Source organism: Triturus cristatus, chromosome 6, assembly GCF_964204655.1.
Source record: "Triturus cristatus chromosome 6, aTriCri1.1, whole genome shotgun sequence".
Classification (NCBI taxonomy): domain Eukaryota; kingdom Metazoa; phylum Chordata; class Amphibia; order Caudata; family Salamandridae; genus Triturus; species Triturus cristatus.
The window spans coordinates 1,525,538,352-1,525,610,440 of record NC_140589.1 but is presented as its reverse complement, the minus strand read 5'-3'; positions in this window follow the sequence as shown (position 1 = coordinate 1,525,610,440).

Sequence of the window (72,089 nt, the reverse complement as noted above, 5' to 3'; positions counted from 1 at the left end):
TATTTTAGCAACTTGTGATGTCATTGGATTTATGTGAGTTCCTACTCTGTGCATATGATATGGCAAGTGTGCAGGATGGTCTGTGTGTGTATGTGAGGATGCATCTTTATGTGATTATGTATGATGTAGGGGGACTAACCATCCATAAATTTCACGGTCCGCCCGTAATTTGGACCTCACGTCTGTTGTCCGTGAGGATCCCTTTTACGGACGCCTTTTGTCTGTAATTTTGGGCATTGCAGGGAACAGGACTGTTCCCTGCATGAAGCCTCAACTCCCTGATGGGGCCGCCTTACATTCCTCCTCGGAGCACAAGAGCAGCCCTACCTGCCCATTGTCATTCTGTATGCTGGCTGATTGCCACATACAGAATGACAATGGTCCAGTCTAGGCTGATAAAGCATGTGGTGGGCCTCCCCCAGGCTCTGTCTAGGGCAGGGATTCTGTCAGACAGAAGAAATGTGCAAAAACGCCAATGTTGCTACATGAGAATCCAGCTCAACAAAAGGAGCTGGTGAAAGAAGTTAAAATGAAGGGGCTAGAGTTCTTTAACAGTCTGGTCATTTTAGAACTGATGCATTTTCAATATTATATTCAAGGAATCCATGATTGCTACTTTTTTATTTTATGCAACTAACAACCATTGTCAAAGCCAATAGTGCTGGCTTGTTGCAGGTGTAACATTACTTGATGTTATATATCTGGATACAATGACAGAAGAGACAAAATACCAGTCAGGCAGCACACTATACTAAGCACAGATTTTTAGCTTACGTGTTTTAAGCCACGCCCCTAATTACATCGAACACCCCCTTTGGAGAGACCCCCCTGTATTTTCATTCCACTTAAGGCCCTGGAAAGAACACCTTGTCATAGTCACCTCAGGGCCTGGCACTGTGCATCATGCATGACCCAAGAATTTCATGTTTTCAGATTTCCTATGTGCAGGGGCATAGGGAACCCTACCCCCACCCATTGCCTTAGGAACTACAGGAAGGGTGAAATTCTTAATGGGCCTCTTCTGTCTGCAACTCTGCAGGCAAAGGCTCAGCTCATAATTAATATGAAAAGGTGGGCGAGTGAGTAAAAGAAGGGATGGGTGGATGGCTGGATAGATTAGTGAAAGGGTGAATGGATGAATGAAAGGGTGAATGGATGGATAATGAGAGTAAGGATGTATGGATGAGTGAGTGGAAGGATGGATGAGAGAAACGGTAAAAAGAAGTATGTATGGGTGAAAGGTTAGATTGATGGGTAAAAGGGTGGATGGAAGAGTGAAAGGATGGATGGATGAGTGAATGGGTGGGTGATGGGTGAGTTAATGGGTGGATGGATGAGTGAAATGATGGATGGATTGATAAATTGATAAGTAAAAGGGTGAATGGCTGTACAGATGAGTGAGCGGGTGGATGTAAGGATGGATGAGGGAGTGAAAGGGAGGGTAGATGGACAAATGGATGGATAGATGAGTGAAGGAGTGAAAGGGTGGATGGATGACTGATAGGGATGGATTCATGAGTGGATGAGTAGATGGATGGGTGGAAGGAAGGATGGCTAAGTGAAAGGGTCGATGGAGAGAGAAAGGGAGGATGGATTGATGACTGAAAGGGTAAATGGGTGGAAGGATGAGTGACTGGGTGGATGGATGAGTGAGTGAAAGGATGGCTGGATGGGTGAAAGGATAAAAGGCTGGATGGATGAGTGAATGGATGGGTGGAATAGTGGATGGATGAGTGTACTTATGGATAAGGTGAAAGGATGGATGGATGGATAATGGATGGTTGAGTGAAAGGGTGGATGGAGGGATGGATGAGTGAAATGATGGATAGAAGGATACATGATGGATAGGTTTGCAAAGGATTAAATATGTTTGGATATGGATGGGATTAATTATATTCTATTGCGTGACCTCCTCTGTGGTGTCTGTAAAACGTACCTTTTGTCCCGAAGTTTTGTCCTGAATTTTGACCTCCTGTCCTGAATTTTTGTCCTGAATTTTGACCCTTTGTCCTGAATTTTTACACTCACTGTCCTGAATTTGCACCCATGTCAGTTGGTCACCCTAAATGTGCAGTGTGGTACTTTTGCATCAGGCTTTAGTTTTTCTAGATTTCTTAAATGTATAATTTGAGTAAGTGTCATGTCTTTTAAGTTCATGAACAGATGTATTGAAAAAGATTTAAAAAAGAAAGAAAAGAACTAACTGAATATGAATACTTCGTACAATTAAGTGTCATGTATAATGCAGCGATAGTCGTATGCAGGAGGCTAGCTGTCTTTGTCATCCACAGGGGGCAAGAAATCAATGAGGTAAGGACATTACATGACCTTCTAAATTAAAATTGGGCTGCAGCATTTGGAGGGACTATACTTTTAAGTCAACTAGTAATATATGCAGGTGACATTGAGACAGTCCTGGTTTTGCAGCCAACACCACCATGTGGGTACAGTATCAAAAGGATGAACCCTGTGTTGCTCTAGCAAGGCCTGGCTGGATAAGAGAGATTTCTGACCAGCAAGACTCCTCCTCAATAGTTAGTTCTAACTTTCACAAGATATACTTCAACATTGTGTGGCCCAGTAAGCCATTCTATTTTGTGTATGTTTATCTGTTGGTTGAACCCCATAGGACTCACGGGAATAAAGGAGGCGACTTGCAAAGACTTCACCAGCTGCCTATTTGAGTCTCCTGAACAGATAGCATGTTTACCATAAGATGATATGATGTGGTACACACACTGGGCCAGATTGAGACAATAAACTGGATCTTTACTTCCCTGAGCTTCCTCCTACTTTTGAGGTATATGTCTGATATTTTGGTAAATCATACAGACAGTTGCGGGTTCCGGACTTACTCCTGGAAAATGTTTCTGTTTTCCCATTCCTGCCCTTAAGACAGAGTAAATATCACACTCTTTCCAGGTGAGAATGGGCCCTGGAATTGTTGTTAATACCCACAAAACAGTATGCTTGTGAGTGTTCCTAAAGCGTCCAGGACATTTCCACCCTGGAACGACCATTCCCTGCCTTTGGGAAGAGATGTAACTAAATGGGTAAAGTGTGAGTACTTTTTTTTATACAAGCAAATGTAGATTATATGAGTGTCAGCCGTGGCCTTCGCCTCATGCAAAGGCCATTTGTACTTGTAGATACATTTTACATGAGGAAATAGCTTTGTGAATCGGACCATGTGTAGCTAAGTCGGAGATTGGAGAAAGGAAGGCACTGCACCTTTGGTAAGTGGTAGGGGAAGTCGAGTGTGACACTATTCAGTGGCGTAGCTAGCCATATGGGCGCCCGTGGCGGTCTCTGCATTTACCGCCCCACGGCGGCTGCAATGAAGAGGGGGGGGGGCTGCTGGAGCCGCCCCGAGACGGCAAGTGATAGCGGGGGAGGCCGCTGCCACAAAAACTCATGCCGCCCTGGGTGGACCACCCCCCCAGCCCCTCCCCAGCTACGCCACTGACACTCTTATTAGTTGTTTTCTACCTATTTGTACAAACAGAAGTTATTGTTTTTGGATGTGCTTTATGGGAGTGTGAAAATAAACATGTGTCTTTAACTAGATGCGCATATATATTTCTGAGTACTTGTGTGTGTATGTGTGAGAACTGCAAGCATGTCATTGTCACATTGAGAGTCAGATTTACAAAAAATAGCATAATGCAGCACAGCAACCAAAGTGGCATTGCGCAGAGGAGAAAGAGCAGCTCAAAGCCACATATACTAAATATGGCTTACTGCTGCCCTCTTCCCTTCCTCCGGTGCACAAACAGGCTGCCTCGCACCATGCACACATCTTTGCTTCACAGTACAGATGTGCGTGCGTGCTGTCTAGCATGGGTTTTACCCTTCATGCACAAAATCCTATGGTTAGACAATTTTTTTTACATTTCACACATTGGATGTGTGGTGTAAAGAGCAGCAAACTCACAAGTACCCCCCATGGAACGCCCCTTTGACACAAAGTAGCGCCAAGTAGTGCAAAGCTACACCAAGCAGAACAAAGTGCTATTGGAGCTACTTTATGGGCAACTTTAGAGCATACAAATATTTTACACTGGAAAGTAAATACTTTATCAAGATTTTGCACCTCTTTTCATCACTTTGCGTGACATTGAGGCAGACAAAGTCTTGAGAATTCTGTCCCTGTGTGTGTTTTCAAAAATACCTGGGGGCATATCTACAAGGCGGAGATTTAAAATTATCGCCGCTTTTGCGGCCGTTTTCGGCCGAAAAGCAGCGATAATTTTATCGCTATATTAGCAAGGTCATGCTATCGGGTGAAACCTTGCCTTAGCACCTGAATTCCTAACACCCAGCTTTGCTTCTCTAATGAGATTCAAAGTGGGCGTTCCTCCCAGGATAATGGGAGAAATGTCGCTAAGCAACATTTCTCCTATTATCAAGCCTCACACAAAGCAGCATAGCGACAAGAAAAGTAGCGATAACCTCTGTTATCGCTACTTTCCTTACGCCTGCTTTGAAACTGACTTAGCCATGATATCCTATGGAAGGTGGATATCATGGCTAAGTATGTGAGGCCCTATCAGCAAGCTATCGCCAAAGTTCGTGGGATTATCGCTGGATTTCCAGCGATAATCTCACGTTTGGCAGTTAGCGCTAGGATTTTTATCGCTTTTGAGATAAGCGTTGCTAATAGCACGCCATCTCAGCGATAAAAATCCACACTAGCCGGCGATAATTATCCTAGCGCTAAGTGCGCTTAGCGATAATTATCGCCATTTGTTGCTGATATGCCCCCTGATTCTCTGCTAGCCTTGGTTACTCAGTTGTGAATTTGAAATATTCAAAGTGGCCTTCAGCATTACACAATCATGTCTGAATGGACATTATTTCAGAAATAAAGCTTTTGATATCTGAAATTAATAAGCAAATGCAAACTTACGCTTTCATGTAAGTGTACTACTTTTGGAGGGGCAGACAACTCCACACACATATGTATAGGGAGTACGGAGTTGTATGACTCCACACATAGTTTGTGAATACCTAAAAGTAGTAAACATACACAGAAGTGTAAGTTCACCATTGTAAATCAGGCCCTGAATGCGGGAAAATCCAATCTCGAAGAGGCTCGCTTTGGCTGAAGCAGAAGCTGACTTGAACGCAGCATCCTTCTGGGCATTTGCATAGCCACATCAGTCTTAGGAACAGCATGTGCAGAGGATGTTCACCCACTCAGTTCAGTGTGAGCAGCCAGTTCCTTAGCTCTGCACACTGATGGATGGGGGGTGACTTGTTCATTGCTGAAGATGTGTGAAGAGCCGAGTCAGCAGTGTGGATTGCAAGCTCTTTTTCAGATATATCATTCAATAAGAAAAGATAGCCTGCCAAATTCAAATTGTGGTTTATGAAGATTCTTTTGTACAAAAATATGCTGTGTCTAGAATTTCAGTTACAGCAATCAATTGCATTAGAAAAAAAGGACAGAAAATCTTTCATGTTTATCCTAAACAATTTTAAAATGTAAACATTTTAAAAAGCAATACATGTGTGTGTGATAGCATGAGCAAATGCTGACTGCATGTGAGTGCTAAACAAGTGTTTTCTCTCGCTCATCAGGAGTCGTATCATGAAATGCTGCCCTGTCTCAGCGTAGAGCCTAGATCTTCATTTTTTGTGTTTGAACAGTTTAGAGTTCATCAATGTCCTGAGCCAGCGCATCTCTTCATGATAGGGCCCTAGCATATTTTCCCAGAGCTTTCTTAACAACTAAGTCCTTTAACAGTGATGCACACCCAACTTAGGGCCTGGGTTAGAGTTCAGCGGTGGGTTGCTCAGTCACAAACTCAACAATATGGGACTAAGGGGTCTGTGGTTAGTCTGAAGCCAGAAGTCAGCCCCAAAAAAGTATGGTCTCAACATCATCAGTGCCCAGACTATTGCACTACACCTCTGTTTCCTGGCAAGTGACCTGCTGATGAAGGCCAAAGGCTGGTATAAGCCCCCATTGTTTAGCTGTGAGAGAACTACCTAAATGCCAAGCTCTGACGCATGTGCCTGAGTGATGAACTCTTTGACGGGGTCAGGAGCCTTGAGCACTGGTGTTGTGCACATGGCCTCCTTCAAGGGGTCAAAAGCTTTCTTGCGCACCTCTGTCCAGATCACATTCTTGGGCTGCTACTTAGAAGTCAGCTCTGCGAAGGGGGCAACAATGGTGCCATATCCCTTGACAAATCCGTAATAACCGTTGAGGCCTAAAAAGGCTCTCTTCTCTGTCTGTGTCATGGGGAGTTCCCAAGTCAAGATAGATTGAATCTTTGGTTGAAGGTGCTGCACGCTGCTCCCACTGACTCAGTGACCCAAGTACACAACAGAACCATACCCTATTTGGCACTTCCTGGCCTTAATAATCAGGCCTGCCCTCTGCAGGGCCTGAAGCACTGCCCAGAGGCGGTGAAGTTGGTCATCCTGCCTGGAGCTAAAGACTGCAGTATTATCCAAGTAGACAGCAATGAAGAACTCCATCCCAGCCAGGACCTGGTTGACCAACCTCTGTAAGGTGGTAGGGGCACTTTTTAACCCAAAGGGCTTCACTCAAAAGTGGAAGTGGACTTCACGGATGGAGGATGCAGATGTAGACCTCTCCTTGGCCCTCCTATGTTAGGGCAATCTGCCAGTAGAAAGATGTCAAGCCAAATGTACTCAGGAACCTGGAAGCTCCCAACTGGTCAATGAGCTCATCAGCTTGCAGATGAGGTAAGTAGCAGAGATGAGCCCCTTGTAATCAACACAAAAACTGAGTTCTGGTATGGTGCCCAGTGGGGCGGTCATTGGTATCAGAATCACTTCATTGGAGCAAGGGTGGTTGGAGTGCTCAATCATCCCTAACCCCACCATTTGTGGACACCTCGGGGCAGATTTACGAGGAAGTGCCGCAACATGGCAACGCAAGCCCTTTGGCTGCGCCACGCTGCGGCACTTCCAAAGCACAGGAATGCGACATATTTACAATAATATTTCACATTCCTGTGCTGTCCCCTGCGCTGACGCATAAACAGCTGCCATACGCTTGCGCAGGCACCCTTGCACCATGGTGCAAGGATGCCCGCGTTATGGGGAGATTGTTTTTGTGCAGGAAGGGGCACCTTCCTGCACAAAAACAATCACTACACTTGTTTTCCTCTTTCAATGTGTGCTGTAGAAGGCAGCACACACTGAAAGAGGAAAAAAGAAGTAGAAATGAAAACATTTCTCCTTGTTGCGCCTCGCTACGCCATACCTAGGGTGGCATACCATTCAGACGCATTTCCAGATTTACGAATCCTCGTAAATCTGGAAATTTGTCTTGTTCCATGGGTATTGCGTGGGAACACCCACAGCAACACCCATGGAATGCCCCTTTCACGCAAAGTGTTGCGTGTAAAGGGGCCATATTTACAAGGACAGCAAAAGCCACGCAGGGTGGCTTTTCCTGTCCTTGTAAATATGGAGCAGAAACATACGCACCAGTACGTCACAAAAAGTGACGTACTGTTGGCGCAGGGGGCTTGTAAATCTGCCCCCTCATTCTTAATACTGACTCTCACTTTTTCAGACAGCCTTCAAATTTAGTTGTTGTCAGGCATGCTGTCCCCTGGGTCAATATCATGGGGACACCAATCAGTGAGCACAGGGGTGAGTTAGAAAAGAGAGGCAAATTGCCCCATCAGGTGGCAGCTGTCCCTCTGTTGCTCTGGGTCATGGTAGAGTAGAGCACAACTCCTTCCACTGACCCATCTTGCTTCTTGGGAGACAGGAGGGCGGGGTCGCTAAGGCAGAGGATTGTCGCCCCACTGCTTACCAGCAGTGAAAGAAAGGAAAAATAAAATGATAATAATTTGATGTTAATATCATTTTATTTGTTCCTGCTGCGGTGCCTTGGCAGGTCTGCTCTGCTCACAGAGCAGGGGAGTGGTGGGCACACTGTAAGTGCGCATGACGCCTTGGCCGACCGTCTCGGGCGGACTAAAGCATCATGCGCACTTTGCATATCCACCCAGGCTGCATTATAGCCTGGGTGGAGAACATGCCCAGACCCTCATTCCCTGGTTAAGCACCAAACCACGGCGCTCTGACCAATCACAACACTGCATTGCAGCATTGTGATTGGCTCAGAGGAGCCTGGGTGTGCTTCCTGGTTCCTTTTTGTCCCGGACACGGAGGAGAGAAGACGGACTAGAGATACAGTGATAAGGTATGTTGTTTTTGTTTCTTTTCCTACACTCCCCTTGCTCCCCATGCCGCACCACCCGATCCGTGCCGGCCGCCACTGTACTCTCCTCCTTAAAACCATCATCCGTCACCAGGAAAATGAATACTTCAGACCTCTAAAAGGGGGGTTCGAGACGATCTAAATGCAGGACCTTTAAGGCAGTTCCTAGATGTCTTGCAGTCCATCAAGTAGGTGACCTTTCCCTTACAATCTTTCACCTCGTAACACCCGGTCCACCAGTCCTTTAAGACCCTGGGCTCCACAAGCTCCATAACCATGCCTTTTGGCCAGGTTGGTACTTGACCAGAGTGGCCTTCTGGTTGTACCATTTACTTCAATACTTCCTGTCTGGCTTCCAAGTTCTTAGTGGCTTCTTTCCAGAAGCATTTAATCTAAAACATGACTGCCAACATGTAACTAATTACATCCTGTTGAGTTTCTTGGGAGCTTGCCCCCACATCCCTCGTCGACAAGACTGAGATGTCCAGCTAAACAGAAGTTTAAAGGGACTGAACCCCACTCTCTTCTGCATCACCTTCATGTATACAAAAAGAAGGCATGGTAAGAGGACGTTCCACTTACACCTCATGGGTCCTGGTAGGCCCATAATCATGCCCTTCAGGTTCTTGTTGAACCTTTAAACAAGCCCATTGGTCTAGGGGTGGTATGATGTGGCAAACTTGTAGATTACCCTGCACTTATCCGATATGGACTACATGTAGGCACGGATGAAGTTGGTACCCTGATCTGACACAACCTCCTTGAAAATAACCCACTTAGGTATATATCCACATCAGTTCCTGGCCACTGCAGGTGAGGTCACCATCCTCAGAATAATGGCCTCCTGGTGCTGAGTGTCATGGCCCATCAAGACCAGGATGAACCTGTTGCCAAGGTCTGTCTTGTTGTCTAGGTGCCCAGCAATTACTTTATTCACCCTCACAAAGGATTTTCCCACCACAGAAAGGTGAAGAATGGGGGCCTTTTGCTCCTGACTTCCCACTGGCCTGGCAGGTGGGACAGGACCTGCAGAATGCATCTGAGATCATTCATGTCCAGGGTAAAAAAAAGTGAGTAACCATCCTTGTAAAGGCTTTGGCCTGCCCCAGATGTTCTGCCAGGGTTATGTCATGAAACAACCCCAGTAGGAAGGCCCTGTAGCACTGGGGACCACCAACAAATGGATTGCTCCAGGCTGAGAAACCTTAGGCTCACTATACAGGACATCATTCTCCCAATAGATCAGGTGATCACTGGAGGTGTTGCTGGCTGCCTGGGCCTTCGCCTCCTGTTGTAAGCCCTTGGGATTAGGGCACTCTCTCTCCACTTTTCAGAACTCTGCCCGGGATAGCACCCCTTCAGTTTGCCTTCCGACCAATTTGAGTAAGTTCGTCAGGCCCGCAATGTCTTTTTTTTCAGGTACCTGTCACATTTGTCCCTGCTCCAGGTCCTTTTGACTTCCCTCTTGGGCTGTCATGGACTGTAGTCAGACTCACCCACTTAGGCAACTCTAACATCTCCAAGTGGGACCAGTGCTCCACCTCCTTCCAGGTGGTGTGCTCATTGCCATTTACAAGCAGACAATCCACAGGCTTGGCCAGACTTACAGCTACCTTTAAGGAACCTGAGACATTCCCATTCAAAGAGAACCAGAGCAGCTGGATATTGATTCTGGTGGTTGTCAGCTATCACAACATGGTGGGCTGCAATAGGGATTACCTGCTCTGACAACAAAAGAGGACTCCTAACAGTAATCATGTTGGCTCCAATGTCTCTCAGTGCCTCCACCCGCTGCCCATTATTGGTGACCCACTGTCTATACATTTTAGTATTGTTAGGCATGTGACTCTCTGTCACCCAGGGACACTACGGTAACCTCTGCACTCTTCCCCCACACTGAATGGGTAAACCTCCTCCATGTGCACTCCACTTGTCATTCTTGGGGTCTGCCCGCTAGTGGGGGTTGCATCCTTTTCTGGCAGATAGGGTCAGCCCTCACATGCCCATATTGGTAGCACTCATAGCCAAAGATGACAGGTCTAACAGAATGCTTTAGGGGGAAAATTCCTCATTGCTGTATTGCACTTGGTCCCTTTATTTTCTATATATTATTATGTTCTTCTTTAGCATTTTGGTTGTTACTAATTTGTATGCATATTCTGTCATGATGCCAGTGGTTGTTGGAATGTTTTCAATATTTCACTATATTTGATTAATTTACATTTTTGTAATTAATATGATGCAATTACTTGTGCATCTTTTAATATTTTATTACGCCAAATAAAGAATTTGACTGACTGACTGACCTAAATATTATTCATTCGTGTTTACTTGAACAAGTTGTTGATTCTCCCACCCATGAGGCTGGTCATACATTTGATCTAATTATAGGCTCACAATATTGTTTCATTTATCAATTTAGCACCCCTAGGTTGTTCCCACCACTTTATTACTAATTTTGAAATCCCAATAAAACAGAATTGGGAACAGAGACCTCCCCCTGAACGTTATCACAAGAAATTGGAAAAAGATAGCCCCTGATATCATTGGACTCCCTTTTAATTTTACCCACGTATCCACAGAGGATACATATGAACCCTACTTTAAATATGGATTTTATTGGAAAACTGTTGCATATGTGGTACACATTCTAGTTCCCAGCAGGAACATACAAATTAAAGCTCCCCCTAAATCAGTGCTGTGGTTTAACAATGATCTTTGTATCTTGAAGGAAGCTGTTAAACACAAAGGGGAAGTTTTACTAAGGACTAGGTTGTCCTGGCATGACACAAGTAGTCGCATAGCAACACAAATCCTTAAATGTGATTTGCAAATCCACGCAAGGGGATATTTGTGCAACATTGCATGACTTTGTAAAGAAATGTAATGCAACGTAGCGGCTTGCACTGTGTTGTATTACATTAGTTGTGGTAGGCATTCCATGGGAGTGTATAGGCGTTCCAATGCATCCACCCAGGGAGTTTGATACAATTCCAAATTTACTAACGATAGAAAACCTGGTATTGTGTCAAAATGGTGTGCCTACCACAGAGAGGTGTAGTGAGGAGAAATATCTTTATTTCTCCTTTTTACTTCCTCTTTCAATGTGTGATGCATTCTGCATCACACATAGAAAGAGGAAATTGCCTCTTAGGATTATCTTTGTGCAGGAAAGTATACCTTCCTGCCCCAAAATGATCCCGTCTTTAAGAACAATAACCCTTGAAGCATGGTGCATGGGTGCCTGCATTGGCACTAGGCAGCACACAGTGGTCCAGCGCTAGGAGAGAGCAGAACTATACCATATCTTACAAGATATGCTGCATTTCTGCTCTTTCACGCAACACTGCAAGTTGCCTTGCTTGTTGCGTGAAATACTAGTAAATCTAAAAGACAAATGAATCTGGAGAAGTGCTTATGAAACTCCCTTGATAGCAGACTATAAAAATGTATTATTAGTTTACAAATACCTCATCAAGGAGGCAAAATGCCTCCAGTACCTAACAAGAACACAAACGGCTAGTGATAAACAAAAAATAAGTTTTTTAAATTTTTAATGAACTCCTCTCAAACAGCTCTGACGCTGTGGCGCTTCTTTTCTCACTAACGTTTTGCAATGAGACGGAGTCTTATATCACACAGAAAATTGACGCTAAAGCGTCTGTCACTAAAGAATCTTTTGTGAACCTTACCAAAACCTCATCTATTACAGTCTTTGGTCAATTTTTTTCTTACTGGATTTACCATATTGTTCTCAAAAATAAAATGCTGCAGATTAGGTTCACCACTATACCCCATTCCAGTGAGACTTCTTCCCCCCCCTCCATAGCCTTCTTGCTCAGCTTTGCTGGAATTTTTTATTCATCTCCTTATCATGGAATCAAAAGCCATTTCTGTTAGACAGGGTATGCTCAGCTCATTGCTGTAAAACCCTAATTTCAATACCTTGCTGCCTGCTAGCCACAGCCTATTACCCTTCTTCCGGCTGCGGAAAAAATGCTTGAAGCCTAGTGGCCAATCAGCTTTGCTCTTTCTTAGAATGAAAGAACCATGGGCGACGCCCCGTCTGACTTTCATCTACATTGCACCACCTAGTTAGCAATGCTATTGGTGGTGGACGATCTTCGCCAAGCTGCTGATAATGACGAACTTAGTGGCATATTTACAATGATTTAAGCAGGCGTAGCATCAATCTTTTTAAGCTACGGCAGCTTTTTCTTTATCGCCATATTTACAAGTTGTTGCAAATCACAGTTAGCGGAATTTCTTAAGTATTAACATACATTTTTCACAGATCCACTTCTTTAGTGTGACCTGCCGAAAATGAGAGGTAGGCATTCCCGCAAAAACCCCCGCAAAACACACAAAACAATATTTACAAGGATTTCCTTGAACGTCGCTAAAAAAGAAAAACTGCCACTACCTGGTCTTAAAAATGACGCTAACACACCCGTATAATAGGGGCCTCATTTATGAGGTTTTGGCACAGTGCAGCGCCACAAGGAATCTTGCTGCTCTGCACTGCGTCAAAAGACAAGGGCAGGAATGCGTTGTATCTATAAGATACGGTGTATTCCTGCCCTTTTTCCCTGCGCTGGCGCACAATGGGCTGCCATGCGCCAATGCAGGCCCCTTGCACTATGGTGCAAGTGTGCCTGCGCTGCGGGGTTGATTGATTTTGTGGAGGAAGGGACACCTCCCTGCACAAAATTAATCACAAGAGCAGATTTAACTAGAGGCAATGACAATCTTTGCCACTTTTCTTTTTATCCTTGAGATTTTGCACCCCTTCTATAGTCTGTTAAATTGTTAAGAGTCTGGGCACCAAAACGGACAGACCCTTGTGGATGGACACTACAGTAGCTTCAGTGATCTCAGCCTGTTTTACTTTCTACGTGTGTCATCTTCATCATGGGCTACCCCTGCTGTCAGCTCAGAGTAGACAGATATTTGTGCCATCCCTTGTAATATCTAGGTAAGCTTATGCATGTATTGGTATTTATATAGCATGAGCCAAGCTCTGAAGCAACAGAGTGATGCGCATTACATGAGGGGTGGGGCGACGATTGCAGATTATAAACATCAACTGGGGTTTTCACAAATACATTTGGACACACATTTAGGCACAGGGTGATTGAGTGATGTGTCTGGAATCCCATGATATTGGGTCTAGAGCCAAGGCCAGGATTCTGACCTGGGTCCCCCGTTTCCAAGGTGACAGCTCCTCAGAGTACTGTGATTATCTTTACAGGGCATTAAACATTCACTACTGGTTCGACTTCAAACTGTTCAAAACCATGTAGACTGCCTGGTTAGTATTGCCCTACACTGTAGTCATGCTAAGCCTATTCTAAAGACTTTACATTGGCTGCCTATTCAACAACATATTACTTTTAATGCACTCCACATTGTCCATCGTTTTCTCTATCCAAACTCTCCTTTCTACTTTTCCAAAAGGTTTTGAAAATAAACACCAAACAGAGAACTTCGCTGCTCTTTACTTCTGTGTGCTGGTATATTCCCTCTTCCAACAGGCATGTCTGGACTGCTAGGCCTTCCTGCTCTAGGCTGCCAGGATCTTAAAGACCCTTCCAAAACATGTGCAAACTACGCCAAATCATTTGCAATTTAGGAAAACCCTCAAACCTGGATGGTTCACTAACCTGATGAGCCTAAGCTCATGAATGATTATTAACTATATTACCAAGAGACCTACTGGTGATAGTGCACTCAATAAGTTAAAGTAGAAATAAAAACTTACGACAAGGTAAAACCTGGAGGTCACTGTCCATGTGATCATATGGGGAGTGCAGTCTGAACTCAAACTCTAATGTGAGTTAGAGCTAAACTGGACAAAAATGCTATTTGGACCAGTTTTAGCATAATGCATGAGTCTATATGACCCACTTTTTAGGTCTTGCTACTGACTTCTTTAGCTAATAATCATAGTTCATGTCATCAACACCATAATATACACAGAGAGTGGCTCTGGGGCAGCCATGTTCAGCCAATGCTGAAAGTAAGTGTAATTGTCATTTTGGATTATGCAAGAGGACCATCCCAGTCTCAATGATGGCTACTGGCTATTGTGTGAATTGAGCCAACAAACTAAAGAGTGCTTCCAATTGCAATGCATGGACAGCGAAGTGAAACATTCATAGATTGCAAGAAAAGCACATTTAAGAAGTGTGTTTATACTCCTGTTGCACCTGAATGTTTTTGCTCCTAAGTGTGATTCCACATTTCTGCACACCAAGCTATATTGTACACCTAAAAGTGATCCCCCACCTAAATTTGAATTTGCTCCTGATTGTGATTTGTGTTGCTAAAATAATTAAAAAACCATGCTGATATTGCACCATAGGTGATTTTGCACCTCAGTGAGCTGTCAACCACACTTGATGTCATACTAGTTAGTACACACCTTTCACTCCTGATATTTCACTACAACCTTTGTTCTCTGTACTGAGACTGAGAATTTTGCATCTAAATAGGATGCCACTTTCAAGCTCACTTCACAAATAGGGAAACTTTGCACCCAGGTGTTTCTTGTGCACGTAAATGTTAATATTGCTCCTACATATGTCTTTACACTGAGTGAATTTGCACCTAAGTGTGATTTTACACCTAATAGCTATTGTGCATGTAAATGTGATTAATGCACTTGGAAGTACTACCACACTCCTGTTGATGTAGAAACATGGCTGACGTTGCTCCTAAATTTGATTTGGCTCATAAATATGAAACTATAATCTTGCTTGCTTAGCATCAAGATTAATTTGCATGTAACACTGATTTTTTGCACCTTAATATAATTTGCATGTGAAATGGGATTTGTGCTCCTAAATGATTTACAAACTTATGCTGATGTTGCACCAAGGAAGATTTTGCCCATCAATAACCAAATGTGATGGCTTACTTATGCACAACTTTCCCTTCTAATGTCATATTTTACTTTCACATTTTCACTTTCACCCTGGCCTATTAGACACTTACTGGCCTTGATAATCAAGCCTGCCCTCTGCAGGGCCTGAATCACTGTCCAGAGGTGGTGTAAGTAGTCATCCTAGGTAAAGTTGAAGACTGCAATGTCATCCAAGTAGGCAGGACTGAAGTACTCCAACCCAGCCAGGACCCATTTGGCAAACCTCTAGAATGTGACAGGGGCATTCTTTAACCCAAAGGGTATCATTTGAAACTGGAATTTCCCAAATGTGTGATATTCATCAGTCAGTGTCCCAGACATGTTCTATAGCTGTAATAGTTGAGAGCCAGAGATGCCATTGTGCTGTGGAAGGTGGAGCATGTTTTCATTTCCAGTGCCAATTCTGTGGCACCTAAACAGTTCCACTTTAATATTCTGTCCACATTCGATTGTAATTCCAGTAGTGTAGAGTGTAGACTCCACAGAAATGAGCCTATATAATTTGGCAGAGTGTATTACAGAATATCTTTTATTGCTGCCGCAAATTCCTCCTATAATGACTTACATTTGGAAAATCCCACTATACATGTCAACAATCAGCTAGTAGCCCGCATCCCCTCAAGCATGCTGATAAAAAAGGTGGGGAAGTTTTATCAGATAGTAATGCCAAACATCAAAAACACATTATGATGGGTTTCCTTCCACTTACACTGGAAGTTAGCAGTTTTCCTCACAACATCATACCACAAATGACTGTCTGTATCTGTGTGTGACTGGGTGTGTGAGTGGATTCATGGGTGTGTGAGTGCATGCATACATGACTGTATGGGTGAGTGGATTTCTGAATAGGTCTGTAGATGAGTGAGTGGTTGTGTCAGTGGTTATATGGGTGTGTGAGTTGGTATCTGCTGAGTGGTTGTATGGGTGTGTGAGTGAGTGTATAAGTGGTTTTGTGGGTGTGTGAGTGGCTGCATGGGTGTATAGGTAGGTATGTGAGCAGCTGTGTGGGTGAGTAAGTGGGTGTGTGAGTGACTATGTTGCTGAGTAAGTGGCTGCATCAGTGAGTGCTTGGTTAAGTGTATTGGTGTATGAGTGGTTGAATTAGTGAGTGTCTGTGTGAGTGCTTGTATGGGTGAGTGAGTGACTGTGTTGAGAGGCTGTAAGAATGTGTGAATGTCTGTGTGAGTGGCTGTATAGGTGATTACGTCTGCGTGTGAGTAGCTGTAAAGGTGAGTGTATGGCTGTGTGAGTGGCTGTATGGGTGAGTGACTGGTTGTATCAGTGGCTGTATGGGTGAGTGCATGGTTGTCTTGGTGTCTATATGAGTGAGTGAGGGTGTGTGTGGGTACTGGTATGGGTCTGTGAATGGGTATGTGAGTAGTTTTGTGGGTGTGTGAGTGGGCATATGAGAGGTTGTATGGGGATGTGAATGGGTGTGTGAGTGGTTTTGTGGATGATGTCATCAGTGATGTCACTGACCATGACATGAGTTGTGTAATATGTGAGTTCTTAAGTAGTGCATTGCAGGTGCATAAGTTATACTTACCTCAGGTACCTATAACTGTTAATTTGCATGTTTTATACAAGTGAAATCTGAGCCTAACTATAACATCCCTGTAACGTTTGGTTTTCTCTGTGAATTTCTATGTTTTTTAAAATTCCATTTCCTAACTATAATGTCCCTGTAACATTAGTTTTCTTCAATGATTTTCTATGCTTTTGTTTTAATGCAGTCATTTTTATTACTATACATTAATCCAACCACCGCCGCGCACAGCCTTCGGCCGTAAGCAATGGAGGTTGGCCAACCCCATATACCACCCAAACTTGTGCCACGCACAGCCTTCAGCCCTGCACTGCGGGGGCTGGCGCAGGGACTGGCCTGCGGCTAGGCATTGCGGCCGACCCTCTATAATCACCCAACCCAACCCCACACTGCACATGCCCTTCAGCCGTGCACGGTGGGGATTAGCCACAGTGCCTGCCCTGCAGGCAGGCCCTGTGGCCAATCCCATTTAAGCTCCAAACCCTGCTCCACGCATGGCCAAAGGGGGGAGCTTAAAGGGGGCAACATCAAATATATATTTAAGGGGGGCCATGGGCCCTCTGGGGACCAACACCTCCCCGGGGCTACAAAATAAAAAAAACTTAGGGGAGGCGCAAAGACCACCCCCCACTCCAGGGGCCTACCACCTCCATGGGACATAAGCAAAAAAATGTATTGAGGAGCCACATGTCCCCTCAGGGACCACCACCTCCCGGGGCTTCATATTAAACAAAATTAACGGGGCCATCAGAACCCTGTGTCCCGGCGACCACCACCTCCCCAGGAGATCTAAAAAATATAAGCGGGGCTGTATGAACCCCCAGGCACCATAACATCCACAGGGCAACATTTTATAGGTATGTGGGGTGAATGGACCTCCCCCAGGTCCCAGGGAGGACCTCCTCCCTGGGGCTACTTTAAAAACTATTTATAAGGGAGGGACACAAGAAACTCCCTGGGCCCCAGGACCACCACCTCCCCGGGGTCAAATACTTTTTTTTAAAAGGGAGGGGGCACATTGTTCCCCTCCCTATACTGATTTAAGCCTCAGGCACCCCATCCCTTGGGGTCCAGCCATATATAATATGGTGTCCAGGGCACCCATGAAAGCCTATGGGGACCGCAAGGGAACCTCAAGGCCTCCGCGGTCCCAGCCATCTCCCTTTTCCTGCCGGAGCTGGCATTGCTTTAAATAGCAGCTCCCAGGAAAAAATTTCTCATCTGTTTCCCTGCACGCATATTTTTGTGCAATGAAACAGATAAAAACTCTGCTTTCTGCAAGCTGGAGCTGTTTGATAGCTGTGGCTTGCAGAAAGTGGAGTTATGTTTGCTCAGTTGACTGGGGGTGAGTGCTTGCAATGTTCAACACTCCGTCCATCATTTCCTTTGGTTTTTGCTTTGTTCGCCATAAGTTGGCAGGGTATGCTCAGACGTGAGTCCCTTGCTCACTTTGCCACTGGATTCAAGCAAGCCTGGCTGAAGATGGCTGAAGACGGCTGAAATGCCAGAAACCGGTCCTAGGAAGCTTGTTTCCGGTCCAGGGAAGACATGGCTTGGCAGTTCGGGCTGGACTGTTCCCATGAGGCACAGGGTCAGACTGATTTGCATATGGCCATGTCTGAACTGGGGTGGTAGAATGGGCTAAAGAACGGTGATGGATTAAACCCAGATCAGTTGACTGGGGGTGAGTGCTTGCAATGTTCTACACTCTGTCCATCATTTCCTTTGGTTTTTGCTTTGTTCGCCATAAGTTGGCAGGGTATGCTCAGACGTGAGTCCCTTGCTCACTTTGCCACTGGATTCAAGAAAGCCTGGCTGAAGGTGGCTGAAATGCCAGAAACCGGTCCTAGGAAGCTTGTTTCCGGTCCAGGGAAGACATGGCTTGGCAGTTCGGGCTGGACTGTTCCCATGAGGCACAGGGTCAGACTGATTTGCATATGGCCATGTCTGAACTGGAGTGGCAGAGTGGGCTAAAGAACGGTGATGGATTAAACCCAGATCAGTTGACTGGGGGTGAGTGCTTGCAATGTTAAACACTCCGTCCATCATTTCCTTTGGTTTTTACTTTGTTCGCCATAAGTTGGCAGGGTATGCTCAGACGTGAGTCCCTTGCTCACTTTGCCACTGGATTCAAGCAAGCCTGGCTGAAGACGTCTGAAATGCCAGAAACCGGACCTAGGAAGCTTGTTTCCGGTCCAGGGAAGACATGGCTTGGCAGTAAGAGGTGGACTGTTCCCATGAGGCACAGGGTCAGACTGATTTGCATGTGGCCATGTCTCAACTGGGGTGGCAGAGTGGGCTAAAGAACGGTGATGGATTAAACCCAGATCAGTTGACTGGGGGTGAGTGCTTGCAATGTTCAACACTCCGTCCACCATTTCCTTTGGTTTTTGCTTTGTTTGCCATAAGTTGGCAGAGTATGCTCAGACGTGAGTCCCTTGCTCACTTTGCCACTGGTTTCAAGCAAGCTTGGCTGAAGACGGCTGAAATGCCAGAAACAGGTCCTAGGAAGCTTGTTTCTGGTCCAGGGAAGACATGGCTTGGCAGTTCGGGCTGGACTGTTCCCATGAGGCACAGGGTCAGATTGATTTGCATATGGCCATGTCTGAACTGGGGTGGCAGAGTGGGCTAAAGAACGGTGATGGATTAAACCCAGATCAGTTGACTGGGGGTGAGTGCTTGCAATGTTCAACACTCCGTCCATCATTTCCTTTGGTTTTTGCTTTGTTCGCCATAAGTTGGCAGGGTCTGCTCAGACGTGAGTCCATTGCTCACTTTGCCACTGGATTCAAGCAAGTCTGGCTGAAGACGGCTGAAATGCCAGAAACCGGTCCTAGGAAGCTTGTTTCCGGTCCAGGAAAGACATGGCTTTGCAGTTCGGACTGGACTGTTCCCATGAGGCACAGGGTCAGACTGATTTGCATATGGCCATGTCTGAACTGGGGTGGCAGAGTGGGCTAAGGAACGGTGATGGATTAAACCCAGATCAGTTGACTGGGGTTGAGTGCTTGCAATGTTCAACACTCCGTCCATCATTTCCTTTGGTTTTTGCTTTGTTCGCCATAAGTTGGCAGGGTGTGCTCAGACGTGAATCCCTTGCTCACTTTGCCACTGGATTCAAGCAAGCCTGGCTAAAGACGGCTGAAATGCCAGAAACTGGTCCTAGGAAGCTTGTTTCCGGTCCAGGGAAGACATGGCTTGGCAGTTCGGGCTGGACTGTTCCCATGAGGCACAGGGTCAAACTGATTTGCATATGGCCATGTCTGAACTGGGGTGGCAGAGTGGGCTAAAGAACGGTGATGGATTAAACCCAGATCAGTTGACTGGGGGTGAGTGCTTGCAATGTTCAACACTCCGTCCATCATTTCCTTTGGTTTTTGATTTGTTCGCCATAAGTTGGCAGGGTATGCTCAGACGTGAGTCCCTTGCTCACTTTGCCACTGGATTCAAGCAAGCCTGGCTGAAGACGGCTGAAATGCCAGAAACCGGTCCTAGGAAGCTTGTTTCCGGTCCAGGGAAGACATGGCTTGGCAGTTTGGGCTGGACTGTTCCCATGAGGCACAGGGTCAGACTGATTTGCATATGGCCATGTCTGAACTGGGGTGGCAGAGTTAGCTAAAGAACGGTGATGGATTAAACCCAGATCAGTTGACTGGGGGTGAGTACTTGCAATGTTCAACACTCTGTCCATCATTTCCTTTGGTTTTTGTTATGTTTGCTCCCACCAACCAAAAGCAAACAGCTACCTTGTGAGGGTGGGCACCTCACAAGGTGGCTGGAGCCAGCCAAGGGGGGTGGCGGTCCCCAGGGCCATCTATGGCTCCTCAAGGAGAACTGCGCACCCCTCCTTCAATGTTTATTTTACCCTGGGGGAGGTTGTGGTCCCTGGAGCTGGAGGTCGACAATGGACCCCCTTAATTATTTTATTTTAGCCCTGGAGAGGTGGCAATCACTGGGGCCCGAGGGTGCGCACAGCCCCCCATAGAATATAATAGTTGTCCTGGAGAGGTGGGGCTTCCTGGGTCTGCAGGGGGCTGCATGGGCCCCCTCACTTCCAAAGAGTACATTTGCCCCATGGAGGTGTTGTCCCCCAGGGCTGTGGAGGGGCCACGCAGGTCCCCCCGCATTCATTTATTAACTTTTCCCCAGAGGAAGTGGTGGTCCCCAGGGTGCAGACCCATGCATTTTTTTACTCTCTTTGCCCCAGGGAAAGGGTGGTGCCCGGGGCTTCAATAAGCCCTGCACCCCCCTCCTTTTTCTCAGCCCTCAATACCTCCGGGATCTAGCCCACCTGGGAGTAAAGCAAAGGAACTACGTGAGAGACCACAGTTTTTTTTTTGAATCTCAGAAAAATCAGCGGATCCATGAGCAGATTTTTTGAGATTTTATTTTAAAAAAATGCTTTTTAGCCATGACAGGGTCCCTGGGGGACGCGTGCACCATAGCTAGGGGCTTACAGTGTCCCTAACCTGAGCACTTTTCTTTTTTCTAACTTTTTTTGTGGAGTAGTGCTCAAGCCGAGCCCCATGATGGCTGCCATCACTTCATAGCCCCCCTCCTGCCTTGGCTATGGCCTGCCCCGAGGCATACCCCGGGGGATGTGGTGGTCCCCGGGGTGAGAATGGCCCAGGAGTGGGGAGCCATAAAAAATAATGCTTTTTTGGCCCTGGGGGGGCGGTCTCACAGGGACCCCCCTTGAGGTCTACATGGTCAGGAAGTTTCTATCCTGCCCCTTTTTCTTTTTTTTAACCTTTTTTCTTCTGACTCAGTTCAACCGAGTCACGAGATGACTCCCAACACTTCCTGGTTTGAAGTATTGGCAGCTAATCCGATTTCAGGCACGAGATCGGGAGGGGTCAAGGATGCACCACAGTCTCAGTTGTATATCTGAAAAATCTTTACATTTTTCAACAACTACTGAACAGACTTAATCATTATAAAAATTAATTCTTTCTGAACCAAGAGTTACCTAACTACAAAAATTTGGTGTAATTCTGTTCTGCAGTTCGGGCTGTAGCCGTGTCTAAAGTTTCCTACGGAAGGCCAGCAACCGGCTAAGATGGCCTCAAACTGAAAGAGCTGCACTAGCCATGTAGTGCAAGCCCTGTAAAATCCAACATTATCTGTAGTGTTGAGTGCTATTGTTGGAGAAGAGAGGACCGGGTGTTAGCGGCGACCTCCCTTGCCAGTCTCAGGCTGCTTGGAGTGCGGCAGACTGGGGAAAAGAACAGCTGCCGTGGGAGCTGGTGCAGCTAAGATACGCTGCCCCATCGGGCTTGATCTCCGACGAGCCTCCGATCCTGGGTCCCATTGTGCGTGGCTGACAGAGTCAATCATAGCAGTGAGCTCGGCTGCGTGTGGAGCAGCAGCAGAGAGACCCCCCCCCGCCGGCAACCATCAGCGCAGCAGAAAGAGAGGCATGCCACAAACAGCAGCGCTGCCTCATGTGCGGTGGACCCAGCGGACTTGCCGGGGCTCCGTGTGCGGCCCACTAGGGTCCGAGGAGGGCGGCTGGTGGACTGAGCATGGCCGGGACTGCCGCAATTCATGAGTGGCCCCCCTCTTTTTCATCTGCCCCCAGCCTCCGATAACGCCCAAGGCTGCAGAAGTTGCGGGTGCAGCGGAAGGAGGTCAACCTGTTCAGAGCAGACTTTCATAAGATGGCAGACAAGATGACCTTGGCTGAATCCAGCATCGACGGGCTACAATCTAAGACTAAACACCTTGAGGAGCAGGTCCTGAAACTGACGAAGTACCAGTCGGACATTCTGGCTCGGTTATATGATCAGGAGGGTAGAGCCCGACGCAACAATATCTGAGTGGTTGGCGTGCCGCAAGGCATGGTATGATGATCGGTGGACCTCTTTTTGGAGAACTTGATTTTGAATAAACTGAAGCCGAACTGTCTCTCTAAGTTTTTTTCTATCGAGAGGTCCCATCGCGCCCTGGGGCTGAGGCCTAGACCGGGGGTTCCCCCCGTACGATAATAGTGTGTCTGCTCAACTATAGAGACAGAGATGCAATCTTACAAACGGCACACCAACATAGGGATCTACAACATGAAAATGCCATGATCCGATTTTTTCCTGACTTCACGCTCCAGGTACAGCATCAGTGGTGAACTTTCGATGGGGTGAAATGGGCCCTACATGAGCAAAACATTAAATACATGATGTTGTTTCCAGCCAAGTTGAAAATAATTGCTGATGGCAAGACCTTCTTCAACTCGCCAGAAGAGGCGAGAGATTGGCTAGAAGGATGGAGAACGATTGGTCGTAAAGGGGGCAGAGCCCAACACCACATCCCCAAGGAGTGGGATGGCGGCCGGAGAGGTGAAGACAAGTAACTTGACAACCCAATGCAGGGGCAACAACCAGATAAGTGACCACTTCTGGGGTACCATATTTGTAAAACAGTGAGTGTGTTTAAGGGGGAGGGGGTGAGAGCACCATTGAGACTGCTACTAAACTGAAGTTATGGAGAGCAGTCACAGAGACTATGCCACTGGGAAACCTGGCTGATGCTGTACTAGAAACATACGTGCAGAAGTGCACTCATAAAGAAAACTGGGGCATTGTTTATCTGAGTGTTACATGAGGTACCATGTGGCTGAAGGCTGGCGGGTATCCCACATTACTTGCTACCATTACCCAGTTTGGGTGACAGACGCTCTGCATCTTGGGAAGGTGGGAGGTTTTCTACTCACCGAGCAGGATTGAAGTGAGGGGGGTTGGGATATTGTTTAATTTGTGTTCCTTCTTGTTCTGATGCTTTTAGCTCAAGACCAACAGAAATACAATATGCATGCATGGAGGGGAGGTATGGGGTCAGGGGGGTGAGATGCGGAACAAATTTGAGACAACATGGCTAGGATATTAGAGAGTCCAACACAGCTCAAGGCCTGGACCTGGAATGTAAATGGTTTGGGGAATAAAATCAAATGCACTCTTGTCATACAACATATTAAAAAGCATGCCCCAGACGTCATAATGCTACAGGAGACACACATTAAGGGGAACAAGTACAAGGTGCTGGATCACTTTGGCTACAAACTGGTGGCACGTTCAGGGTACACAGCTGATGCCAGGGGAGTTAAGATCCTGATGCAGTCTGCCTGCCTGCTCATTGTAGAGAGGGTCTGGTCTGATGACGTTGGCTGCTGTGTGGTGGGGAGGTGGAAGGGACGCAGTATAAACTCTGCTCGTTCTATTTTCCCCCGTGACTACAGAAGATCGTCTTCCCAGCGATCAGTAAAATCCTTATTGGACTACCGATGGGCACGCTCCTAGCTGGGGGTGATGCCAATGCAGTTTTAGATCCGGAGCTGGATCGCTCGAGTACTTCAGTGGTACAGGGGGGGAGCGGCTTCTCCACAGCTTCCTCGCTGCTCTGGGGTTAGTAGACATCTGGAGGGCGCAGAACCCCCAACAGCAACAGTACACGTACTACTCAGCATGCCATAGTTTGTTTTCTAAAATGTACTATCTATTCACACAGGGCAACAAGGTGGGAGAATTTTTCGCATCCATACATATGGCTCGGGATATTTCACACCACTCCCCGCTATGTATCACAGTCCAGGGGCCGCACGTTAATAATGGGGCATTCCCGAAGATAGCCCCGTAGAGATTGAAAGATCAAGTACTGAGAGATGAATTATGGGAGGGAACGTAATTGTATTTCCAGGAGAATGCTGGCATGGTAGACTCAAACTGTACGCTAAGGGAGGCCTACAAAGCAGTGGTTAGGGGCCAAGCTCAAGCACTTATAGGGGGCCAAGAAAAAAGGAAGAGGCAAGACACATGAAATCCCTAGAACAAGAAGTGCTTTGGATAGATGAAGAAGTGACGGCAAGTGGAGACACAAACCTGCGTCACGCTTTTCCCTGCGTCAATACGAACTTAGAGCAGTGGCTGAAGGTGCGGCAAGGGCACACGCGTTGACAGTGCAACATCGCCTTTACGATGTCGGGATAAGGCATCCAAGTTGTTTGTATGGCTTGAGAAACGCGATAGAGAAAGGTCGTGGGAGGCATCTGTCCGAGATGGGGATGGCATTCTCCACGCCGCCAGCGTAGATGTTGCAGATGCATTTGCTTCATACTATGAGGGTGTCTAATCACAAGTCAGTACAAGATCTGAAAATGACTGCAGCGAGTTCCTGAGGGACTTCTCATTGCCCGCGTTGTCGGTAGAAGACAAGGCGGCTTTAGAGGCTGAGATTACGGAAGATGAATTGCTGCTGGCATTGGGATCCTTAAAGGTGGGAAAGGAGGTGGGCTAAGCTCAAGCACTTATAGGTGGCCAAGAAAAAAGGAAGAGGCAAGACACATGAAATCCCTAGAACAAGAAGTGCTTTGGATAGAGGAAGAAGTGACGGCAAGTGGAGACACAAACCTGCGTCACGCTTTGCCCTGCGTCAATACGAACTGAGAGCAGTGGCTGAAGGTGCGGCAAGGGCACACGCGTTGACAGTGCAACATCGCCTTTACGATGTCGGGGATAAGGCATCCAAGTTGTTTGTATGGCTTGAGAAACGCGATAGAGAGAGGTCGTGGGTGGCATCTGTCCGAGATGGGGATGGCATTCTCCACGCCGCCAGCGTAGACGTTGCAGATGTATTTGCTTCATACTATGAGGGTGTCTAATCACAAGTCAGTACAAGATCTGAAAATGACTGCAGCGAGTTCCTGAGGGACTTCTCATTGCCCGCGGTGTCGGTAGAAGACAAGGCGGCTTTAGAGGCTGAGATTACGGAAGACGAATTGCTGCTGGCATTGGGATCCTTAAAGGTGGGAAAGGAGGTGGACCCTAATGGGCTTCCAGTTGAGTTATTCAAGGGCTTAGCCTCCAAAATAGTGTCAGCACTATGTAATACGTTGCAAGAGGTGCAGAGAGAAGTCCAGTTACCAGTCAATCAGTGGGTGGACACTATCGTGGTCATACATTAACCAGGGAGGCCCCCAGATTGCTGCAGCTCATACAGGCCAATCTGCCTCCTTAATGTCGAGGTCAAGGTCTTGGCCAAGAGCCTAGCAAATAGGCTTATACTGATTATTACCAACTTAGTTCATAGGGATCAGTCGGGCTTTATGCCCAATAGAAGCACCCGACACAACCTGCGCAGGTTGTATGGAGTGCTACACATGACGAGGGACCCCTCTGTTCCGCAAACGCCGCTGATGGAGCTTGATGCATCGCTGGCCTTTGATAGAATTGAATGGCCATACTTGTTTGCCGTGTTAATAGTTAATAAAGCTGGGTTTTGGCCCTAACTTTTGTAAGAGGGTGAGGCTTCTCTATCAAGATCCAATGGCCCAAGTACGAGTCAATGGTGTGCTACCACAGCAATTCCACTTGCGGAGGGGCACAAGGCAGAGGTGCCCTCTATCTCCCTTATTATTCGCCTTGGCATTGGAGCCGTTGGCGCATTGGATTAGGATGGATCCTGTGATATGGAGTATTGAGTTACCGGGAGGCTGGGAAGAGCATATATCGTTATATGCTGATGGCATTGTGTTGTATCTCGCGAGGCCGTACCATTCTATTGCCAGGGTGCTCCATCTTTTTGACTTATTTGGAAGCTACTCGGGATACACTATAAATTGGGACAAATCGGTGGTGTTCCCACTTGCGGCCCATCCCCCGACTACCAGCATGATGTACGGCTCCGATATTTGATGAGGGTTTCAAATACTTGGAAATTCAGGTCATGAGGAATTAGCAGCTGTTTCTGGAGAGGAATCTTACCCCCCAGTTAGAGAGATGTGCAACATTGGTAAACCCTGCCATTGTCTCTGGCGGGCAGGGTGACCCTTTTTAAGATGATACCCCTACCACACCTGTTGTACATCCTGCAAAATACCTCCTACCCTATCCCACCGACGGTTTTCAAAAAGATTGCCCAAGATTTTTGGGAATTGCTAAAGCAGACGGGTACACCTAGGATTGCATTATATAAGCTACAGAGAGGGGTATTTGATGGAGGCCTGGCAATACCGGATGTCAGACTCTATTACTGGGCATTGCAACTACTAGTAGTTAACAACTGGGTGTATATGGATAAGGATGAGCCAGCATATAGGGTAGACCTAGACGCTATGACTGCAGGGAACTGTGAGCCGCTGCTGTATGTGCAAAAGCATGACCATAGCTGGCCCGCACACACAGCGGTAGTTGTCGCATGCTGGAGGGAGGCACATTGGGCACTAGAGTGGCAGAACAAATTGACCAGCAGAACGTCGCTATGGTCTAGCGCCGGGCTGAAAGGCGTAGCTTTGCTTCAAGGGTTTACAGGCTGGAAGAATATAGGAATAGAGCGATTGGGGGATGTTTGGAGGGAAGGGGCCCCACTTCCGTTTGAGGATCTGTAGTGGGAATTCAAACTGGCTGAGACCCAGAGATTTCATTACTTGAAACTCAGATATGCCCTCTTGACACAGCTGTGGCGATCAGAGAATGAGGCCTCTTTAATGTTGACTCTTCTTCATTCACAAGATGGTTTCGGCCCCACCCTAACATTTGTCATCCTAACCTATGTAAGCAGATCTCCAATGTGCATGCTTTGGCAAACAATATTGTACTGTCTATTGAGCTTGTTCAATAAAAAACATTAAAACAAATAAAGTTTCCTATGAAAATTAACATGGAGAAAAAGCGTTTTGGGACCCCCCCTTTTTCTCAGCCCCTGCTTGATGGATCACCCTGAAAGTTTCAAGACAGCATCTCAAGTGAGTGTCAAACTAGTTTTGGAAACGCCACAAAGATTTGTCAAACAATGCCAAAGATATTGACAAATGAAAAAATGCTCTTCCGATGGAAACTACATCCTAACTATAGCTACCAACTGGCGTATATATATATATATATATTACCTACTGGCAGTAGGTAGTTATAGTTAGAACCTTGTTACTATAGGAAAATGGCAACATTCTATTTGCAATAACTTTGGTGCCGATTGATGAATCTTCGTGAAATTTTCAAAACTAATTCTTTGTTGGGATCAGCTCCTATGTTGAAAGTTTGGGGGTGATTCGTCAAGGGGGGCTGAGAAAAAAGGGGGGTCCCAAAACGTGTTTTTTCAATGTTAATTTCTATAGAAAACTTTAGACAAGGCTACAGGTTGAACGGGTGAACAGAATTACCCCAAATTTGGCAGGGAGAAGGGTCTTGGTCTAGAAAGCACACTTTTGTTTATTTGGTGTAAATCCATTCGGTAGTTTTTGAAAATTTTTGAAATTTACAGATATCGATATTTGGGAATTCTGCCATCTGATTGGCTGAGGCGTTACGAGCACAAGCTTGCTGCTGATTGGCTGCGAGCGCTGCAAGCGTTTGCAACTAGGAAGTGTTGGCCGCCATTTTGTGATTCCGTTGAAGCGAGTAAGGGGGAAAAAGGGTGAAAAATGTGGGGAAGAGGAGAGTAGGAGCACTGTAACCTTTGTGGGGTGTTTAGGGTGTGCTATAGAGGGGGTGCGAAGTGAACTAATCATACCAACCGGTGTGAAAGTTCTAGGCTACGGAGATTAAGTGAGGTATTGGCTAGTGTGTGATGTTTCTAAGGTGAGCTTGCGCGCGTCTCGAGGATTAAAGCGTGAGCCCACACTGTGTGTCTTATGCTGTGAAGTCATGTGCCCTGGCCGCTGCTGTACAGTTGTGGAAGTAGTGTCAGCATGTGTTTATACCTACTAGGATGAACTACAGACCCGTAGTGGTGTGAAAGTTCTGGGTACGGAAAATATGTATGGTATTATCTAGAGTCTCATGGAAGGAGGAAGTGTTGGCCGCCATTTTGTTATTCCGTCAAAGCGAGTAAGGGGAAAAACGGGTGAAAAAAGTGGGGAATAGGAGGGTAGGAGCACTGTAACCTCTGTTGGGTGTTTAGGGTGTGCTATAGAGGGGGTGCGAAGTGAACTAATCATACCTACCGGTGTGAAAGTGCTAGGCTACAAACATTAAGTGAGGTATTGCCTAGAGTGTGATTCTGCTAAGGTGAGGTGGTGCGGGACTTGGGGATTAGAGCGTGAGTCTAAATTGTGTGTCTTATGCTGTGAAGTCATGTGGTGTGGTCGCTGCAGTACAGCTGTGGAAGTAGTGTCAGCATGTGTTTATAACTACTAGGATGAACTACTGACCCGTACTGGTCTGAAAGTTCTGGGGTGTGGAAAATATGTGAGGTAGTGTGTAGAGTCTCATGCTGCTAAGCTGAGCTGCTGCTGGACTCGGGGATGAAAGCATGAGCCCAAACTGTGTGTCATATGCTGTGAAGTCATGTGCTCTGGCCGCTGTGCCACATCTGTGCAAGTAGTGTCAGCATGTAGGTATAGCTACTTGGAGGAACATTTGTTTCGAACATTGTAACTTGTGTATGGTGCTTAGGGGGTGTATATAGGGAGTGCGAAGGTAAATTCATATGTATGAAATTAATTTGGTATTTGGAAAGTGGAAAGTACTGACTCCTACGGGTCTGATGGCGCTGGTGGCGTAAGATGAGGTGCTGCTGGAGTTGGGAATAAAGCTGATGAACTACTGACCCCTATTGTGAACTTTTAACGTGCATGTGCCGTTGAATGTTCGATAAAATGTTGCAAAAGTATATCGTTAGATAAAAAAAAATATTAACTTTTAACCTGCAGGTGTCGTAGAAGGTTCTAGAAAGTGTAGTGATAAAATAGGTTGAACTTGTGACCTGTATGTGGTGTGGAATAATAAGTAGCTTTTCGGAAGGAAAATTCAAAATTAACCAATGAACGTAAGTTTTGGAATGTCGTTGCAGGAATGAAGTATTCTGATTTGTTCTTTACATGTATTTATGTGTGGAACGACAGAGAAATTGTGCCATTCCTGGTTTCATTCTTGATGAAGTCGGAGCTTTACATTTACTATGTGAGAAAGAGAGAATTGTATGTGTGTGTCATTTGAAATCTGGATAACAACTACAAAGGTGAGTTAGAAATGAACAAGGTGTGTTATGTGTTTTACAGAATTGATTAATTATTTGAGGTGATGTTTTTAATTTTGAAAGTTTCTTTTATTTCAAAATAATATAGTGTTAGTAAAGTGTGGTGTTTGATATTGGTTATGAAATATGCATAACATTTGAGCTGTTGTTATATAAGTATTTTATATATGTTTAGGAATTTTTCACAGAGAAGAAGTGTAGTTTGTAATCTTTATAGGACTGGATTGTTTTGAAAATGAGGTACAGCGTTAATTTGAGTTTGTAATGTATTTGGGGAGATAAGGAAAATGTTGCACATTTGCAACTGATACTTTTTGTGGGAATAGTGGGGTGGGAGGGTGGTGGTAGGAGACGTATGTGTTATTAAGTTAAAAGCGATAAAACAAAATGCAGAAATGTTATGTGGGCAGGTTGTGGTCTTATTTTTGACACTGAGAGATAGGTTTGAATGTAAGTCAGGGAAGGTTGTTGTACAGTGGGGCCGTGTACAGTGTTTGGAGATTACATGGAGAGGAGATGGAGATAGGAAAAGTGATACGTTCTTTTTATTTGTACGCATAGTTTAAATCATGTGATCCTAAATTGAGATATAATAAGAATATGGTTTCTGGTTTGCATTTGGGTATAGTTAATCGTTTTTGTAGTTTCTGACTAGTGAATAATAAAAAGGTAGATATACGAAAATATATGGTAGTAAACATATTAATTATTGTCTGTTCTTATGGAATAAAAGTAGTTGGGGAGTGCTTCTTTAGAAGAGATGTTTTATAAATGTGTGAGAGATAAAAAAAATGTAAATGTGCAGTATATTTTCTGTATTACTGTTGACATTAGAGAACTACATTTGATTATAAGTGATACTATTTGTCAGGCTGTGTCACTGTGGCGGACATATGTAGGTGTTGAAGTGGTTCGTGTTTTACTGATGGTGAGCTTCACTATCCCTTTTGAGACACTGTTCTGCTTGGGTTTTCGGATCAGATAGAACCTGCTCAACAGAGCCTCTCTAACCCAAACCAGAACGTTACCCCCTCCCTAGGGCCTATTCACACTTAAATAACCACATATATGTACCACCTAAGGACAGGGAATTCCTACTATATATATATATCAAGACCTACGAGTCACAGCCTCGCAGTCCCAAACGGACCCAGGACTTCCTGCCCAGACAGCAGCCACAGCCTCGCGGTCCTAAACGGACCCAGGACTTCCTGCCCAGACGGCAGCCACAGCCTCGTGGTCCCAAACGGACCCAGGACTTCCTGCCCAGACGGCAGCCACAGCCTCGCGGTCCCAAACGGACCCAGGACTTCCTGCCCAGACGGCAGCCACAGCCTCACGGTCCCAAACGGACCCAGGACTTCCTGCCCAGACGGCAGCCACAGCCTCGCGGTCCCAAACGGACCCAGGACTTCCTGCCCAGACGGCAGCCACAGCCTCGCGGTCCCAAACGGACCCAGGACTTCCTGCCCAGACGGCAGCCTTAGCACGAGTTCATCCTATAATTACCACGACATACAACACGGGACTATATATATATCAGATCACACACCGACAGCTAGTTGAGCACAACTTGTTCCCCAGTTCGAGGTGCTCCTTTCTCCCTTATTCAGTTACCACCTACCTGATCAGGATTAACATCTGTTCATGTCAGGTCACAGCTGACTAGAAGAATAGGTTACCCTCTTACACAAGAACACGTAGCACATATTGCTTTAATACTTTATTCAGTTATTACATGCACACTCACGGAACATAATACATATCACATAACCTGCAAAGAAAAGTGAAAGATTAAGTTGTATACTCTAATAGTAAGGGGTTGACATCACCTTGGTCGTATGTAGCCTGCACTCAATGGTCATCTAGGTTCCCTTCTCGTCTGCGCCTCGGCTTCGCCTGGAAGTCACACAATCACGGGTTTACTCCCGTCTCCCTCTCCGAGTCACTGGGACCTCTTCCTTATCGGCTACTCCCTTCTCTTTGGAATATCTATTTCTCGGTTTTTCTCCACCTTCAAGTTTGTCATCTGTCTTCCCTGGAATACGTAGTAGTTTTACTGCTAACGGCCAGGTGCCGCCTATGGTCTAAAAGCAAGTGCCCGTATCTGCCTCAAACTTTCACTAATATAGATGTGCATTTCCTCCTGGAAAATTCCAGCCCGTAACCTGCCGCCCACCAAATTCTTGTACCTCCCCGTGCCAAGGACACGTTCCCAGCCGGCCGGCCTGATGTAGTGTCTTCGGCATGAAGAAAAATACAATCCTTCGATAAGGGCCGGCCTGAACCGGTTCTCTCCAAGCGAATAACACCTCCTAACTAAAACACTGCCTATGACCTAGAAACATCCCAAGCTGCCAGAGCAGGAGGAAAGATGGAGTCTCTCCCGTTTAAGGCCTACCAGGCCTGAATTCAGCACGGCTCCATGAAATACCCTCACTACAGAACAGATTACCTCTAATGCTAACGAATCTATCCCCTAGGATATGTATGCAAACCCTGATCTATGGGGAAGAACACAGGATCATGTCGAAGTGCCTAATAAATAGGCTCTATACACTACTCTAACCCTTAGACTTGAATGGAAAGAGACTGAAGTCACCTAAATCACCCTTCAACACAATAAGACCGGAAAAATCGAGCAGTACATTTCACCCTTGACTTCAGTCTATTATACATTCATTAAATGGAGCTAACATCTGTGGAAGAATAATATGAAACAAAGCTAACTGATCTATGTCTAGTACCAAGTGTGCAGAATTGAAGTAGTGAAGGAATACACTGAATAAAGCAACAGATAGAAATCAAAACAGCAACAGCAATCAAAATACCACCTAATGTTTGGCGTAGCATGTGTATATCGGGTAACCAATTAAAGAGCCAGTCAAACCAGCCCTGATCAATGTGTTTTCTAACTTCTTCTGTTAAGTCACGCAACTTGTCGATGTGAGCACGAATGGATTGTGTATGGTCAGACAAGTTAAAACAACAGAGACCTTCGAAGTCCGAGCAATCATGTCCATGTTTAAGCAAAAGATAATCAATGGCTGCTCTATTTTGCAAAATGGCCCTACGTTCACCCTGGGCGTCTAATAGCATGTCAGACAAAATTGTAGAAGTATGATTAATAGATTTCACCATCCAGCAGGCCATTTTCCCAATAGATTTGGCATTATAAACCGCCAAAGCAGGAACACCAATAATTGAAACAGCTAAGCTAAGGTATTCAGACTTGGAATATAAATGCAAAGATGGGTCACAATCCTCCTGTAACATTACAGTATCTCGAAGCACACGAGAGTTGGCATTCGGATGTGATGCGAACATCAACAAACTGAGTCTCGTAATGGCACAAGGGCCTCCGGAAATGTTTGCAGGGACAAATGGCCAGGAAGTATTACCACAGGAGAAAAGCCATCCGGCAGGTAGTAACATCGTGCGATAGTGACTGGGGGTAACTACCAAACTATTACAAGTCATATTGTTCTGAACTGAAACACATGTGGTCGGTGTCCTTTGAAAGCACAAAGTCCGTTCGTGAGCTGTAAACGAAGTGGCGCCTTTTAGTTTTAGGCGCAGACATTCAGAGATCGCACTAGGATTACACGTAAGAAAGAAGCACAAATCACCTTGTGTGATATTATAAGTAAGTATTTGGGACTGGATGGGGGTTTGCTCGTTCGGCAATTCAATACATAGGGGGCAATATACATGGGTAGCAAAATCACCCAGGAGAATATTGGGACGGACCTTCGAGACATTAAAAATATGAATTAAAGTTTCCAATGAGGCGGGGACAGCAACCAGACAGGTCGCCAGAATGTCATGTACAGATCTCATCGGTGTCAAACAGAAGTGAGGGGCGTCAGTCACCCTCTTAGCTAGTGCGATCCAGAAGTTCGATGATGAATCCCATGCAGTGAAGGAACGCAACATTCGGGTTCCCAGTTCATCCCGGGTTGATAGGATCCCTCCTTTCTCGTCGTACCATTCCGAAAACAGTCCGGTTCCGACACATCCTGCAGCAACAATCCAAAGAATGATCTGAAAAAGAACCAAATACAGGCATTAATCATTCTCGTAGATAACATTTATCAGCCGGGACCGCTTCCCAGCTATCTTTCCTTGGTCTCATAACCAAAATGGTATTGTCCTGACCGGTGGCAATGACCTCTGCTTGTTCAGGGGGATTCTTAGGCGACTGCACCCAAACTCTGGCCCCAGGATTATCCGTGGAGCCAAAACCTTTCTGGCCACGTACAGTTAGCAACGTTGGAGCAGTGCCTTTCATTAATACACCACTGAAAACAGGCATTATGAGTAATTGAGCCACTCGGTCAGTGCGATGTATCAGTAAGTCAACCTCACTGCTATTCAGCAGGAACACCTTAATCTCTCCCTGATAATCACTGTCGATAATTCCTCCAAGCACCTGAATGCCTTTTACAGCCAGCCCCGATCTAGGGGCGATCAATCCGAAATTTCCAGGTGGTATCTGAACACCAACACCTGTCTCTATGATGACTCGATCTCTACTTTTTATAACAATGTCATCCATAGCATGCAAGTCTAAACCTGCCGACCCTGGGGTCGCTCTACATGGAGCCAAAGCTCCGGGAGTAATTTCCCAATACATCACAGTTTCTCTGATTTCATTAGGCATAGCCTCAACATTCGGGGGAAACAAACGCATAAGTGGAGATTCAGCATTTAAAAAAGGACGATTATTCAAAATCAATAGTGCTTGGGGCAAAAAGTCTCGCCAATTTTTATACTTGTTATCTGTTAACTTACGCAGCTGGTCCTTTAGCAGGCCATTCAATCTCTCCACCAGGCCCGAGGCCTGTGGGTAGTAGGGTATATGGAATATCCATTGAATATTATTTTCCGCACAGAATTCCTGTACCAATCTTCCACGAAAATGGGACGCATTATCAGATTGAATTTGGAATGGCACACCATAGTACATCATAATCAATTCTAATGTTTTAATGGTATTCAATTGGGTAGCTTGCTTACAGGGAAGGGCTACCAGCAGGCCACTGTATGTATCAACAATAGTGCAAACATATTGACAATTCCTACTCATGGGAAGTGGACCAATGTAGTCAATCTGCCAAATTTGAGCGGGCAGTTTCCCGCGATGTAAATGACCTTTAACAATTTGGGGCACCTTACGCTGTCTGATATGCTGACAAACGGGGCAGTGTAAAATAACATTTTTAATTAGATCTAGGGGAATATAAATTCCTCGATCAGCAGCCCACCTGCTAGTGGCCTTCTCTCCGAAATGTCCTGCCTTCTGGTGTGCCCATTTCGCCAATCCCGCAATATCAGAATCTTGTCTGTCCACCACTGCCTCAGCAATTTTAGACTTCTCATCTGCAATATTATGAAAAAATTTGTCAAGAGAATCTATCGGGGTGTGAGCATCCACATGGAAGATTGTAACAGTACTCTGTGGGAGCATCTCCCAAATCTCTTGCCATAACTTTTTTCCCCATAATTCTTTGGAGTGTAACTTCCAACTATGGGAATGCCAAGTTGGCAACCAAACAGCCAGTCCATTGGCAGTAGACCAAGAATCGGTGAAAATATGACATGTACCAGGTAACTCTTGTTTCAAAACTTGGTAAACAGCGTAAAGCTCGGCAAATTGGCTGCTTTTACCCTCACCAGTTGTGCTCAACAATTTGTGTGTAATCGGATTATAGGACACCGCCTTCCAGTGCCGTGTCATCCCTATAAACCTCGCTGAACCATCAGTGAACCAAACATGGTTTCTTTCCGCTGCGGACAAATCATCAAAAGGCTTACCCCACTTGACAGGAGACTCTTGTGCTAAAGGTACGGAACATTCACTCTCAATCTCAGTCGACGGCGCTCGCGCCACCTGCTCATGTAAAGAAGCAACTCCTTTCGGGCCCACACGTGCCCTGTCTTGTATGTACCATTTCCATTTAATCACACTCGCCTCTTGAGCGTGTCCAATTCGGTGAGTTTTCGGCGAACTCAGAACCCACTGCATGATAGGAATTTCCGGACGCAGAACTATATCATGTTCCAAAGTCAATTGCTCGGTATCCACCAGAGCCCAATAACAAGCAAGTAACTGTTTCTCAAAGGGTGTGTAACGCTCACCAGCATCAGGTAACTTTTTGGTCCAAAAACCTAACGGTACTTTACTCCTGCCTTGTTTCTGCCACAAACTCCAATTTGCATAAAGGCCCTGTACAGACACATTCAAATCCACGTCACCATTACGTACAGGCCATAAATCCAGAGCATGTTGAATTGCCTCTTTTGCCAGACTAAACGCATCTTGCTGTGGTTTATCCCATTCAAATGCATTCTTTTTACGCGTGACCCGGTACAAGGGGGCCAATATTTGACTCAAATGAGGAATATGCTGGCGCCAAAAGCCAAACAGACCAATGAAGCTCTGGGCTTCTTTCCTATTTCTAGGAACTGCAAAATCAAGAATCTTCTGTTTAACCTGAGGGATCACTTCACGGTGCCCTTCATGCCAATTAATACCCAAAAATTTTACAGCCTGGGACGGACCTTGCAATTTATCTGGGTTGATTTCCCAACCTTTCTCACGCAGGCACTCAATGACTCTGTCTAATTGGGTCTGAACTTCCTCTTGTGTTTCGCCTTGGATCAAAACATCATCAATATAATGACATATCTGAATCTGGGGATGAACCGGTACCTCAGCCAAATGCTCTGCCACCAGCCGGTGACATATCGTAGGACTATGCACATAGCCCTGGGGAAGACTTCTAAACGTCATCTGACGCCCGTTCCACGTAAAACTGAATTGTTCCTGACACTCTGGGGCAATCGGAATCGAAAAGAAAGCATTAGCAATATCAATGGACGCATACCATGTACCTGGATGCTTTTGGATTCTCTCAATTAGTGTAATAACATCCGGTACTGCAACAGTCAAAGAGGGTGTGTGTCTGTTCAATTCTCGATAATCAACGGTCATGCGCCAAGAGTTATCACTCTTACGCACCGGCCAAACAGGATTGTTCCAAGCAGAAGTAACTGGAGTTATGACTCCTGCATCCACCAACTCCTGAATAGTGGTACTAATCTCCTCATGACCACCTGGAATACGATACTGCTTCTGACAAACCACTTTTGTCGCCTGGGGAACTTGTATGGGGGGCATTCTTAAACGATCAACCCGTATAGGTCTGGACGATATATAATGCGTTGTTCCAAATTGGTAACATCCGTCATCTAGGTGCAAAGTCATTCCTTTCAAAATATCAATCCCAATTATGAATTCTAGGAGTGGCACTACTAGTACAGAATACTCTTTTCTAGGAATTCTACCTATTCTCATTTCAAGCAAAGTTTGAACTGCAGGGGTTTCTTTTCCACCTAATCCGGTAATAGTAAAAGGCTGACCTGTAAACTTCTTCGATTTTCCATGAATAAGAGTGGCCTCCGCTCCTGTATCTACCAATGCTCGGGCCCTTTGGATATTACGATGTCTCCAATAAAGGTCAATATCTACATAGGGTCTATTATCTCTGTGAGCCCATCTGTGTACCGGAGCTTGACCTATTTCCTAATCATTCTTACTTCATTCTGTGTACCAGGATAAATCAGGATAAAGACTCTCACGCTTCTTAGGTATCGGTACCTCCTGTTCATATCCATTCCCAGTACGGAACGGATTTGTATCTTCTGCATTGTACTGCGGGTTACGATCGACCAAACTGTGACGATCCTCTCTCCTCCTCAACTCAGGGGATTGATCCCTATCATCTCTACGTCTGCTGTAAACATAGTCAGTTCTCCCCCTTTCTCTTTCCCCCTCTCTCTCCCTGTCTCTCTCTCGACGGGGGGACACATCACGTACAGAACGTCGATCATCGCGACGAACAGAGCGCCCACGGCGGTCGTCATCACCGCTACCGTCAGAACCACCACGATCACACTCAGTGGTCCGAACACGCCGGGCACCCTCCTTTCGATCCAAGCCACGTTTGCGAAACAACTCCCACAAAGGAGCGGTAGTCTCACCATCAATGTCCTCCCTCCGCACACCATCAGCCAGAAGACCAGAAAAAATATCACGTCTAGTAAGTTTATTTTCACCAGGAGTACGAGTGTCAGGCCGGGACTGACGTTCAGGTTTAAACCACTCACCCAACTCACCGAGTTGGCGCACCGATTCCAAAACCGTAGATAACATATTACCAGTCTGATTAATCAATAAAGTCATCATGACCTGCTTATAGGCAACAGGGGAAGATCGAATGATACGGTTCCGCACAGAAGATGTCAACAAACCATCAAGCAATCTGTCAGCAGTACCCAGAAAAATTGCCGTTTTCATCACCTCCTCTTTGAGACGTTGAGCAGCATCACGCAAAGTATACCACGGCTTGTCATTCACAGGCCAATCAGACTCAGTAGGATATTTTTGATTACAACCCTCAGTCGCCAATTGGAGTAAAGAAATCTGACCACCACCATTATAGTTACGAAAATGATCCTGCACAGTAGAATCCAAACTCAAGGAACAGAACTTTAAACAATCGCCATTATCCAACATAATACCAGCAGCGCCCAGTTCATAAAGGCGCACCATCCATGTGAGCAAGGACTCACCAGCTCGCTGCCGAAATCGCTGCAAAATATCACTAATTTCCTGCTGAGTAAAGTCTTCTAAACAGTCCAAAGAAATACCCTGCGGAGCATTGGGAGACTGCTGCAACTTCCGACGGAAAACTGGATGCGCAGAAACCACGGGACGAGCATCACAAGCAGCCCGATCAGTACTCGTAGAGGGACAATCAGTGTAAGAGGCATTGATCCCACTCGAAGAACGAGCGTAATCACGGGGTGCACCATCAAAGGTGCGAGAAGCAGACCTACAATCATGGCGGGAGCGAGAAGACTCGCGCTTGGCAGACTCCTCACCCGAGGAACAAGAATCAGTCGAGTTCCAGATATTACCATCCCATTCATCAGGATTCCAATCCAGCCCGGCTGTCGCCACGACCAGACGCACCTTTCGCGTCGAAACCCGACCGCGCCTGTTCTTGTATTTATAACGAGCAATTCGCACAGCCGCCCGTTCGGCAATAGTTTGGTAAGTCTCAAGTTTATCAGCAAGCAACTTATTTTGACACCGCAACAAAGTATGAGAATTCTGAATCTGAACAAAGTGCGCTTCCACATCTTTAAGAGATATCTGTAACTTCAACAATCTCTCATGCAGAATCCTGTATGCAGACAAAAGAATCCAACCTCTGCGCCCCAAAATGGGAATCTCCTCACCCTTCGATACGGGTGCCTTCTGCAAACAAGCAATCACATTAGCCGGCTCTGCCAGCTCCAAAGAAGAATTCCAATTCTCACTCAAACCAGTAGAATCAGCCCACTCACGGGCCAAGGCTTCATAAGGCGTTGAATCCCATCCGGGAATATCAACGGGCAACCTAAAAGTAGATTTAGACCTTCTAGAAAACATCGTGAAAAAGGAAAAAGAAGAAAAAGAAGAAGAAAGAAAGAGAAAGAGAAGAAAGAAAAAAACTACACACACAATTATACAAAAATAAAAACGCAAACAAAACCACGCACGCGCCGAAAGCAAACACAGTACAACACAACGCACACAGGTTTCGTAAACGGTTCGTGACGCCAAATGTTCTGCTTGGGTTTTCGGATCAGATAGAACCTGCTCAACAGAGCCTCTCTAACCCAAACCAGAACGTTACCCCCTCCCTAGGGCCTATTCACACCTAAATAACCACATATATGTACCACCTAAGGACAGGGAATTCCTACTATATATATATATCAAGACCTACGAGTCACAGCCTCGCGGTCCCAAACGGACCCAGGACTTCCTGCCCAGACAGCAGCCACAGCCTCGCGGTCCCAAACGGACCCAGGACTTCCTGCCCAGACGGCAGCCACAGCCTCGCGGTCCCAAACGGACCCAGGACTTCCTGCCCAGACGGCAGCCACAGCCTCGCGGTCCCAAACGGACCCAGGACTTCCTGCCCAGACGGCAGCCACAGCCTCGCGGTCCCAAACGGACCCAGGACTTCCTGCCCAGACGGCAGCCACAGCCTCGCGGTCCCAAACGGACCCAGGACTTCCTGCCCAGACGGCAGCCTTAGCACGAGTTCATCCTATAATTACCACGACATACAACACGGGACTATATATATATCAGATCACACACCGACAGCTAGTTGAGCACAACTTGTTCCCCAGTTCGAGGTGCTCCTTTCTCCCTTATTCAGTTACCACCTACCTGATCAGGATTAACATCTGTTCATGTCAGGTCACAGCTGACTAGAAGAATAGGTTACCCTCTTACACAAGAACACGTAGCACATATTGCTTTAATACTTTATTCAGTTATTACATGCACACTCACGGAACATAATACATATCACATAACCTGCAAAGAAAAGTGAAAGATTAAGTTGTATACTCTAATAGTAAGGGGTTGACATCACCTTGGTCGTATGTAGCCTGCACTCAATGGTCATCTAGGTTCCCTTCTCGTCTGCGCCTCGGCTTCGCCTGGAAGTCACACAATCACGGGTTTACTCCCGTCTCCCTCTCCGAGTCACTGGGACCTCTTCCTTATCGGCTACTCCCTTCTCTTTGGAATATCTATTTCTCGGTTTTTCTCCACCTTCAAGTTTGTCATCTGTCTTCCCTGGAATACGTAGTAGTTTTACTGCTAACGGCCAGGTGCCGCCTATGGTCTAAAAGCAAGTGCCCGTATCTGCCTCAAACTTTCACTAATATAGATGTGCATTTCCTCCTGGAAAATTCCAGCCCGTAACCTGCCGCCCACCAAATTCTTGTACCTCCCCGTGCCAAGGACACGTTCCCAGCCGGCCGGCCTGATGTAGTGTCTTCGGCATGAAGAAAAATACAATCCTTCGATAAGGGCCGGCCTGAACCGGTTCTCTCCAAGCGAATAACACCTCCTAACTAAAACACTGCCTATGACCTAGAAACATCCCAAGCTGCCAGAGCAGGAGGAAAGATGGAGTCTCTCCCGTTTAAGGCCTACCAGGCCTGAATTCAGCACGGCTCCATGAAATACCCTCACTACAGAACAGATTACCTCTAATGCTAACGAATCTATCCCCTAGGATATGTATGCAAACCCTGATCTATGGGGAAGAACACAGGATCATGTCGAAGTGCCTAATAAATAGGCTCTATACACTACTCTAACCCTTAGACTTGAATGGAAAGAGACTGAAGTCACCTAAATCACCCTTCAACACAATAAGACCGGAAAAATCGAGCAGTACAGACACTCGTCAATTTATTCATTCCATTTGATATCTTTAATATAGATACAGTAAAGGGACTGTATATCAAAAGTTTGGGAATTAGAACTTTGTTTACTCTCCCCATGCCCTGCTATACACTCTACAGAGTGTTTAAACGACTTTCGTAACATATAGATGTCTAGCTAGCAAAGGTGGTGTAGTTCGACTGGGCCCATTTATAAACCGTGCTATGGGATGGTTTATGTTTTACCTGCCATTTTGCATATTTGAATACTTTTTGCTGATAAGTGTTCCGGCAGACACTTGTTAAAATTAACGTCGTATATGGGTATAGTGGCGCTACTAGGAATGGGGGGCTTTCTCTTTGATTTCGTACTGTTAAGCAAGGGCGGGGGTAGGTGTGGGGGAGGTAGTTATGTTGCTGTTTGAAACACAGAATATAGTAACATGGAGATGTGGAGGTACTAAAGGTGATGTAGTACCACTGGGAGCACTTATAAAGTGCCATATGGCATGGTATATGTTTTACCTGCAAATTTGCATGTTTTAATACGTTTTGCTGATGAGCTTTTTGGGAGATATCTGTTGAAATTAAGCTTCTCTATCGCTATAGTGGCGCTTCTACGTTTGTGTGGCTCTTTCTTTTATTGCGTAAAGTTAAGCAAGAGCGGGTGTTGAGGTGGTGTAGTGGTACTGTGACTTTTTATAAACTGTCTTATGGTATGGTGTATGTGTGAGTTGCAAAATTGCAGGTTTTAATAGCTTTTGCTGATGAGCATTCCGGCAGACACCTGTTGACATTAAGTCTATGTATGGCTATAGTGGCGGTAACGGGAGTGCTGGGGCTCGTTGTTTGATTTCGTAAGGTTAAGCAAGGGATGGGTGGGGGTGGGGGAGGTGCATATGTTGCTGATTATAAGACGGATATTTGTAACGTGGGCATGTGTAGTTACTAAAGGTAATGTAGTTTCATTGGGCCCATTTATAAACAGTGCTATGGGATGGTTTATGTTTTACCTGCCAATTTGCATGTTTGAATAGTTTTTGCTGATAAGTGTTCCGGTAGCCACATGTTAAAATTAAGCCTGTGTATGGGTATAGTGGCGCTACTAGGAATGGGGGATTTCTGTTTGATTTTGTACTGTTAACCAAGGGCGGGGGTGGGTGTGGGGGAGGTGGGTATGTTTCTGATTAAAACACAGAATATAGTAACGTGCAGATGTCGAGCTAATAAAGGTGATGTAGTACCACTGGGAGCACTTATAAAGTGCCCTGTGGCATGGTATATGTTTTACTCGCAAATTTGCATGTTTTAATACGCTTTGCTTATGAGCGTTTCAGAGAGTGGCCGTGCTCGAAAAGAGGGTAAAAACTCTTAAAGGGGTGTGGGCTATGCAAGTTGGGCCGTGGTCTAAATCAAGATAAGTATCATTGTGTGCTTTAGAAAATCCTCTCCAATTATTCTACGTTTGGAAAAAAACATTCTTTAAAGAATTTCCCTTCCTTCTACAATGTGGGAAACGTAGCGTGATGCCTCCAGTTCTCAGTAGTGAGCAAAATAAGCATGCGTACCTCAATGTGCATGCTCTCACTGGAGTGCAATAAAAAAAAAAAAAAAGTGACTATGTTTGCGAGGGCCGAAAATAAAATTGACTATGTTTGCGAGGGCTGAAAATAGAGCCTGATAGAGACCCTTTTGGAGGCTACTTGAAAATAAGTGCTGGTCCTCAGACCAGGCCCAATTAAAGCCCAGCATTCATCTATGCTAAGCACTTAATTGATGCATACATTCCTACTTATATACATACATACATCTGTTCCTGCACTTATCTTAAGCATCTATGAGCGCACTCGCCTATTGTAAGCACTGTGTCATTCATGCAGGCATACGCCTATATATCCATAGATACATCTGTCCCATAACCAATCCTAAGCATCTATCAGTCCACCAGTCTATCATAAGTACTGGTCCCTGTATTCATTTATCCTTCCATTCATACATTGATACATCCATCTATGTATATATGCATTGATGCATCTGGCCATGCATCTACTCGCCTTTTATTCAACTATACGTTCTTATTTTCGGGCATCGTCCACCCCTGATCCTAAATAGGATGTATTATACTCATCCATCCAGCCTGTTAAGGGGTCGAAAAGGTTTGCGAAAAGCATTGACAGGCAGATTATTTTATAAAGGATAACAAAGCTTTGAGTTGCTCTTTGTGGAGCATACTTCACGATCCTTCTCTGGTGGTGTTTTAAAGAAAGGTACATATAGCGAAAGAAATGTAAAGGAGCTTTTAAGTGTAAGACGTTAATTTAGAAACATAACGTTTTGTCGAGTTGTATATAGGTACACTGTTTAAAAGTGGCCGTGACTGACAGATACTGAATACCTGTATTTCTTACATTTGAGAAAGTATACCAGAGAGGTAATTTGGGGTGGTGAGAACCTTGATTTCTATATTTCCATGTGAAGTACAGTATAGGAATATAAAAGTAAGTGGAAAGCTTTTATGTTCATATTAAAGAGGGGGGGTGAGAACTAAGTGAGGCAGGCAAAGCGTGTGTTTTCATAGCCCTAAAACAAGAGAATGTGTAAGGTCAGAGCAGGTTCGTGCTGGAGTTGCTTGCTTGTGGTCGTTTCAAGAGGCGCAACCAGAGCCTAATGTTTTTAGCAATAGCCAGAGTGGGGATGTAGGGGCTGTAAAAAGGGGTGAAAAAGAACAGAGTCTTCTTTACCAAAAAATGATCTTTTGAAAACCTGTGAAGCACTCGGGTGTGGCTGTGTGTGTGCGCTCGAGAAGCTGTTTGAGAGAGTCCGGGGCAATGGGCGATGCGTGCCTGGTGGTGTGTTTGCTAATTACCCCACGATGATGTTGCTCCTGCTTTGCAAAAAGAGAAGGGAAATTCCCTTCTCCTACAATGCGAGTCACCTGGCATGATGTCCGCACTTCTAAGTAGTGAGTAATGTGCATGCTCTCACAGTCTCACTGCAGCGCAATAAAGAAATAAAAAAGGGATGAGGTTTGCGAGGCCCGAAGGCAGACCCCCATAAAGACCGTTTCGAGGCCACATAAAATAAAGTGCTGTTGCTCAGACACCCACAGACCCCCCCACGGCACTTCAAACCGGGGGGGCAGTGTTATGTTTGGAAAGTTGGAGATACAATTGTAGGCTAATAATGGTAATTTGTGTGTGTGCTTTTTGGTTGATAATATCATCCTAAGTACATAGACACATTTCTTTGTACATACTATTTATAAAGTTGTCTGTGGTGGGTTGCAGAGAGAGTGGTGTGGGGTGGTGGGGTGTGGCAGAGAGGTGAAAAGTATGAGGTAGTGCCGTTACATATAAATTGTAAAGGTGTTTGTAAATAATTAAATACATACTTGCTGTATGTTCTATGGCACTACTTGTCATGTTAGTGCTGCTCTGTCGTGTTCAATCACGTTACAGCACTGGGTGTGGAAGTCGTTAGTGGAAGTTTTGTAATTGTATGTTATAATTTTAACATAGTGAACAAATGTGAAAAATAATGGAATCTATTTTTTTTTCCAGAAAATTATTTCATTTAGATTAAAATTTGGAAATGCCAAGAAGCAGTAAAAAAAATAAGAAAAGAGAAGAAAAATATATATTTGTGCAAAAGGCAAAAGTTTGCATTTGGAAAAAATGGGAGTAGTACAGAAAAACTTTGTTCTACTATAAGTACAAGATGAAAAAAGGATCACACAAGAGGAAAAATAGGATTTTTTCAAGTAAGGTGAAGCAGAGTTCAATTTCAAATACCAGGAAAAGGAAAGATGATAAAGAAATAGTATCTGTTACTCGGAGACAAAAGGAGTTTTATGAAAATCGTCAGAGATTTTTTCGATCTAGAGTGATTCAGAATTCAATAACAGAATGCTTCAAATATAAAAGGAATGTTTTTGAATTGAAAGAGAAACAGCGTATTGAAAGTATAGTGGATAGTGCTTTCAATTTAAAACAGAAGTTATTCATTGTGATTTTGAAGAGAAAGTATTAAACAGAACATTACGTTGTTACAAGGACTAGATCTATGTCACGTAAGAAAATATACTGAGAAGTATGGGCATTCTCTGGCTTGTCTTTGAAGAAAAGTTTGTAAAAGTGTTTTTTATCAGTTGAGGATGTTAGCAGTATGTTATTCAGAAATGCGGAAGTTTGTGAGGAAAGTGTACTATGTAAAAAGTTCTGCATTATTTTTAAGTGAACTGAGTACAAGTCTTTTATATGCTTCTTTATTAGTTGTTCAAACAAAGTGTGATGATATTGAAATGCGATATTTTCGTTCAGAGGAGCAGTTCAAAGAACGTGAAAGTTTGACAATTACAGATGTTGGAGGAGATGGGAAAGTGATTAGCACTGATCAGTTTGAAGAAGAAATTAGAAAGTTTAATGTAGTGTGGTGTGAAATACGACACTATGTTTGTGTTTGTTGTTGACATACTGATTATAAAAGTCAAAGTAGGAATGTTGATTTGTATTTGAAAAGTGAAAAGGAGAACAATGGTAAGTGGGTAGAATTTACAATTTACTTGTTAGTGGAAGGTCAATTTGAGTTAGGTAGTGATCAACGTATATGTAAATATTGTTATAACAAATTAGAAGAGAACAAAATGCCTTTTAGAGCAGTACATAATAACTTAGAATTAGTGGCTATTCCAGAGGAACTGGCAGAATTGAATACATATGAGTCTGTTCTAATTCAATGTGTTAGTTCTTTTCAAACTATAATTCGGATGGAGCCTAAAACATGTAAACTGTCACCAGCAGACTTGCAAAGAGGTTTGAAGGAAGAGTGGTGTACTTACCTTTGGATTTTAAGAAAAATATTGAAACTATTGCTGGAGTGAAAGAGGAAAATTAGGCAGTAGTCATTCTAGTAAATGTTGTAGTAACAAAAAGTCGGAAAATATGGAAAGATTTTGTGGGTGTTAATAAAGTTGAAAAGGCTACCTTATATCTTATAGAGAACAATATTTATTACAAAACTGTAAATGTGGGTGAACAGGTAATAAGTTTAGAAGATGAATCTTGTTGATTGATATTCTGTAGCTGCAATTGGTACAGGTGGATCATAACCGTCCACCTTCTCTTGTAGGAAACAGCTGTGAAAAATAATGACCTTCCAAGGTTTTCTCCCATATACTTATTGGAGTTCCCTGTGCTTTTTTCATTTCAAATAACTCAATGCTGCTTCCTATTACTTCTTTTGAATGCAAAGGACATATTGTGTAATGTTCATAAATATCTTCAGTCCTTGACTTGTCCACTTTCTCTGTTTGACCACTTGAAATTTCAGATTATATTCTGAAGATCCTAGATTTCGACAGTGCATTTTATACATATTTCACCTTTTTGTTTGAAAGTGAACCACATACTTAAAACTAAAGTTCATCAATAAGTTCTTTCTGCGAAAGAATTTGTGGAGAAACTTCAAGAAAGAGATTGAAATTTAGAAGGACACTTAATCAATTTGATGGCATGTCAACGTGGAACAAATGAGTATTGGTATTGTCGACATGAAGAACTCAAGTGTGTGTTATGGAACGTAGGTACAAGAACATGGTTTGTCTCACTTAGCTGTGCAGAGTATGCATGGGAATATTTGCTTGACTTTCTAAGAGAAGCGAATTCCAATATAAAAAATGTTGAAATAAAGACTCGTGGTGAACTGTGTTCATTGGATCCTGTATATGTGTGCAGATATTGTAAAGATAGGTTTCAACCTATAATGTCTTTTATCTGCAATAAAAAGAATACAGTTCTTGGAGAGGTTACCGATTTCTTTTGGAGAAAGGAGTATCAAGCAAGAGGTGCACCTCATATACATATGCTACTATGGATCAAGGATGAACCTAAATTTGGAAATTATTCTGATGAAACAGTATTGTCTTTCATTGAATAGTATGTGACATGTGAGATACCAAGAGAAGAAGGAGATAGAAGCTTAAGATAGCAAGTTTTAAGTTTCCAAAGTTACAGTTGTTGAAAGTATTGCAGAAGAAACTACAACTTTAAAGGAAAATTTTACACCAGATGTCGGTTTGGTTTCTCCTGTACAGTCATTTGTAAAGGAAGAGTAAATTATTTTTTTTCTTCTGTAAGGCACACAATAACTCAGAAATCTCAAAAGAATAACTACAAGTTAAAAAGAAGAGAAGTGTCAAAGTATATCAATGATAACAATCCAGTCATTTTAAAAATGTGGAATGCGAACATGGACATTCAGTGTGTTGCAGATAACTCAATTGCTGGTGCATGTTACGTTACATCGTACATAACAAAATCAGAAAAAATAGAGATGAAAGAACTGTCTGAAGAAATTACACAAGAGAAACGCCTTAGTAAAGAATTGTACAGCTTTACTTTGAAAATGCTTTTCCAGCGAGAAATTGGATTGTATGGATGTTCAGACTGATTGTGCTCTTCAAGTTTAAATTCAAAGTCACGAGGAATCATTTGGGTAAGTTGCCTGCAAACGAAATGGAGTCTTGAAATGATTTGAAGAAATTGAAGAATTAGCAGTAAATGAAGCAGACAGTACAGACAATCTTAAAACTAATATGTTGGACACGTACTAACCGAAAAGGAGTCAACATCTGGAACAGCTATGTCTGGATGAAGTACTTTAACAGTACAGCTAGAAATGTTAAAGAGAATGTAAAAGAAGGAAAATATGCAGTAGTTGGATGTCATGGTTGTTTAGTAAAACATGCAAAGAGTAATCTCATAAACCACAAGAAAGTTAGTTGTGAAAGTTTAGATAAGGGAGAATTTTACTATTTAGCACTTCTGCAACTGTTTAATTCATGGTGTAGTGAAAGTTAATTATTTGGAGACTTTGACTGTTACGAAGATTCTTGTAATACATGTAAAAGTAGCGTTGCACGTACAATTTTTTCTATATATTCAAAAATGCTGAATGATGAAGTTGAACAGAAAAAAACTATTACAGCTGAAATTAGTAATGGAAGTTCTCAAGCTAGTGAAACTAGTGGTCCATGTAGTCATGATATTCTTGGACGAGCAATACTGGAAAATGAAGCAGCCATTGCTATGTGAAATTGCAATGCAGTACAGCAGGTCCGAACAGTGAAACGGGGTCTTGATTCTATGATTGAGGATATCATAAGTTAAAGTCTGTGATAATTTCTGTGTACCCCATCTGACCAGATGCAACTAACTCTAGGTCCCAACAGTGGAACGGTGTCTTGATTCCACCATGGATGATGTCCAATATTACCTGCTGCTTGTTTTTCGCAGAACTCACTCTGTTGAGGTGCATCAGACTCTGTGCTTCTGTAGCTAACTGCTGTACATGATTATTGGGATTGGTTGAGTGTAGTCACTGGAGTACACCACGGTACAGCAGGTCCAAATACTGAAATGGGGTCTTGATTCTATTATTTAGGATGTCAGAAGTTAAAGTCTGTGTTTATTTCTGTGTAGCACCTTCGACCAGGTGCAACCAGCTCTAGGTCCTAATAGTGGAACGGTGTCTTGATCCCAGAATGGAAGATGTCCAATATTACTTGTTGCTTGGTTTTCATAGACCTTCCTCCGTTGAGGTGCATCAGACACTGTGCTTCCGTAGTTAACTGTTGCACATGATTATTGTGCTTTGTTGACACCAGTCAGTGGAGTACACCGTGGTACAACAGGTCCGAACAGTGAAACAGGGTCTTGATTCTGTGATTAAGGATGTGAGAAGCTAAAGTGTGTGATGATTTTTGTGTACCCCCTCTGATCAGGTGCAACAAACTGTAGGTTCCAAGAGTGGAACGGTCTTTTGATCCCACAATGGAGGATGTTATAACTGCATCTCAGAGTGGAGATGAAGGTACTCTGTTCGACCAGGTGCAGCCAACTCTAGGTCCCAACAGTGGAATGGTGTGTTGATCCTAGAATGGACGATGTCCGATATAACCTTTTGCTGGGTTTTCACAGAACTGTCTCTGTTGAGGTGCATCACACTTTATGCTTCTGTAGTTAACTGCTGCACATGATTATTGGGCGTGGTTGACTGCTGTCGCTGGAATAGACCGTGGTATAGCAGGTCCGAACAGTGAAACGGGGTCTTAATTCTATGATTGAGGATGTCAGAAGTTAAAGTTTGTGATGATTTCTGTGTACTTCCACTGATGAGGTGCATCAAACTGTAGGTTCCAACAGTGGAACGGTGTCTTGATCCCATAATGGATGATGTTAGAACTTCATCTGAGAGTGGAGATGAAGGTACTCCTTTTGACCAGGTGCAACCAACTCTAGGTCCCAACAGTGGAATGGTGTCTTGATCCCACAATGGACAATGTCCGATATAACGTGCAGGTAATTTTTCAGAGGTCCTTCTGTTGAGGTGCATCAGACTTTGTGCTTCCGTAGTTAACTGCTGCACATGATTAATGGCCTTGGTTGACTGTAGTTGGTGGAGTACACCACGGTACAGCAGGTCCGAACAGTGGAACAGGGTCTTGATTCTATGATTGAGGATGTCAGAAGTTACAGTTTGTGATGATTTGTGGTACCCCCTCCGATGAGGTGCATCAAACTCTAGGTTCCAACAGTGGAACGGTGTCTTGATCTGACAATGGAGGATGTTAGAACTTCATCAGAGAGTGGAGATGAAGGTACTCCCTTCGACCAGGTGCAAGCAACTGCAGGACCCATCAGTGGAACGGTGTCTTGATTCCACAATGGAAGATGTCTGATATTACTTGTTGCTTGGTTTTCATAGAACTCCCTCCGTTGAGGTGCATCAGACTTGGTGTTTCCGTAGCTGTTGCACATTATTATTGTGCTTGGTTGACACTAGTTGGTGGAGTACACTGTGGTACAGCAGGTCCGAACAGTGAAATGGGGTCTTGATTCTATGATTGAGGATGTCAGAAGTTGAAGTTTGATATTATTTCTGTGTACCCCTTCCGATCTGCTGCAAGCAAGTCCATGCTTTCGAATTGAACGGTACATGGCTGTCAGGTGTTAATGAATAGTGAGTCTGGCCTACAATGCAGACAGAAGTGTTCACAATTCAGATCGAGTGCTGATTGTTTAATTATAGAATCCAGTAGTCAAGTAACTACAACGTCTATTGGAATATACATATTATGTTTTTAGTATACTTCTTTGAAGACATTTTTTGAAATGACTTATAGGTTTAGTACAATGACCAAATTTAATTTGCAAGTGCAAAGGAACACTGAATAGTCTATACTGTAGACAGCAGAATGGTATTTGAATTGTTTTGTTTTATTTATTGTAGATTTTTCTGCAATTGATGTTGTTGTCTTTTGTTAAGAGGAAGTGAGAGAAAGTATTCATGAATGTCTGTGTGAGTACTGTTTACAATTAACACTGCAGATAGAGGTGTTCACAATTCGGATCTTGTAGATGACGCGGTTCTGTAGGAAAAGAAATTGCTCCCGTGCGCTCTGTCTACACCATGAATATGTATTATTACAGGCTCCAGACACGCTTTTGTTGCTTCGCATACGACAAACTGTGTAGCTGAATTCCACCTTACGTAGCTGTGGGCCCTTGCTGACCGCTCTCTCTGGCCTACACTGTCGACAGCAGTGTTCACAATTTAGATTGAGTTTCTATTTCTGATGTTGTTCTGTTGATGGCAACAGATATTACTCCAAGTACAGCCTGCCCATCTATAGCACACATCATTGCTGGTTGTTGACATGCTGAATGATTTTGATGTGGCTTTCTGAGTGCAATACAACTGATGGACCCTTTATGATAAAATATTTTTGTGTATTATTTCTGATCTATTAATTGTGTCTCAGTATACCATAAGTTGTGTTTCTTTTACGATAGAATATTTTTCTGTATTACTTCACATCTACTGTCCCTACCTAACTGCAGTACAAACTATTGATTCTTTTATTATTGAATGTCTGTGTGTGATCCAGTGATTACTGTTGTAGTAGATGATAGCAGCAACTGTTCCTTGAGGAATGGTTTACACTGACTCCACACGCATCCCCACAGACGTTACTGGATATGTGACCCTGGTAATTAAAAGGTATCGAGCGCATATGCTCATACCCACTTCCACTATCTATCTGTATCCATGTGTTCATTATCTAGGCATGATAGTGCCCCTGGGCCGTATGATATTACATTGTGTTGTGGGCAGTGTATGTAACTATGTTACCTCTGGTAGTGGGGAAAACTTCTGTTATGTAACTTGTAGGTGTATGGCTATCACAGGTGGAAGGCTACTTTACAGACCATGAATATTGATGAAGATGATGGTTGCATGTTGTATGTAGTGTAAGATATGTGTACATTGCAAAAAGTTTAGAAAAAAGCTCTCTAAGCAGAAGAGGTGTGTCTCATCAAATGCAGTACAGAGATTGATTAAAATGGGTGGCGTTTTCCAACTGTTACAATGGGAAATGTTATGAACTAATGAAGTGGTTTTTTATATGGTCACATGGCAATCGCGCACCTAGTGCGCAAGGATGTCATCAGTGATGTCATTTGAGATGTCATCAGTGATGTCACTGACCATGTCATGAATGATGTGACATCATCAGCAGTGGATTGCGGGCGCGCGAGATGTAGTTAGTACAACTAACTATATCGGAGGAATTTTAATGGTTTTGTTCGAGTGAAATGTCCAGCTAACTATAACACCCCTAAAACCTATTGTTTTTTCAGTGAATTTCTAAGGTTTTTTAAATGCTAATGCCTAACTATATCAGGCCTGAAACCTATGGTTTTTTCAGTGAATTTCAAAGGTTTTTTAAATGCTAATTCCTAACTATATCAGGCCTGAAACCTATGGATTTTTCACTGAATTTCAAAGGTTTTTTAAATGCTAATTCCTAACTATATCAGGACTGAAACCTATGTTTTTTTCAGTGAATTTCAAAGGTTTTGTAAATGACAATTTTTAATGTATTAATTGTTATACTGATTTTTTTGATACTGATTTACTACATTGTTTAAACTGTTTATTTTTAGATATTTCATTTTTTTATTTACATTATACATTACAATACAAAATATACTTTCTCAGAATTAATTACTTTAGTTTAAATACTTTGCAAATAGGCAATAGACTTTTAAGTACAGTAGTTACAGTTGTGGCAATGGGCAACACAATTTCAAACACAAAGCAACATTGAGCTCAATGTGAATTTCTAGTCAAATGCAATTAGTTACTTTATGGATTACTTTTCTAACCACAGGACTGGATGCTAGATTCAGTCCTTGGACATCTCCTGTAAACAGTTGAGTAAAAGCTTTTTGGTTACAGTAGTGATTTTTAAGGATTATTATTGTATTTTAAAAGTTGACACTTAGAAATGTTTTCACATAGAATCACCAATGTTATCCTATGGCAGAAAATTCACTTAGCAGGTAAGTAGTGTTATCGTTCCTTTTTCTTACTCAGTGGTGGATCCAGCACAGGTGAATCTTCTGTAAACATTTGAAAGTATGTGTTTAAGTCATACAGACGATTTTTGGGGACTATTTTTAGTTTGTGAAAATAGACACTTAGAAACTTTTCTACTTAAAAGCACACAATGGATTCCTATGGAAGGAAATACACGTTACTGTTAAGTATGCTTAGAATTACTTTGCAGGGTCAGTGCTGGTCTAAAAGATGCAGCCCTGGGTTCTCTCCTGATAACAGGTGAGTAAATCGTAATTCGTAGTTTGGCTGATTTTAGAGGAATATTTGTACGTTTCAAAAATGGACACAGAAGCTTTTCTGCTGAAAACCACACAATGGATTCCTATGGAAAGAAATACAAGTTACTGGTAAGTACGCTTAGAATTACTTTTCAGGGTCAGTGCTGGGCTAAAAGATGCAGCCCTGGGTTCTCTCCTGATAACAGGTGAGTAAATCGTAATTCGTAGTTCGGCTGATTTTAGAGGAATATTTGTACGTTTCAAAAATGGACACTTAGAAACTTTTCTGCTGAAAACCACACAATGGATTCCTATGGAAGGAAATACAAGTTACTGGTGAAAACGCTTAGAATTAGTTTTCAGGGTCAGTGCTGGGCTAAAAGATGCAGCCCTGGGTTCTCTCCTGATAACAGGTGAGTAAATCGGAATTCGTAGTTCGGCTGATTTTAGAGGAATATTTGTACAATGGTAAAGGAAGGGGGCGGGGCCTGAGGTGACGTGTGCAAACATGCCCTGTGGTGCGTTTTAAGTTGGGGAATTAATTTCTCTTCAATCCTGCAGTCCCCTGGCGGCCAACTTGCCCACCAGGTACCTCCAGTATGCGTCAGGGAGCTGCGTTGCAGAGCGGTGTTCAGAGGCCAAGCCCCTTTTTACAACACTCTGCAACGCAGCTCCGTGGCGCTTCCTGGAGGTACCTGGTGGGCTAGTTGGCCCCTAGGGGACCTCTGGATTGAAGAGGAATTAATTCCCTAACTTAAAACGCGCCACAGGGCTTGTTTGCACACATATCACCTCAGGCCCCGTCCCCTACCTTCACCACTGTGCAAACGTGCCCCGAGGCGTGTTTTAAGTTGGGGGATTAAGTCCCCTTGAATCCTGAGGTCTCCTGGCGGCCAACTTGCCCACCAGGTACCTACAGTATGCGCCAGGGAGCTGTGATGCAGAGAGGTGCTCAGAGGCCACGCCCCTTTTTACAACACTCTGCAATGCAGCTCCGTGGCACTTACTGGAGGTACCTGGTGGACTAGTTGGCCCCTAGGGGACCTTTCGATTGAAAAGGAATTAATTCCCCAACTTAAAAAGCGCCACAGGGTGTGTTTGCACTGTATCACCTCAGGCCCCGCCCCCTACCTTCACCACTGTGCAAACGCACCCCGTGGCGCGTTTTAAGTTTGGGGATTAAGTCCCCTTGAATCCAGAGGTCCCCTAGTGGCCAACTAGGCCACCAGGTACCTCCAGTAGGCACCACGGAGCTGCGTTGCAGAGAGGTGTAAAAAGGGGTGTGGCTTCATTACACCTCTCTGCAACGCAGCCCCCTGGCGCATACTGGAGGTTCCTGGTGGGCTAGTGGGCCCCCAGGGACCTCCAGTATTCAAGGGGAACGCGCCAGGGATGCGTTTGCAGAGTGGTGTAAGGAGGGGAAGTGGGCTCCGGCCCGATCCCGGTCTTTTCTTTTTTTCTTTTTTTGTTTAGGCTCTGTAGCCCCCTTCTTTTCCATTTATTTGGTCCTGGGGACCCCATCTCCCAGGGCCTGCCCCCAATTTTTGATTATAAAAAAAATCGGGAAGGGGGCCGCGTGGCCCCCCTCCCGAGGCCATAATTTGCCCCAGGGACCCCATCCCCCGGGGCATGGCCCTTTTAAAAAAAAAAAACTAGTTATGGAGGGGGACTGCGTAGCTCCTCTCCTCTGGCCACTTTAAGGCCCCTGGGACCCCATCCCCCGGGGCCGGCCATTGTTTTTAAATTTTTTTAAATTTTTTAATTGGCGAGGGGGGCTGCGTGTCCCCCCTCCCAGGCATTGCTTTTCGACATGGGGAGCAGCTAACATGCTGCTCCCCATGTGGTAAAGCAAGCAACTTTGCTTCATTGAAGCGAGAGCTGGCCTCCCCTTCCACACGGACAAGTTGCCCTGGGGGGTGGCGGTCCCCGAGGCTGGGGGGGCCTAAGAGCCCCCATCCCAAATAATTTCAAGCCCCGGGGGGTGGCGGTCCCTGGGGCTGGGGGGCTGCGAGCCCCACCACCCATTTTCTATAAGCCCCAGGGGGTGGTGGTCCCCGGGGCTGCGGGGGGGCAGTGAGCCCCCCCGCATATAGAATTTCTGAGCCCCGGGGGGTGGCGGTCCCTGGGGCAGTGTATGGGGGATTGGGACCCCCCACACTTTTTTTATTTCTGCCCCCGGGATTTGGCCCCCCCCCCCGGGCATTTGGCCAATTACCAAAGAAGCGCGGGAGCCCCGCGCTTCTTTTTTTTAAATTTTCAGCCGAAATTCACGCTGGGTGCACGAATCTCGCTGATTTTTTTTTTCTTAAATGCTTTTTTGGCCCTGGGGGTCCTTGTGGGACCCCCTGAGCAGGCCTAGGGGGTCAGGGTGTTTCTACCCTGCCCCCTTGTCACGTTTTTGTTTTATAGGTTTCTTGTGCCTCGGTTCTACCGAGGCACAAGATGGCTGCCAACACTTCCTGATCTGGAGTGTTGACAGCCAATTAGAATACAGCTCGTGCACGGCAGGGTGCGTGCTGGGTGCGGGAGGGTGCGCGGATCCTCCGAGGCCATAGATATATCTATCTTTTTAACTCTAATTTTCTCAGGAACTACTAAACGGATTTACACCATTTAAGCAAAAGGCACGAGTCTGAACTAAGGACTACCCCTTTTCCAAATTTGGTGTAATTTCGTTCAGCAGTTCGGGCTGTAGCTGCATCAACAGGTCCAATGGGAAAATGCATGGGGAAAACGCGTTCTGGGACCCCCCTTTTTTCTCGGCCCCCGCTTTACGAATCACCGTGAAATTGTCAGGATAGGAGCGGACCGGAGCTGGCCAAAAGTTTGGAAAATTTCACGAAGATTCGTCAATCCGCGCCAACGTTATTCCAAATAGAATGTTGCAGATTTCCCATGGAAAATAGGTCCTAACTATATCTACCTACTGGCGACCGCCAGTAGGTAAATATATACACACACACACACACACAATCTCTTCCTGCAACACGGTACAAACGTGGGCACTCCAGACGGCGTATCTTTCTTCAACAAACTTTATTGCAACACGTCCGACACTGACGCGTTTCGGCTCATCCCAGCCTTTCTCAAAGTGTACCAGGCTCACCACCCAGTAAATGTTTAAAAGCCATCATCATAGATATATAAAACATACTTTCCTCTAACTTTTTGTCACAGAAAAAAGATCCTTTAAATACATAATTACAAATCTTTTTCGCTTTTTCCATGTTTTGCTTTTTTTTCAAAATTTTTAAATTTTCTTATTTTTCATTGGTCCTAGTACCAAATTGTATTCATTTAATACACGTTCCAAGTGAATGGAGACAATTATTCAATACAGAGCCAGTGCCCAAATTGTGACATCTTCAATGTGAACTAGACAAATGGCCAATCTTCATCTTATTCACTGATTGCATATAGATCTGCCAACGGGGTTCTTCTCATAACACATCCTGATTTTATTTATTATGAGAGTTGAATTTCCAAATAGGTCCCAATCAACAATTTATAATAGACAATTTGCCTGTCTTAATCATATACATAATCCCTTTAGACGTGTAAAATTGCAATAATATACCAGCAAAGAGTTCATGATAAATATTTATTACTTTATGGCTTTACACTAAATCCCAATATAAAAAACAAGCATTGGCAAAGCCAAAAGGTCGCGCAATGGCTTTGCTGTTTTTTCTTTTTATTTACAAATCCGAGTTTGATTAGTGAATTAAAAAATGTAGCACAATAGCATTTTTTAGGAGGTAGTAACACAGAGGACTCATGTGGGGGGAACCAACACGAAGGCTGCAGGTGGGGAATGAAGCATAACGGGGGGAAGCAACATGGAGGGCGGGGGCAGAAGCAACGCGGAAGGCACAGGTGGGGGAAGCAATATGAAGGGCGGGTAGGAAGCAACATGGGCGATGAAGAGGAATGGGGAGCACATGGGCGAGAGAGCAACAGCAGTACACGAGGGACACATCGGGAAAACACATGCAATTAAAGGATTAAAGGCTTTAAAAGAGCTCGACTCGGAGGGCGAACCGGTAATTTATTCAATTTCCTCCAAAAATCGCCTACTCGTGTACACAGGTTGCTGCAACTCAGGTTACACCCCTATTCCATTCACTTGTCACAAGAATGCAATCTGCCGAACTTTGTGAATTATGGATGAGGAACAACAATGCAGTTTGAAAGTCAGGTACATCGATGGTCATGCCACACGCCAGCAACAGAGCCAATGGAGCACGTCTTTCACACAAGAAACCACCAATCAGCCATAAATTATAGAAACTTTTTTTTTGTAAACTAGCAAGGAAATATTTCTGTGGAGTTGCATGGCGTGGAGTGGCATGGCATGGTATAAAGTGGAAGGGTATAGAGTGGAGCAGAGTGTTAAAGAGTGAAGCGGTGTAGAGTGTTGTAGAGAGGAGTAGTGTAAAGTGTAGTTGCGCAGTGTGGAGTATGCATGGTGTGATAGCGCACTGCCATTGCAGACAACACATTTCGAATTGAAAATGGCCATTACATGACACCTCCTGGTTTTGGCTGCCACCCCGGGGCAGTACAGAGCAGTGTGCACACGTGCACGCACACACACACACAAACAAACATACGGTCAGACCGACAAGCTCTGTATCAGCTATTCCACATCCCCTACCTGAACAGGTCACGAGTGCCTGTCACACAGCGTGAGGAGTCTTGGCACTCTATGAAGCTACGAGGAGGCGGCGAGGACACAAACACACGCACTAGTGTCACGTTAACGTCCTCGACCCGCAATGTCGGACCCTACTCCACATCATGCATTATCTGGACAGGAGCACATGGGATGCACCACACACAAACGCTCTCACACTCACAAATCAAAGAAGTCAGGTTGGCGACCTCCCTCTCCCATCTGCAGCCCCCACTCCGACCAGCAGCACAGTGGGATGTCACCTGACACTACTGCACTCTGTACGGTGTCTTGTGCCCTCAGTGGAGCGCCAAGAAGGGGTACACAGGCACACATTAAAGGCGTCATGTCTACAGCCCACCACGGTACCCATGCTAGGTCTCCGACCACAGTGCACAACACACAGCGTCTGCTAATGCACCAGATACTGAACACACAGGCTGTAAATGTCCTGCCAAGCTCCCTCGTGATGTCACTTCACCCCTAAACACAGGTCTCCATGCCATGCTGCACAGTGTCTGCAGCCGGCAGCGGTGCCAATGAAGGCACTCGGCAGGATCCCCACCGAGTATGCAGTACAGTACCCAGCCATCAAAGAAGCACAGGTGCAGCTGTACACAGATACACAGGCACACAAACGAAAACAGACACAAGCCTCAAGGATGTCATGTGAGACCATCTTCTCCATCAATGCAAACTAACACCCTCTATTGCTGTTGGTCTGGGGCACAGATACACACACGGGCAGGGCGCACCGAAGATGCAGTGTCAGCCCCCCTCCCACACTCCAGTACAGCAGGTGGGGTCTGTTGATGCTGTCTCACGCTGATCAGAGGTGCATCATTAAAGCAGGAGTGAAGATGGGAGGGGCGAGGGCCTCGCACAACCTGCATCACTCATACACAGCGATGAGGGGCTTCTGTCAGGTGGGCAGAGCAGCACGAGCTTGTGCAGGCTTCAGCACCACTGCCCTGCTCTCTGCCAACCTGTGCTCTCCTGCCCATGTATGTGTCACAGCAGCACAATCCAGTTCAAGCTTCAGCACCACTGCCCTGCTCTGCCTGCTCTCTGCCCACCCGTTCCCACTGCCCATATGGATCACAGCAACCCTGCACCACTGCCCTGCTCTGCCTGCTCCCGGCCCACCCATTGTGAGAAGTTGGCCTGGTATATGATGTTCACTAATTAAAGTGACCACCTTGTACCATGCCAAGCAACCCTTATGGTGTGGTTGTAAGTCAACCTTTTCGGACTAGCTGCCCTAGTGGTAGCGTAGGCTAAGCAGTCTTTGAGGCTAAACTCGTTAAAGCGTGTTAAGCAGGCTGTTTTACCAAATGTAACCCCCTTTTATACCAATGAAAGGACACCACACAGATATATATTCAAAAAATATATGTATTTATTTCTCAAAGTAACCCCTAGACTCTTTATGAGCACAGGAGCACAAATCGTTAAACAAGAATACGTTAGAATACACAGAAGTTGCACTTTATATGGATAGGCCCTGGTGGCCACTCGAACCATATACTAAAATAGTGGTATAAGTACCACGAACAGAAAAGGGAAAAGGCCTAGGGCCTCTAGAATCGCTGGGCCTACAAGGAGCTAACTTTAGTTAGTGACCAGGAGGTCCACGGGTTGCGTGTGCAGAGCAAATAGTCACACGCGAGCTCCCATAGGTTTTCAATGGGTGCGTAAAAGTTACAAAGTTACTGCAAAAAGGATCTTCCGGATGGACTATGAACTCAAGATTGGAAACACAGACACTAGAGATGATACTCTACACTTAGGCATCGGAGTGCCAGCTTTACCTCACCCACAGGAAGCGGGTGCATAGGTCTCGAAGTGCGTCGGGTTTCTTCTATATGTTCAATGGAGCCTGAAGACAAAGGTGCTGCAGGCGGTCGGCCCGGAAGAGATGCGGTGGATCCAAGGGTGGATCGGAGTTGTAGAAGACCTGTAAGCAGAGGGGACAGTGTTCACAGTCACTAGCCAGTGACCAGCGTGGCACCAGGTGGGTACCAGGCGATGTCGGGTGCAAACAGGAGGAAAGGTACAGCTTGTCTCTGCAGCCACGTGGTCCCTGAAGGTCGACGACGTCCAGGAGTCGGTTCACAAGCTGTCCCATGCAGGCTCTCGCTGTCGGCAGTGTCGGCGACTTGATCGAAGCAAACAAGCCTTGGCAAAAGCAATTGTTGTGGAAAACAAAATAAGCTGATGGCTCTGACCAGCAAGGTCAGAGGGACTGCTCCTTTGGAGGGGAGCAAGGGCCAGTCTGGAGCAACCAGACCAGTGGTGTAGTTCTTGAAGTTCGTCGCCAAGATGGCCGCTAGCCAACGGGCCAGCAACCGGTTAGGCGCGTCGAGTGGCAAAATGCAGAGGGGCCCCACGCAGATCGTGGAGATGCTGGAGGGCTCACCTTTGGTGCAGATGCTGCTCGGGTGTTGGGCTTCTCAGGACCCAAAGCACAACTTGGAGGGAGCCTCGGTTGTTGCGCTTGCAGCTTGTCGTGGTCTTTTCAAGATGGCTGGCTCCACGTGTCTCGGTGCCTCCACGGGTTCCTTCTTTTCAGGGACTGTGGATCGGGCGGTGAGAGGTCTGGAGGTCCAGGTCTTGTCAGTCTCTGGGCTCGGGCTCCAGCAGGAGGCGGCGGCAAAGCAGACGTTGATTCGCTGGATGGTGCTTGCGTTAGCAAGGTGGTCACTCCCTGACCACAGAGGAGATTTCCTTCAGTCCTCTGTGCGGCAGAGCGTCGAAGTTCCCGTCTTCTTCTTGTAGTTAAGTTGATTCCAGGATGTCTGAAGTCTTAGGACACAGCTCCTACCTTTAAGGGGATTTTAGGGGCCGGACTACCTGCTAGGTCCCTCCCTAAGGGTGGGACCAGGAAGGGGGGTGGTTACACCCCCAATCCTTTGTCCAGCTCGCCCCAGGTCCGGGGCTGGTGTGCCCCAGGACCGGATTGAACTGGCATATGCACCGAGGCTCCTTGTGAGCCTCAGGCATGTCTGGTTCCTTTCAAGCCCTACCTGACCAATACACAAAATCCTGTCTGGGGTGGTGCTCGCACCTCCCCTGGCAGGAAAACCTTTGTCCACGTCTCCCAAGCTGGAAGGACTCCCAGCAGCAGGAGGGCAGACTTGTGTCTGTGGTGGCAGCATCCATTTTGTGGAGCTGAGGCTATGTCTGATTTTACCCGGGTTTCAGGTACTGTACATGTCGTGTCCCTCTAGAAGGGTGGAATGCAAACCCCGTCGCCAGAATTGGCGAGGGGTTAATATTCCAATTCGTATGACACCTTACTCGACATGTTTTGATAAAGCCAAACCAAAGATAGCATTTAACCGCGAGGTTCATAATGCACTTAAGAGTATATGGTATGACGATATCTGGAAACAGTAGAAGGAAGTTGCTCCGACCACTGCAGACAGGCTCAGCTCATGCCAGAGCACCATCTCACATGGAACAAAGCACTCTGCTTTCAGGATTGTTAAGGCCTGCCATAGGAGTGACTTATAGGTTACCAGGTGTCCCATTTAAGGTTAGGTATAGGTATACTACACCTATGTAATAGGTGGTTACACCAACTTACCCCAGCTGAGTGATCAGCCAGTTGTGTCAAATTTGTTAGGCCAAGCCTGGGGTGGCATAATACATGCTTCAGCCCCTGGCAGGCCTTAGATACACCAATGCCCTGGGTACCTAGTGTACACTGGTACAGGGGCTCACAGGGTGATCCACTTCCAATTGGTTATGCACCTAGGGTGCATAGTGTCAATTTAGTTAGAGAGAACAGCAGGCTGGGGGTCTGATTAGCAGGCCCACAGCCTCAATATGTCAAAAACCAGTGAAGCAAAAAGCAAAAATTTGGGGTGACCATAGGATAGCAGACCCTACTCTCCTACACAACCCCCCCCCCAAACGCAGGGACATTAAACTAGCCTTGACCAGTCTCGTCTTCATGTCCAAAGTGGAAGTACCTGGAGAGACCATCTGCATTCCCACGGTCTGTACCTGGCCGGTGCTCCACTGTAAAGTCCATTCCCTGTAGGGAAATGGACCACCTAAGCAGTTTGGGGTTTTCACCCTTCATCTGATTTAGCCACAAGAGGGGCTTATGGTCGGTCTGAATCTTGAAGTGAGTGCCAAACAAGTATGGCCTCAGCTTCTTCAGGGCCCACACCACAGCAAAGGCCTCCCTCTCAATAGCTGACCAATTCTTCTCTCTGGGGGTCAACCTTCTGCTAATAAAAGCAATGGGTTGGTCTTGACCATCTACATTAAGTTGTGACAGCACAGCTCCCACACCCAACTCAGAAGCATCTGTTTGGACAATAAACTCTTTGGAGTAGTCAGGACTTTTCAGGATAGGTGCAGAGCACATGGCCTTCTTCAGGTCGTCAAATGCCTTTTGACAGCTTACTGTCCACTGAACCTTTTTGGGCATCTTCTTGGATGTCAGATCATTAAGAGGAGTCACAATGGACCCATAGTTCTTAACAAACTTCCTGTAGTACCCAGTCAAGCCCAAGAAAGCTCGAACTTGAGTCTGGGTGGTTGGAGGAGACCAGTCCTTGATGGATTGTATCTTACTCTCCAGTGGTTGAACTTGGCCTCCACCTACAAGGTGGCCCAAATACACAACCTTACTCTGCCCTATCTGGCACTTAGTAGCCTTGATAGTGAGGCCTGCCCTTTGCAGAGCCTCAAGAGCCTTCTTCAGGTGGATCAGGTGCTCCTCCCAGGTGGAGCTAAAGACAGCAATGTCATCAAGATATGCTGCGCAAAAGTCATCCAACCCAGTAAGGACTTGATTCACCAACCTTTGGAAGGTGGCAGGTGCATTCTTCAGACCAAAGGGCATCACCACAAATTGATAATGCCCACCTGGGGTTGAGAATGCTGTTTTGGCCTTAGACTCCTCAGCTAATCTGATTTGCCAATAGCCAGCTGTCAAGTCAAATGTGCTCAAAAACTTAGCAGAAGCTAGTTTGTCTATGAGCTCATCTGCCCTTGGAATAGGATGTGCATCTGTCCTGGTGACAGCATTGAGTCCTCTGTAATCCACACAGAACCTCATCTCTCTCTTGCCATCTTTGGTGTGAGGTTTGGGGACCAGGACCACTGGGCTGGACCAGGGGCTCTCTGAGGGTTCAATGACACCCAGTTCCAGCATTTTGTGTACCTCAGCCTTTATACAGTCCCTGACGTGGTCAGGTTGTCTATAAAGTTTGTTCTTTACAGGCAGACTGTCACCAGTGTCCACCACATGGGTGCACCAGTCAGTTTGACTAGGTATCAAGGAAAACATGTGTTGAAATGATTGTAGAACCTGTCTACATTCCAGCTGCTGATGATCAGTGAGGTTGCCTCCAAGGGTCACTCCTTCAACTGAGCCACCTTCAGGGTTTTGAGACAACAGGTCTGGGAGAGGGTCACTCTCTTCCTCCTGTCCCTCATCTGTAGCCATGAGCAAGCCCATGTCTGCCCTGTCAACAGATGCTTTTAACCTGTTAACATGGAGTACCCTGTGGGGACTCCTGGGAGTTCCTAGGTCTACCAAGTAGGTAACCTCTCCCTTCTTTTCCAGGATTGTATGGGGTCCAGACCATTTGTCTTGGAGTGCTGCTGGGGCCACTGGCTCCAACACCCATACCTTCTGTCCTGGCTGAAACTCAACCAAGACAGCCTTTTGGTCATGCCAAGCTTTCTGTAAGGCCTGGCTTGCCTCAAGCTTTTTGGATGCCTTCTCCATATACTCAGCCATCCTGGAGCGGAGACCAAGTACATAGTCCACTATGTCTTGTTTAGGCTTTTTGAGAGGTAACTCCCATCCTTCCTTCACTAAACACAGTGGGCCTCTCACAGGGTACCCAAACAACAATTCAAAGGGGCTGTAGCCAACTCCTTTTTGTGGGACCTCTCTGTAAGCAAACAGAAGGCAGGGTAGAAGGATTTCCCATCTTCGCCTGAGCTTTTCAGGTAATCCTTTGATCATACCCTTTAGGGTCTTGTTGAATCTCTCAACAAGCCCATTGCATTGTGGGTGATAAGGAGTGGTGAACTTGTAGTTGACACCACATTCCTTCCACATAGCTGTCAAGTATCCTGACATGAAGTTGGTACCTCTGTCAGAAACTACCTCCTTAGGAAACCCCACTCTGGAGAATACTCCCAGCAGGGCCCTGGCCACAACAGGAGCTGTAGTGGTCCTAAGGGGAATTGCCTCTGGATACCTGGTGGCATGATCCACTACCACCAGTATAAATCTGTGCCCAGATGCAGTGGGAGGATCCATGGGACCCACTATATCTATTCCCACTCTTTCAAAGGGGACCCCCACCACAGGTAGTGGTATTAGGGGGGCCTTTGTTGTGCCACCTGATTTGCCACTGGCTTGGCAGGTCACACAGGAGCGACAAAACTCCTTTGTATCTTCATTCATGCGAGGCCAGTGAAAGTGAGGGACAAGCCTGTCCCAAGTCTTGTTCTGGCCTAAGTGTCCTGCTAGAGGAATATCATGGGCCAAGGTAAGAAGGAAGCCCCTAAATTGCAGAGGTATAACCAACCTCCTGGTTGCACCAGGTTTTGGGTCTCTAGCCTCTGAATAAAGGAGCCCTTCATCCCAATACACTTTATGGGTACCTTGAGCATTCCCAGCAGCCTCAGCAGCAGCCAGCTGTCTGAGGGGTTCAAGAGATGGACAGGTTAACTGAGCCTGCCCCAAGTCAGCCCTGGAAGGTCCCCCTGTCCCCAGAAACTCAACCTGATCAGGTTCAAGCTCTTCAGGGACAGTTCCTTCCGGGTCCTCTAGAACATCTTCCTGGGAAGGCTGATCATCACCTTGAGGCAGGGGGGAAGGCACAGCCTTTACCCTCCTGTTCTTCTTCTTGGTAGGTGCTTTGTCCATTGTTCCAGGATCCAAGACCTGTGGTTCAGTAAGGCACTTTTTGGCCTGTGACCTGGTCACAGCAAGGACATGTGGTGATATACCTAACATCTCTGCATGTGTCCTGTACTCCACTTCTGACCATAGAGAACTCTCTAGGTCATTGCCCAACAAACATTCTACTGGTAGGTCTGCACTAACCACAACCCTTTTGAGGCCAGTTACCCCTCCCCATGAGAAGTTAACAACTGCCACACTATGTGAAGTAGTGGCATTGCTGGCATTGGTCACCAGGTAATTCTCACCTGGTATGTACTGTCCAGGGTCCACAAAGCCTGGTGTCACCATGGTGACACTGGCACATGTGTCCCTGTAGGCTTGAGCCACTTTTTCATTAATTAAAGGAGTCTGTCTGTACTTTCCCATGTTACTGGGGCTCACAGTCAGGGACAAATCCATGTCCCCATCACAGATCAAGACTGCCTGTGTCAGGGTTCTGTCTAAGTCAGAATCTCCTTCAGTTCCCATAGTGATTCCCACTACACCCTTTGTTTGGGGACCAACACTGCTAACAGTAGTACTGGGAGCAGGTGCCTTAGGGGCAACAGTGTTGGGGGCTCCACCCTTTTTACAATCACTAGTCCAGTGAGTTGTATTCTTGCAAGAGTTGCACCAGGGTTTCTTTTGACCTTCTTTCTTCTTCCCTTTAGGCTGGGACCCACCCCCATTAGTACTAGTTTGGGGCCCTGTTGAAGACTTCTGGTCTTTAGATTTCTGATCTCCACCCTTTTGGTCTGTTTTCTTCTGATCACCCCCTTGGCCCTGGTTCTGGTTCTTTTGCTTAACCCTGGTTCTGACCCATTTGTCTGCCTTCTTTCCCAATTCTTGGGGAGAGGTCAGATCTGAGTCAACCAAGTGTTGATGCAGTTGCTGGTTCTGACAGTTATTTAAAATCTGTTCTCTCATCATCAAATTGTACAATCCTGTATAATCAGATACCTTACTTCCCAGCAACCAACCCTCCAAAGCCTTAGTGGCACATTCAATGTATTCAGACCAGTCCTGAGTCTGTGTCTTCTGGGTGTCTCTGAACATTAACCTGTACTGTTCAGTGGTTAAGCCTAACCCATCAACTAGGACACTCTTCAGGACTCTGTAATTTCTGACATCCTCCTCTCTAACAGTGAGGAGTCTATCTCTGCCTCTTCCTTCAAAGGAGAGCCATAAGATTGCTGCCCACTGGTCTTCAGGAACCTGCTGTACTTTGCAGGCTCTCTCAAGAGCAGTTATCCATTTGTGGATGTCATCCCCACTTTTGTAGGGGGGCACAACCTTGGACAGGTTCCTATTGTCAAAGACCCTATCTTTGTCCTTAGGGACAGTGCTGCCACCAGTGGGTATAGACCCACTCTCTCTAGGTTGCCTAGCCTTGTTCAGTTTCTCTTCCATCAGGGCTACCTCTAGATCCTGCTTCCTGATTCTCAGCTGGGCTTCCTGCATTCTGGCCTCATGCTCCCTCCTCTGAGGGGTGGTCATCCTTCTCCTGGAGTGACCTTGAGAGCCTCTAGAGGCATGAGAAGCATTAGATTCACCTGAGTGATTCCTTTGCCTCCCAAGCCCCTGGTTAAGTCCAATGGGGAGATCCAATGGGAGGATCCCATTGTCAGTCCCCAATAGCCTTAGGTTAGCTGGGCCACGTATAACACTTGGCACTGGGCTAGTTCTCCCTTCATCCTCACTACCTTCTGTATCAGTACCCTTCTCACTTTCATCCTCTGTAGTATGAATCTCATCTAAGCGGTGACTATTGGAAAGGGGTACCTCAGTAGCATCTTCAGAAGGGGGGCCTCCTGTTCCAGTCCCTAAGGGGCCTAACTGGGAGGTTTTCTTGAGAGCTCTCTGATCTTCATCAGCTTGTAAAAGCTCCCTGAGTTCAGCAGAAGTAAGGTTCTTGGGCTGTTTAAGGCCCCTGATATTTGCCAACTGCCTGAGCTCATTTTGATTTAGGGTAGCAAAGAGAGTTGGTGCCCTCTGGGGGTCACTCTCGACAGAGATGGGTACCTTGGACCCCTCTGCCCCCTCCATTGCTCTTAAGTGTGGGTGGATGTGTTGCAATCTACCTACACTTGGGTTTACCTACTAAACCTATCTAGTAGTTGTAGTCAGGGTGTGCTACTCCCTTTTCTCTACAACAACTAAGTTCAGTAGAACTTAAGTATATCTATCTTGTTTTATATGTACCTACAGGTACCTATGTGATCTTTCAATTGGTAACCGAGAGATTACAATGGTAAAACACAGCAAGCTCAAATCCAACCGCTGCTCACCAATGTGAGAAGTTGGCCTGGTATATGATGTTCACTAATTAAAGTGACCACCTTGTAACATGCCAAGCAACCCTTATGGTGTGGTTGTAAGTCAACCTTTTCGGACTAGCTGCCCTAGTGGTAGCGTAGGCTAAGCAGTCTTTGAGGCTAAACTCGTTAAAGCGTGTTAAGCAGGCTGTTTTACCAAATGTAACCCCCTTTTATACCAATGAAAGGACACCACACAGATATATATTCAAAATATATATGTATTTATTTCTCAAAGTAACCCCTAGACTCTTTATGAGCACAGGAGCACAAATCGTTAAACAAGAATACGTTAGAATACACAGAAGTTGCACTTTATATGGATAGGCCCTGGTGGCCACTCGAACCATATACTAAAATAGTGGTATAAGTACCACGAACAGAAAAGGGAAAAGGCCTAGGGCCTCTAGAATCGCTGGGCCTACAAGGAGCTAACTTTAGTTAGTGACCAGGAGGTCCACGGGTTGCGTGTGCAGAGCAAATAGTCACACGCGAGCTCCCATAGGTTTTCAATGGGTGCGTAAAAGTTACAAAGTTACTGCAAAAAGGATCTTCCGGATGGACTATGAACTCAAGATTGGAAACACAGACACTAGAGATGATACTCTACACTTGGGCACCGGAGTGCCAGCTTTACCTCACCCACAGGAAGCGGGTGCATAGGTCTCGAAGTGCGTCGGGTTTCTTCTATATGTTCAATGGAGCCTGAAGACAAAGGTGCTGCAGGCGGTCGGCCCGGAAGAGATGCGGTGGATCCAAGGGTGGATCGGAGTTGTAGAAGACCTGTAAGCAGAGGGGACAGTGTTCACAGTCACTAGCCAGTGACCAGCGTGGCACCAGGTGGGTACCAGGCGATGTCGGGTGCAAACAGGAGGAAAGGTACAGCTTGTCTCTGCAGCCACGTGGTCCCTGAAGGTCGACGACGTCCAGGAGTCGGTTTACGAGCTGTCCCATGCAGGCTCTCGCTGTCGGCGGTGTCGGCGACTTGATCGAAGCAAACAAGCCTTGGCAAAAGCAATTGTTGTGGAAAACAAAATAAGCTGATGGCTCTGACCAGCAAGGTCAGAGGGACTGCTCCTTTGGAGGGGAGCAAGGGCCAGTCTGGAGCAACCAGACCAGTGGTGTAGCTCTTGAAGTTCGTCGCCAAGATGGCCGCTAGCCAACGGGCCAGCAACCGGTTAGGCGCGTCGAGTGGCAAAATGCAGAGGGGCCCCACGCAGATCGTGAAGATGCTGGAGGGCTCACCTTTAGTGCAGATGCTGCTCGGGTGTTGGGCTTCTCAGGACCCAAAGCACAACTTGGAGGGAGCCTCGGTTGTCGCGCTTGCAGCTTGTCATGGTCTTTTCAAGATGGCTGGCTCCACATGTCTCGGTGCCTCCACGGGTTCCTTCTTTTCAGGGACTGTGGATCGGGCGGTGAGAGGTCTGGAGGTCCAGGTCTTGTCAGTCTCTGGGCTCGGGCTCCGGCGGGAGGCAGCGGCAAAGCAGATGTTGATTCGCTGGATGGTGCTTGCGGTAGCAAGGTGGTCACTCCCTGACCACAGGGGAGATTTCCTTCAGTCCTCTGTGCGGCAGAGCATCGAAGTTCCCGTCTTCTTCTTGTAGTTAAGTTGATTCCAGGATGTCTGAAGTCTTAGGACACAGCTCCTACCTTTAAGCGGATTCTAGGGGCCGGACTACCTGCTAGGTCCCTCCCTAAGGGTGGGACCAGGAAGGGGGGTGGTTACACCCCCAATCCTTTGTCCAGCTCGCCCCAGGTCCGGGGCTGGTGTGCCCCAGGACCGGATTGAACTGGCATATGCACCGAGGCTCCTTGTGAGCCTCAGGCATGTCTGGTTCCTTTCAAGCCCTACCTGACCAAAACACAAAATCCTGTCTGGGGTGGTGCTCGCACCTCCCCTGGCAGGAAACCCTTTGTCCACGTCTCCCAAGCTGGAAGGACTCCCAGCAGCAGGAGGGCAGACTTGTGTCTGTGGTGGCAGCATCCATTTTGTGGAGCTGAGGCTATGTCTGATTTTACCCGGGTTTCAGGTACTGTACATGTCGTGTCCCTCTAGAAGGGTGGAATGCTAACCCCGTCGCCAGAACTGGCGAGGGGTTAGTATTCTAATTCGTATGACACCTTACTCGACATGTTTTGATAAAGCCAAACCAAAGATAGCATTTAACCGCGAGGTTCATAATGCACTTAAGAGTATATGGTATGACGATATCTGGAAACAGTAGAAGGAAGTTGCTCCGACCACTGCAGACAGGCTCAGCTCATGCCAGAGCACCATCTCACATGGAACCAAGCACTCTGCCTTCAGGATTGTTAAGGCCTGCCATAGGAGTGACTTATAGGTTACCAGGTGTCCCATTTAAGGTTAGGTATAGGTATACTACACCTAAGTAAGAGGTGGTTACACCAACTTACCCCAGCTGAGTGATCAGCCAGTTGTGTCAAATTTGTTAGGCCAAGCCTGGGGTGGCATAATACATGCTTCAGCCCCTGGCAGGCCTTAGATACACCAATGCCCTGGGTACCTAGTGTACACTGGTACAGGGGCTCACAGGGTGATCCACTTCCAATTGGTTATGCACCTAGGGTGCATAGTGTCAATTTAGTTAGAGAGAACAGCAGGCTGGGGGTCTGATTAGCAGGCCCACAGCCTCAATATGTCAAAAACCAGTGAAGCAAAAAGCAAAAATTTGGGGTGACCATAGGATAGCAGACCCTACTCTCCTACACCCATGCACTCCTGCCCGTGTATGCGTGACAGCAACACAGCACCACTGCCCTGCTCTGCCTGCTCTCAGCCCACCCATGCACTCCTGCCCATGTGTGCATCACAGCAACACAGCACCACTGCCCTGCTCTGCCTGCTCCCTGCCCACCCATGCACTCCTGCCCAAGTATGCGTCACAGCAACACAGCACCACTGCCCTGCTCTGCCTGCTCTCAGCCCACCCATGCACTCCTGTCCATGTGTGCATCACAGCAACACGGCACCACTGCCCTGCTCTGCCTGCTCCCTGCCCACCCATGCACTCCTGCCCACGTATGCATCACAGCAACATTGCACCACTGCCCTGCTCTGCCTGCTCTCTGCCCACCTGTGCACTCCTGCCTGTGTGTGCGTCACAGCAACACAGCACCACTGCCCTACTCTGCCTGCTGTCTGCCCACCCGTGCTCTCCTGCCCATGTATGCATCACAGCAGCACGAGCCCGTGCAAGCTTCCTCACCACTGCCCTGCTCTGCCTAGTCTCTCTGTCCACCCGTGCTCTCCTGCCCGTGTATGCGTCACAGCAGCACAAGCCCATGCAAGCGTCCTCACCACTGCCCTGCTCTGCCTAGTCTCTCTGTCCACCCATGCTCTCCTGCCAGTGTATGCATCACAGAAGTACGAGCTCATGCAAGCTTCAGCACCACTACCCTGATCTCTGCTCTTCCGTGCTCTCCTGCCCTTGGATGAGTCACAGCAGCACTCAAACTTGTAATCTTCAGAACCTCTGCCCGCTCTGCCTGCTCCCTGCCTACCCCTACTCTCCTCCCTGCAGATGCATCACAGCAGCACAAGCCCGTGCAAGCTCCCTCACCACTGTCCTGCTCTGCCTGCTCTCTGCTCACCCATGCTCTCCTACCCTGGTACGTGTGCTGGGGGAGGGAGGTGGGTGTGAGAGTCCGGCTGGTGCATACTGCCTCTCTTTAATAACAGCAAATGTACATGAGATGCCGAAACAGTTGTTATTAGATAGACAGAACCACGCGCAATTTTGTCAACACAATTTTCATTTTCATGAGCAGAACATGCAACAGTAACAAAAATCCCATCTTTAGTACAACGTGCACCAACAATATATCATTTCATTAACACATTATGCCTGAAAAATTGTTAAAACGATGGTGATGAGCAAAACAGCATCTTATTCACTTAACATATACAAACCAAAACATCGCCTCTAACACAATTTACAAGTTAACGAGGAGTGGTGAGGCGGGCACACGGAGACAATGAGACACTGCCGCTGCGACCCTGCGCGCCCCTGCTCGCTCTTGACAGCAAAACGCCGTGGGAGTGACCAGTGAACAAAGAGGTGGCACATGCACCCGCCTTTGGCCAATTGCGTGCTTTTATTTTTGAAGGCCACACACAAAGGCCAATAGAATGTGTGGAAGTTGAAAAACCACAGGGACAAGTTTTGAGAAAGTCTGGAGTGATTCCAAGAGGCCCCCCATAGTGCAGACAACCAAGTGTCTCGCTTAGGATTACTGATATGATAGCTATGGGTAAGGTTGTCCCCTAGGGTCCTCCCTTTCCTATAAATTATGGGTGGTGGTCTCTGTAGTTCTTCTCCTATCACTGCATCACCTTTAGCTACCAGCATATGTTTTATAATCATTTGGTTTACTTTCTGTGACAGAATTAAAGCATGTAATTAATTGGGTCACCAACTTATCATTTCCTGGTCTAGCATTGGGATACAACAACTGATTGCTAGTTACTTTCTTGGATGTCTTCATAGCCAGAATTACCATTTTAGAGCTGTATCCTCTTTTCAAAAATCTTCCCTTCATCTGTGCCAGTTGTTTATTGTAGTCTTCTTCCTGGCTGCATATTCTTTTTAATCCAAGAGAGATTCTCCAAAAGGAATACTTTCCTTAAAATTCCTGGAATGTTGAATTTTAAAGTGCAAAGTGCTTTTTCCACCTGTATCTTTACAATATACTGATGTACCGATTTTACCATCATTAATCTTCAATAATATATCAAAGAATGTTATTTCACTAGCACTAATTGATGCTGTATATTTCAAATTAAAAGGGTTGTCATTAAGCTTTTCCATATACTTATATGCTTTTTACCTTGTTCCATTCCGTAATAAAAACAAATTGTCTATATACCAAGTCCAGATTAAAACATTCTTCACAAATTCATAGCTATCATCTGCCCAGACCACCTGCCCATCACCAAATTGGCAAAGTTGGGGGCGAAGCAGGTGCCCATGGCGGTGCTGACCATTTGTTGATACAGTACTCCATCATGCATAAATATTTTCTTTTTATGGACAATTTTGTATCTTCTTGATAAGCATCCTATTATGTTCCAGAAAGCATTCTGGTCTAGTTTTCAAAAACTATTCGCAAGCACGTGTTCCAAAAGTGTGATTGACACAAGTATAAAGTGCAGTCCTGTCCAGTGTTATCATCAAATAAGTGTCTGACCATACCAAATTATGAAATTTTGTGAAAAAAATCATCACTGTCCTTGCAGTATGCTGGAAGGGTTTTCACAAAGAGGAATAAAAAGCTATCAATATAAATAGCAGTGTTCTCTAGAAAACTTTCACTAGAAGAGACAGTAGGTCTCCCTGGAGGATTGATCAAGCTTTTATGTACTTTGGGTAAGATATAAAATGATGGAATTCTGGGATGGTCTGATCTTTAAAAATTATACTCATCTTGATCTAAAACTTTCACTTCCATCCAATGTTTAAAAAGAGACTGATAGGAACTGACTGAGGCTTTCTACTCCTCCATCGGGATCACTTCGTAACAGT